Source organism: Cherax quadricarinatus, chromosome 49, assembly GCF_038502225.1.
Source record: "Cherax quadricarinatus isolate ZL_2023a chromosome 49, ASM3850222v1, whole genome shotgun sequence".
In the NCBI taxonomy this organism is placed as follows: domain Eukaryota; kingdom Metazoa; phylum Arthropoda; class Malacostraca; order Decapoda; family Parastacidae; genus Cherax; species Cherax quadricarinatus.
The window spans coordinates 23,696,914-23,769,002 of NC_091340.1; the positions used below are offsets into that span (position 1 = coordinate 23,696,914).

At 44.6% G+C, this 72,089-nt stretch overlaps 1 protein-coding gene across 1 annotated transcript; it reads right to left on the reverse strand.

Annotated features, from left to right (window-relative positions):
• Window positions 1–11,815: 11,815 nt before the first annotated feature.
• LOC128697055 (uncharacterized) lies at window positions 11,816–53,615 on the reverse strand. Its single transcript, XM_070095087.1, has 4 exons — window positions 53,374–53,615; window positions 47,135–47,294; window positions 45,130–45,243; window positions 11,816–12,250 (listed from the first exon to the last, which is right to left on the reverse strand). The coding sequence occupies exons 1-4, from the start codon at window positions 53,493–53,495 to the stop codon at window positions 11,816–11,818; spliced, it is 831 nt and encodes a 276-aa protein (XP_069951188.1). The 5' UTR covers window positions 53,496–53,615.
• Between the last annotated feature and the right edge of the window lie 18,474 nt (window positions 53,616–72,089).

The following is a 72,089-nucleotide window of genomic DNA, read 5'->3' on the forward strand; positions in this document are numbered from 1 at the left end:
TGGGCGTGTACTAAGACTTATATGGCTGGGCGTGTACTAAGATTTATATGGTTGGGCGAGTGCTAAGACCTATATGGTTGGGCGTGTACTAAGATTTATATTGTTGGGCGTGTACTAAGACTTATATGGCCGGGCGTGAACTAAGACCTATATGGCTGGGCGTATACTAAGACCTATATGGCTGAGCGTGTACTAAGACTTATATGGCTGGGCGTGTACTAAGACTTATATGGTTGCGCGTCTGCTAAGACTTATATGGCTGTGAGCGTACTAAGACTTATATGGCAGGGCGTGTACTAAGACCTATATGGCTGGGCGTGTACTAAGACCTATATGGCTGGGCGTGTACTAAGACCTATATGGCTCAGCGTGTACTAAGACTTAAATGGCTGGGCGTGTACTAAGACTTATATGGTTGGGCGTGTGCTAAGACCTATATGGCTGTGAGTGTACTAAGACCTATATGGCTGGGCTTGTACTAAGACTTATATGGTTGGGCGTGTACTAAGACCTATATGGCTGGGCGTGTACCAAGACTTATATGGTTGGGCGTGTACTAAGACTTACATGGCTGGGCGTGTACCAAGACTTATATGGCTGGGTGCGTATAAGACTTACATGGCTGGGCGTGTACCAAGACTTATGTAGCTGGGTGTGTACTAAGACTTACATGGCTGGGCGTGTACCAAGACTTATATGGCTGGGCGTGTACTAAGACTTACATGGCTGGGCGTGTACTAAGACATATATGGCTGGGCCTGTACCAAGACTTATATGGCTGGGCGTGTACTAACACTTATATGGCTGGGCGTGTACTAAGACTTACATGGCTGGGCGTGTGCCAAGACTTATATGGCTGGGCGTGTACTAAGACTTACATGGCTGGGCGTGTACTAAGACCTATATGGCTGGGCCTGTACCAAGACTTATATGGCTGGGCGTGTACTAAGACTTATATGGTTGGGCGTGTACCAAGACTTATATGGCTGGACGTGTACTAAGATTTATATGGCTGGGCGTGTACAAAGACTTATATGGCTGGGCGTGTACCAAGACTTATATGGCTGGACGTGTACTAAGATTTATATGGCTGGACGTGTACTAAGACCTATATGGCTGGGCGTGTACTAAGACCTATATGGCTGGGCGCGTACCAAGACTTATATGGCTGGGCGCGTGCCAAGACTTATTTGGCTGGGCGTGTACTAAGACTTATATGGCTGGGCGTGTACTAAGACATGGCTGGGCGTGTACCAAGACTAATATGGCTGCACGTGTACTAAGACCTATATGGCTGGGCGTGTACTAAGACCTATACGGCTGGGCGAGTACAAAGACCTATATGGCTTGGTGTGTACCAAGACTTATATGGCTGGGCGTGTACCAAGACCTATATGGCTGGGCGTGTACCAAGACATATATGGCTGGGCGTGTACTAAGACTTATATGGCTGGGCGTGTACAAAGACCTATATGGCTGGGTGTATACAAAGACTTATATGGCTGGGCGTGTACCAAGACCTATATGGCTGGGCGTGTACCAAGACATAAATGGCTAGGCGTGTACTAAGACTTATATGGCTGGGCGTGTACTAAGACCTCTATGGCTGGGCGTGTACCAAGACTTATATGGCTGGGCGTGTACTAAGACCTATATGGCTCGGCGTGTGCTAAGACCTATATGGCTCGGCGTGTACTAAGACCTATATGGCTGGGCGTGTGCTAAGACTTATATGGCCGGGCGTGTACCAAGACTTACATTGCTGGGCGTGTACCAAGACTTATATGGTTGGGCGTGTGCTAAAACCTATATTGCTGGGCGTGTACTAAGACCTATATGGCTGGGCGTGTACTAAGATCTATATGGCTAGGCGTGTACCAAGACTTATATGGCTGGGCGTGTGCTAAAACCTATATTGCTGGGCGTGTACTAAGACCTATATGGCTGGGCGTGTACTAAGACTTATATGGTTGGGCGTGTACCAAGACTTATATGGTTCGGCGTGTACCAAGACTTATATGGCTGGGCGTGTACTAAGATCTATATGGCTAGGCGTGTACCAAGACTTATATTGCTGGGCGTGTGCTAAGACCTATATTGCTGGGCGTGTACTAAGACCTAAATGACTGGGCGTGTACTAAAACCTATATGGCTGGGCGTGTACTAAGACCTATATGGCTGGGCGTGTACTAAGACCTATATGGCTGGGCGTGTGCTAAGACCTATATGGCTGGGTGTGTGCTAAGACCTATATGGCTGGGCGTGTACTAAGGCCTATATGGCTGGGCGTGTGCTAAGACCTATATGGCTGAGCGTGTACTAAGACCTAAATGACTGGGCGTGTACTAAAACCTATATGGCTGGGCGTGTACTAAGACCTATATGGCTGGGCGCGTGCTAAGACCTACATGACTGGGCGTGTACTAAGACCTATATGGCTGGGCGTGTGCTAAGACCTATATGGCTGGGTGTGTGCTAAGACCTATATGGCTGGGCGTGTACTAAGACTTAAATGGTTGGACGTGTACTAAGACCTATATGGCTGGGCGTGTACTAAGACCTATATGGCAGGGCGTGTGCTAAAACCTATATGGCTGGGCGTGTACTAAGACCTATATGGCTGGGCGTGTGCTAAGACCTATATGGCAGGGCGTGTACTAAGACTTATATGGCTGGGCGTGTGCCAAGACTAATATGGTTGGGCGTGTACCAAGATTTATATGGCTGGGCGTGTACTAAGACTTATATTGTTGGGCGTGTGCTAAGACTTATATGGCTGTGAGCGTACTAAGACATATATGGCTGGGCGTGTACTAAGACCTATATGGCTGGGCGTGTACAAAGACCTATATGGCTGGGCGTGTACTAAGACCTATACAACTGGGCGTGTACCAAGACTTATTTGGCTGAGCGTGTACTAAGATTTATATGGCTGGGCGTGTATAAAGACCTATATGGCTTGGCGTGTACCAAGAATTATATGGCTGGGCGTGTACCAAGACCTATATGGCTGGGCGTGTACCAAGACATATATGGCTGGGCGTGTACTAAGACTTATATGGCTGGGCGTGTACAAAGACCTATATGGCCGGGTGTGTACAAAGACTTATATGGCTGGGCGTGTACCAAGACCTATATGGCTGGGCGTGTACCAAGACATAAATGGCTAGGCGTGTACTAAGACTGATATGGCTGGGCGTGTACCAAGACTTATATGGCTGGGCGTGTACTAAGACCTATATGGCTCGGCGTGTACTAAGACCTATATGGCTCGGCGTGTACTAAGACCTATATGGCTGGGCGTCTGCTAAGACTTATATGGTTGGGCGTATACCAAGACTTATATGGCCGGGCGTGTACCAAGACTTACATTGCTGGGCGTGTACCAAGACTTATATGGTTGGGCGTGTACTAAAACTTATATGGCTGGGCGTATACTAAGACCTATATGGTTCGGCGTGTACCAAGACTTATATGGCTGGGCGTGTACTAAGATCTATATGGCTAGGCGTGTACCAAGACTTATATGGCTGGGCGTGTGCTAAAACCTATATTGCTGGGCGTGTACTAAGACCTATATGGCTGGGCGTGTACTATGATCTATATGGCTGGGCGTGTACTAAGACTTATATGGTTGGGCGTGCACCAAGACTTATATAGCTGGGCGTGTACTAAGATCTATATGGCTAGGCGTGTACCAAGACTTATATTGCTGGGCGTGTGCTAAGACCTATATTGCTGGGCGTGTACTAAGACCTATATGGCTGGGCGTGTACTAAGGCCTATATGGCTGGGCGTGTGCTAAGACCTATATGGCTGAGCGTGTACTAAGACCTAAATGACTGGGCGTGTACTAAAACCTATATGGCTGGGCGTGTACTAGGACCTATATGGCTGGGCGTGTGCTAAGACCTATATGGCTGGGTGTGTGCTAAGACCTATATGGCTGGGTGTGTACTAAGACTTAAATGGTTGGACGTATCCTAAAACCTATATGGCTGGGTGTGTACTAAGACCTATATGGCTGGGCGTGTGCTAAGACCTACATGACTGGGCGTGTACTAAGACCTATATGGCTGGGCGTGTGCTAAGACCTACATGACTTGGCGTGTACTAAGACCTATATGGCTGGGCGTGTGCTAAGACCTACATGACTGGGCGTGTACTAAGACCTATATGGCTGGGCGTGTGCTAAGACCTATATGGCTGGGTGTGTGCTAAGACCTATATGGCTGGGCGTGTACTAAGACTTAAATGGTTGGACGTATACTAAGACCTATATGGCTGGGCGTGTACTAAGACCTATATGGCTGGGCGTGTGCTAAAACCTATATGGCTGGGCGTTTACTAAGACCTATAAGGCTGGGCGTGTGCTAAGACCTATATGGCAGGGCGTGTACTAAGACTTATATGGCTGGGCGTGTACCAAGACTAATATGGTTGGGCGTGTACCAAGACTTATATGGCTGGGCGTGTACTAACACTTACATGGCTGGGCATGTACCAAGACTTATATGGCTGGGCGTGTACCAAGACTTATATGGCTGGGTGTGTACCAAGACTTATATGGCTGCGCGTGTACCAAGACTTATATGGCTGGGCGTGTACTAACACTTATATGGCTGGGCGTGTACTAATACTTATATCATTGGGCGTGTACCAAGACTTATATGGCTGGGCGTGTACCAAGACTTACATGGCTGGGCGTATACTAAGAATTATATGGTTGGGTGTGTACCAAGACTTATATGGCTGGGCGTGTACTAAGACTTATATGGCTGGGCATGTACTAAGATTTATATGGTTGGGCGAGTGCTAAGACCTATATGGTTGGGCGTGTACTAAGACTTATATTGTTGGGCGTGTACTAAGACTTATATGGCTGGGCGTGAACTAAGACCTATATTGCTGGGCGTGTACTAAGACCTATATGGCTGAGCGTGTACTAAGACTTATATGGCTGGGCGCGTACTAAGACTTATATAGGTTGGGCGTGTGCTGAGACTTGAATGGCTGTGAGTGTACTAAGACTTATATGGCTGGGCGTGTACTAAGACCTATATGGCTGGGCGTGTACTAAGACCTATATGGCTGGGCGTGTACTAAGACCTATGTGGCTGAGCGTGTACCAAGACTTAAATGGCTGGGCGTGTACTAAGACTTATATGGTTGGGCGTGTGCTAAGACTTATATGGCTGTGAGTGTACTAAGACTTATATGGCTGGGCGTGTACTAAGACCTATATGGCTGGGCGTGTACTAAAACCTATATGGCTGGGCGTGTACTAAGACTTATATGGTTGGGCGTGTACTAAGACCTATATGGCTGGGCGTGTACCAAGACTTATATGGTTGGGCGTGTACTAAGACTTACATGGCTGGGCGTGTACCAAGACTTATATGGCTGGGTGCGTACTAAGACTTACATGGCTGGGCGTGTACCAAGACTTATATAGCTGGGCGTGTACTAAGACTTACATGGCTGGGCGTGTACCAAGACTTATATGGATGGGCGTGTACTAAGACTTACATGGCTGGGCGTGTACTAAGACCTATATGGCTGGGCCTGTACCAAGACTTATATGGCTGGGCGTGTACTAAGACTTATATGGCTGGGCGTGTACTAAGACTTACATGGCTGGGCGTGTGCCAAGACTTATATGGCCGGGCGTGTACTAAGACTTACATGGCTGGGCGTGTAATAAGACCTATATGGCTGGGCCTGTACCAAGACTTATATGGCTGGGCGTGTACTAAGACTTATATGGTTGGGCGTGTACCAAGACTTATATGGCTGGGCGTGTACCAAGACTTATATGGCTGGGCGTGTACTAAGACTTACATGGCTGGGCGTTTACCAAGACTTATATGGCCGGGCGTGTACTAAGACTTACATGGCTGGGCGTGTACCAAGACTTATATGGCTGGGTGTGTACTAAGACTTATATAACTGGGCGTGTACTAAGACTTATATGGATGGGCGTGTACTAAGACTTACATGGCTGGGCGTGTACTAAGACTTATATGGCTGGGCGTGTACCAAGACTTACATAGCTGAGCGTGTACTAAGACTTACATGGCTGGGCGTGTACCAAGACTTATATGGCTGGGCGTGTACTAAGACTTACATGGCTGGGCGTGTACTAAGACTTATATGGCTGGGCGTGTACCAAGACTTACATGGCTGGGCGTATACTAAGACTTACATGGCTGGGCTTGTAATAAGACTTACATGGCTGGGCGTGTACTAAGACTTACATGGCTGGGCGTGTAATAAGACTTACATGGCTGGGCGTGTACTAAGACTTACATGGCTGGGCGTGTACTGAGACTTACATGGCTGGGCGTGTACCAAGACTTACATAACTGGGCGTGTACTAAGACTTACATTGCTGGGCGTGTACTAAGACTTACATGGCTGGGCGTGTACCAAGACTTACATGGCTGGGCGTGTACTAAGACTTACATGGCTGGGCGTGTACCAAGACTTACCTGGCTGGGCGTGTACCAAGACTTACATGGCTGGGCGTGTACTAAGACTTACATGGCTGGGCGTGTACCAAGATTTACATGGCTGGGCGTGTACTAAGACTTACATGGCTGGGCGTGTACTAAGACTTACATGGCTGGGCGTGTACTAAGACTTACATGGCTGGGCGTGTACCAAGACTTACGTGGCTGGGCGTGTACCAAGACTTACATGGCTGGGCGTGTACTAAGACTTACATGGCTGGGCGTGTACAAAGACTTACATGGCTGGGCGTGTACTAAGACTTACATGGCTGGGCGTGTACTAAGACTTACATGGCTGGGCGTGTACTAAGACTTACATGGCTGGGCGTGTACCAAGACTTACATGGCTGGGCGTGTACCAAGACTTACATGGCTGGGCGTGTACCAAGACTTACATGGCTGGGCGTGTACTAAGACTTACATGGCTGGGCGTGTACTAAGACTTACATGGCTGGGCGTGTACTAAGACTTACATGGCTGGGCGTGTACCAAGACTTACATGGCTGGGCGTGTACTAAGACTGGGACTCATCAAATAAGTGAACACATACAAAGTTTTACTACGAGTGAACGAGTGTTACAACTCACCAGATAAGTGAATATGTACTAAGACTCATCATATGAGTCAAAATGTGCTAAAATTCACCATGTAAGTCAACATGTTGTATGACTCAGCAGATGAGTCAATATGTTGTATGACTCAGCAGATGAGTCAACATGTTCTCTGACTCAGCAGATGAGTCAACATGTTGTATGACTCAGCAGATGAGTCAACATGTTGTATGACTCTGCAGATGAGTCAACATGTTGTATGACTCAGTAGATGAGTCAACATGTTGTATGACTCAGCAGATGAGTCAACATGTTGTATGACTCAGCAGATGAGTCAACATGTTGTATGACTCAGCAGATGAGTCAATACGTTGTATGACTCAGCAGATGAGTCAACATGTTGTATGACTCAGCAGATGAATCAACATGTTGTATGACTCAGCAGATGAGTCAACATGTTGTATGACTCAGCAGATGAGTCAACATGTTGTATGACTCAGCAGATGAGTCAACATGTTGTATGACTCAGCAGATGAGTCAACATGTTGTATGACTCAGCAGATGAGTCAACATGTTGTATGACTCAGCAGATGAGTCAACATGTTGTATGACTCAGCAGATGAGTCAACATGTTGTATGACTCAGCAGATGAGTCAACATGTTGTATGACTCAGCAGATGAGTCAACATGTTGTATGACTCAGCAGATGAGTCAACATGTTGTATGACTCAGCAGATGAGTCAACATGTTGTATGACTCAGCAGATGAGTCAACATGTTGTATGACTCAGCAGATGAGTCAACATGTTGTATGACTCAGCAGATGAGTCAACATGTTGTATGACTCAGCAGATGAGTCAACATGTTGTATGACTCAGCAGATGAGTCAACATGTTCTATGACTCAGCAGATGAGTCAACATGTTGTATGACTCAGCAGATGAGTCAACATGTTGTATGACTCAGCAGATGAGTCAACATGTTCTATGACTCAGCAGATGAGTCAACATGTTGTATGACTCAGCAGATGAGTCAACATGTTGTATGACTCAGCAGATGAGTCAACATGTTGTATGACTCAGCAGATGAGTCAACATGTTGTATGACTCAGCAGATGAGTCAACATGTTGTATGACTCAGCAGATGAGTCAACATGTTGTATGACTCAGCAGATGAGTCAACATGTTGTATGACTCAGCAGATGAGTCAACATGTTGTATGACTCAGCAGATGAGTCAACATGTTGTATGACTCAGCAGATGAGTCAACATGTTCTATGACTCAGCAGATGAGTCAACATGTTGTATGACTCAGCAGATGAGTCAACATGTTGTATGACTCAGCAGATGAGTCAACATGTTCTATGACTCAGCAGATTAGTCAACATGTTGTATGACTCAGCAGATGAGTCAACATGTTGTATGACTCAGCAGATGAGTCAACATGTTGTATGACTCAGCAGATGAGTCAACATGTTGTATGACTCAGCAGATGAGTCAACATGTTGTATGACTCAGCAGATGAGTCAACATGTTCTATGACTCAGCAGATGAGTCAACATGTTGTATGACTCAGCAGATGAGTCAACATGTTGTATGACTCAGCAGATGAGTCAACATGTTCTATGACTCAGCAGATGAGTCAACATGTTCTATGACTCAGCAGATGAGTAAACATGAAATAAGACCCACTATTTAAGTGAAAATAAAATAATACTGAGTATAGTATAAAAAATAAGAAGACTCTCCATATGAGAGATGAAGTTGATGAAGTTATCCAGGGTGAGTCTCATCATATGAGAGATGAAGTTGATGAAGTTATCCAGGGTAAGACTCACCATATGAGAGAGGAAGTTGATGAAGTTATCCAGGGTGAGACTCACCATATGAGAGAGGAAGTTGATGAAGTTATCCAGGGTAAGACTCACCATATGAGAGAGGAAGTTGATGAAGTTATCCAGGGTAAGACTCACCATATGAGAGAGGAAGTTGATGAAGTTATCCAGGGTGAGACTCACCATATGAGAGATGAAGTTGATGAAGTTATCCAGGGTGAGACTCACCATATGAGAGATGAAGTTGATGAAGTTATCCAGGGTAAGACTCACCATATGAGAGAGGAAGTTGATGAAGTTATCCAGGGTGAGACTCACCATATGAGAGAGGAAGTTGATGAAGTTATCCTGGGTAAGACTCACCATATGAGAGAGGAAGTTGATGAAGTTATCCAGGGTAAGACTCACCATATGAGAGATGAAGTTGATGAATTTATCCAGGGTGAGACTCACCATATGAGAGATGAAGTTGATGAAGTTATCCAGGGTGAGACTCACCATATGAGAGATGAAGTTGATGAAGTTATCCAGAGTGAGTCTCACCATATGAGAGATGAAGTTGATGAAGTTATCCAGGGTGAGACTCACCATATGAGAGATGAAGTTGATGAAGTTATCCAGGGTGAGACTCACCATATGAGAGATGAAGTTGATGAAGTTATCCAGGGTGAGACTCACCATATGAGAGAGGAAGTTGATGAAGTTATCCAGGGTGAGACTCACCATATGAGAGATGAAGTTGATCAGGTTATCCAGGGTAAGACTCACCATATGAGAGAGGAAGTTGATGAAGTTATCCAAGGTAAGACTCACCATATGAGAGATGAAGTTGATGAAGTTATCCAGGGTGAGACTCACCATATGAGAGATGAAGTTGATGAAGTTATCCAGGGTGAGACTCACCATATGAGAGATGAAGTTGATGAAGTTATCCAGGGTAAGACTCACCATATGAGAGATGAAGTTGATGAAGTTATCCAGGGTGAGACTCACCATATGAGAGATGAAGTTGATGAAGTTATCCAGGGTGAGACTCACCATATGAGAGAGGAAGTTGATGAAGTTATCCAGGGTGAGACTCACCATATGAGAGAGGAAGTTGATGAAGTTATCCAGGGTGAGACTCACCATATGAGAGAGGAAGTTGATGAAGTTATCTAGGGTGAGACTCACCATATGAGAGAGGAAGTTGATGAAGTTATCCAGGGTGAGACTCACCATATGAGGAGGTTGATGAAGTTATCCAGCGTAAGACTCACCATATGAGAGAGGAGGTTGATGAAGTTATCCAGGGTAAGACTCACCATATGAGAGAGGAAGTTGATGAAGTTATCCAGGGTGAGACTCACCATATGAGAGAGGAAGTTGATGAAGTTATCCAGGGTAAGACTCACCATATGAGAGAGGAGGTTGGTGAAGTTATCCAGGGTGAGACTCACCATATGAGAGAGGAAGTTGATGAAGTTATCCAGGGTGAGACTCACCATATGAGAGAGGAAGTTGATGAAGTTATCCAGGGTGAGACTCACCATATGAGAGATGAAGTTGATGAAGTTATCCAGGGTGAGACTCACCATATGAGAGAGGAAGTTGATGAAGTTATCCAGGGTGAGACTCACCATATGAGAGAGGAGGTTGATGAAATTATCCAGGGTGAGACTCACCATATGAGAGAGGAAGTTGATGAAGTTATCCAGGGTAAGACTCACCATATCAGAGAGGAAGTTGATGAAGTTATCCAGGGTGAGACTCACCATATGAGAGAGGAAGTTGATGAAGTTATCCAGGGTAAGACTCACCATATGAGAGAGGAGGTTGATGAAGTTATCCAGGGTGAGACTCACCATATGAGAGAGGAAGTTGATGAAGTTTTCCAGGGTGAGACTCACCATATCAGAGAGGAAGTTGATGAAGTTATCCAGGGTGAGACTCACCATATGAGAGAGGAAGTTGATGAAGTTATCCAGGGTGAGACTCACCATATGAGAGAGGAGGTTGATGAAATTATCCAGGGTGAGACTCACCATATGAGAGAATAGGTTGATGAAGTTATCCAGGGTGAGACTCACCATATCAGAGAGGAAGTTGATGAAGTTTTCCAGGGTGAGACTCACCATATGAGAGAGGAGGTTGATGAAGTTATCCAGTGTGAGACTCACCATATGAGAGAGGAGGTTGATGAAGTTATCCAGGGTGAGACTCACCATATCAGAGAGGAAGTTGATGAAGTTTTCCAGGGTGAGACTCACCATATCAGAGAGGAAGTTGATGAAGTTATCCAGGGTGAGACTCACCATATGAGAGAATAGGTTGATGAAGTTATCCAGGGTGAGACTCACCATATGAGAGATGAAGTTGATGAAGTTATCCAGGGTGAGACTCACCATATGAGAGAGGAGGTTGATGAAGTTATCCAGGGTGAGACTCACCATGTGAGATAGGATGTTGATGAAGTTATCCAGGGTGAGACTCACCATATGAGAGATGAAGTTGATGAAGTTATCCAGGGTGAGACTCACCATATGAGAGAGGCGGTTGATGAAGTTATCCAGGGTGAGACTCACCATGTGAGATAGGAGGTTGATGAAGTTATCCAGGGTAAGACTCACCATATGAGAGATGAAGTTGATGAAGTTATCCAGGGTGAGACTCACCATATGAGAGAGGAGGTTAATGAAGTTATCCAGGGTAAGACTCACCATATGAGAGAGGAGGTTGATGAAGTTATCCAGGGTGAGACTCACCATATGAGAGATGAAGTTGATGAAGTTATCCAGTGTAAGACTCACCATATGAGATAGGAGGTTGATGAAGTTATCCAGGGTGAGACTCACCATATGAGAGAGGAAGTTGATGAAGTTATCCAGGGTAAGACTCACCATATGAGAGAGGAGGTTGATGAAGTTATCCAGGGTGAGACTCACCATATGAGAGAGGAGGCTGATAAGTTATCCAGGGTAAGACTCACCATATGAGAGAGGAGGTTGATGAAGTTATCCAAGGTAAGACTCACCATATGAGAGAGGAAGTTGATGAAGTTATCCAGGGTGAGACTCACCATATGAGAGAGGAGGTTGATGAAGTTATCCAGGGTAAGACTCACCATATGAGAGAGGAGGTTGATGAAGTTATCCAGGGTAAGACTCACCATATGAGAGAGGAGGTTGATGAAGTTATCCAGGGTAAGACTCACCATATGAGAGAGGAGGTTGATGAAGTTATCTAGGGTGTATTGGGCGAGGCCCGACGAATTGGCGAGTTCAAGTGGGTACAAGTACACGTTGTTGGTGATCTTCATGTAACTGTACTCAGTGGAAGTAGTGACTACGTGTACTCTGCATCCCCGAGCACCCATCTGTGGTCACACCAGGTGTAAGTACTGTGCGGGAGGTATTGTGTGGAAGATACTCTGTGGATGGTTGTTAGGTAAGACACGTGTGCAACAGTTAGGTATCTTTATTTCGAAACGTTTCGCCTACACAGTAGGCTTCTTCCGTCGAGTACAGAAAAGTTGATAGAAGCTGAAGAGACTTGAAGACGATGTAATCAGTCCATCACCCTTAAAGTTTTGAGGTGGTCAGTCCCTCAGTCTGGAGGAGAGCATTGTTCCGTAGTCTGAAACAATATGGAGATGAAGTGACAGGATGGAGCCTTATATAGCGCCAGAAGGTGAGACGTAGGTCACTTTGGGAGGTCAGGTCCCTCTCAAATCCAGCCGTTCTCACTAGTAGAGGTTGTCGAAGTTGATTTCATGTCTGTACCAAGATACCCGAAACGTTTCGAAATAAAGATACCTAACTGTTGCATATTTGTCTTACCTAACAACCTGTCGGTATTTTATACCATTTTAATGTTCTATCTGTCAGACACTGCAAAACAAGCGTATCTTGGTACAGACCTGAAATCAACTTCGACAACCTACGTCTCACCATCTGGCGCTATATAAGGCTCCATCCTGCCACTTCATCTCCATATTGTTTCATACTATGGAACAATGCTCTCCTCCAGACTGAGGGACTGACCACCTCAAAACTTTAAGGGTGATGGACTGATTACATCGTCTTCAAGTCTCTTCTGCTTCTATCAACTTTTCTGTACTCGACTGAAGAAGCCTTCTGTGTAGGCGACACGTTTCGAAATAAAGATACCTAACTGTTGCATATGTGTCTTACCTAACAACCTGTAGGTATTTTATACCATTTTAAAGTTCACTCTGTGGAAGGTACTGTGTGGAAGGTACTGTGTGTGAGGTACTGTGTGGGAGGTACTGTGTGTGAGGTACTGTGTGGGAGGTACTGTGTGTGAGGTACTGTGTGGGAGGTACTGTGTGTGAGGTACTGTGTGGGAGGTACTGTGTGTGAGGTACTGTGGGAAGATACTCCGTGGATGGTACTGTGTGGAAGGTACTGTGTGGGATGTACTGTGTGGGAGGTACTGTGTGGAAGATACTCTGTGGATGGTACTGTGTGGAAGGTACTGTGTGGGAGGTACTGTGTGGAAGGTACTGTGCGGGAGGTATTGTGTGGGAGGTACTGTGTGGAAGATAGTCTGTGGATGGTACTGTGTGGATGGTACCGTGTGGGAGGTACTGTGTGGAAGGTACTCTGTGGATGGTACTGTGTGGAAGGTACTGTGTGGAAGATACTCTGTGGATTTTACTGTGTCGAAGGTACTGTGTGGGAGGTACTGTGTGAAAGGTACTGTGTGGGAGGAATTGTGTGGGAAGTACTGTGTGGAAGGTACTGTTTGGGAGGTATTGTGTGGGAGGTACTGTGTGAAAGATACTCTGTGGATGGTACTGTGTGGAAGGTACTGTGTGGGAGGTACTGTGTGGGAGGTACTGTGTGGAAGATACTTTGTGGATGGCACTGTGAGGAAGGTACTGTGTGGGAGGTATTGTGTGGGAAGTACTGTGTGGAAGGTACTGTGTGGAAGGTGCTGTGTGGGAGGTACTGTGTGGAAGATACTCTGTGGATGGCACTGTGTGGAAGGTACTGTGTGGGAGGTACTGTGTGGGAGGTACTGTGTGGAAGATACTTTGTGGATAGCACTGTGTGGAAGGTACTGTGTGGGAGATATTGTGTGGGAGGTACTGTTTGGAAGATACTCTGTGGATGGCACTGTGTGGAAGGTACTGTGTGGGAGGTATTGTGTGGGAAGTACTGTGTGGAAGGTACTGTGTGGAAGGTGCTGTGTGGGAGGTACTGTGTGGAAGATACTCTGTGGATGGCACTGTGTGGAAGGTACTGTGTGGGAGGTATTGTGTGGGAAGTACTGTGTGGAATGTACTGTGTGGGAGGTATTGTGTGGGAGGCACTGTGTGGAAGATACTCTGTGGATGGTACTGTGTGGAAGGTACTGTGTAGAAGGTACTGTGTGGGAGGTACTGTATGGGAGGTACTGTGTGGGAGGTATTGTGTGGGAGGTATTGTGTGGGAGGTACTGTGTGGAAGATACTCTGTGGATGGTACTGTGTGGAAGGTACTGTGTGGGAGGTACTGTGTGGGAGGTACTGTGTGGAAGATACTCTGTGGATGGTACTGTGTGGAAGGTACTGTGTGGGAGGTACTGTGTGGGAGGTACTGTGTGGAAGGTACTGTGTGGGAGGTATTGTGTGGAAGATACTCTGTGGATAGTACTGTGTGGAAGGTACTGTGTGGGAGGTACTGTGTGGGAGGTACTGTGTGGGAGGTACTGTGTGGAAGATACTGTGTGGGAGGTATTGTGTGGGAGGTACTGTGTGGAAGATACTCTGTGGATGGTACTGTGTGGAGGGTACTGTGTGGGAGGTACTTTGTGGGAGGTACTGTGTGGAAGATACTCTGTGGATGGTACTGTGTGGAAGGTACTGTGTGGGAGGTATTGTATGGGAGGTACTGTGTGGAAGGTACTGTGTGGGAGGTATTGTATGGGAGGTACTGTGTGGAAGGTACTGTGTGGGAGGTATTGTGTGGGAGGTACTGTGTGGAAGATGCTCTGTGGATAGTGCTGTGTGGATAGTACTGTGTGGATGGCACTGTGTGGAAGGTACTGTGTGGAAGGTACTGTGTGGGAGGTACTGTGTGGAAGATACTCTGTGGATGGTACTGTGTGGAAGGTACTGTGTGGAAGGTACTGTGTGGGAGGTACTGTGTGGAAGGTACTGTGTGGGAGGTACTGTGTGGAAGATACTCTGTGGATAGTACTGTGTGGATGGTACCGTGTGGGAGGTACTGTGTGGAAGGTACTGTGTGGAAGGTACTGTGTGGGAGGTACTGTGTGGAAGGTACTGTGTGGGAGGTACTGTGTGGAAGGTACTGTGTGGAAGGTACTGTGTAGAAGGTACTGTGTGGAAGGTTCTGTATGGGAGATACTGTGTGGGAGATACAATGTGAGAGGTATTCAGCTGTGCTTTCTTTATGGAAAGTAATGTTTGGGAGGTAGTATGTGGGAGGCTCTTTCTGGGAGGCAATATGGGAGGAACTCGTTAGGAAGAAATGTGTGAGTCAGTCGCTGGGAGGTAGTGTGTGGGAGGTACTGCTTGTGTGGCACTGCGCGGGAGATACTGTGTGGGAGGTTGATAGTGGTAGGTACAGAGTGGGAGGTACTCCTAGGAAGGTACTGTGAGGGAGGTACTCAGTGGAAGGGTCTATGAGGGAAGTACGAGGTACTTTGAGAGAGGTATTCAACGGAGGGAACTGTGTAGGAGTAACTATATGTGGGAAGCATAGTTAATAAGGTACTGTAAAGGAGGTATTGTGAGAGGTAAATGTGTTTAATGTACAGTGATGCATATACTAGGGTGTTGTTGGAGACGCACTACATATCTACTCTATATATATCTACACTACATATATCTACTCTATATATATCTACACTACATATATCTACACTACATATATCTACACAACATATATCTACACTACATATATCTACACTACATATATCTACACTACATATATCTACACTACATATATCTACACTACATATATCTACACTACATATATCTACACTACATATATCTACACTACATATATCTACACTACATATATCTACACTACATATATCTACACTACATATATCTACACTACATATATCTACACTACATATATCTACACTACATATATCTACACTTCATATATCTACACTACATATATCTACACTACATATATCTACACTACATATATCTACACTACATATATCTACACTACATATATCTACACTACATATATCTACACTACATATATCTACACTACATATATCTACACTACATATATCTACACTACATATATCTACACTACATATATCTACACTACATCAACACACATTTAAACATCACAATTTTATTAAGTTTGCTTCTAATTTTTAGAAATTTATATAGAAGGTGTTACTAGCTCATTGCTCCCGACATTTACACAGGTGTTACTAGCTCATTGCTCCCGACATTTACACAGGTGTTACTAGCTCATTGCTCCGACATTTACACAGGTGTTACTAGCTCATTGCTCCCGACATTTACACAGGTGTTACTAGTTCATTGCTCCCGACATTTACACAGGTGTTACTAGCTCATTGCTCCCGACATTTACACAGGTGTTACTAGCTCATTGCTCCCGACATTTACACAGGTGTTACTAGCTCATTGCTCCCGACATTTACACAGGTGTTACTAGCTCATTGCTCCCGACATTTACACAGATGTTACTAGCTCATTGCTCCCGACATTTACACAGGTGTTACTAGCTCATTGCTCCCGACATTTACACAGGTGTTACTAGCTCATTGCTCCCGACATTTACACAGGTGTTACTAGCTCATTGCTCCCGACATTTACACAGGTGTTACTAGCTCATTGCTCCCGACATTTACACAGGTGTTACTAGCTCATTGCTCCCGACATTTACACAGGTGTTACTAGCTCATTGCTCCCGACATTTACACAGGTGTTACTAGCTCATTGCTCCCGACATTTACACAGGTGTTACTAGCTCATTGCTCCCGACATTTACACAGGTGTTACTAGCTCATTGCTCCCGACATTTACACAGGTGTTACTAGCTCATTGCTCCCGACATTTACACAGGTGTTACTAGCTCATTGCTCCCGACATTTACACAGGTGTTACTAGCTCATTGCTCCCGACATTTACACAGGTGTTACTAGCTCATTGCTCCCGACATTTACACAGGTGTTACTAGCTCATTGCTCCCGACATTTACACAGTTGTTACTAGCTCATTGCTCCCGACATTTACACAGGTGTTACTAGCTCATTGCTCCCGACATTTACACAGGTGTTACTAGTTCATTGCTCACGACATTTACACAGGTGTTACTAGCTCATTGCTCCCGACATTTACACAGGTGTTACTAGCTCATTGCTCCCGACATTTACACAGGAGTTACTAGCTCATTGCTTCCGACATTTACACAGGTGTTACTAGCTCATTGCTCCCGACATTTACACAGGTGTTACTAGCTCATTGCTCCCGACATTTACACAGGTGTTACTAGCTCATTGCTCCCGACATTTACACAGGTGTTACTAGCTCATTGCTCCCGACATTTACACAGGTGTTACTAGCTCATTGCTCCCGACATTTACACAGGTGTTACTAGCTCATTGCTCCCGACATTTACACAGGTGTTACTAGCTCATTGCTCCCGACATTTACACAGGTGTTACTAGCTCATTGCTCCCGACATTTACACAGGTGTTACTAGCTCATTGCTCCCGACATTTACACAGGTGTTACTAGCTCATTGCTCCCGACATTTACACAGGTGTTACTAGCTCATTGCTCCCGACATTTACACAGGTGTTACTAGCTCATTGCTCCCGACATTTACACAGGTGTTACTAGCTCATTGCTCCCGACATTTACACAGGTGTTACTAGCTCATTGCTCCCGACATTTACACAGGTGTTACTAGCTCATTGCTCCCGACATTTACACAGGTGTTACTAGCTCATTGCTCCCGACATTTACACAGGTGTTACTAGCTCATTGCTCCCGACATTTACACAGGTGTTACTAGCTCATTGCTCCCGACATTTACACAGGTGTTACTAGCTCATTGCTCCCGACATTTACACAGGTGTTACTAGCTCATTGCTGCTCCGACATTTACACAGGTGTTACTAGCTCATTGCTCCCGACATTTACACAGGTGTTACTAGCTCATTGCTCCCGACATTTACACAGGTGTTACTAGCTCATTGCTCCCGACATTTACACAGGTGTTACTAGCTCATTGCTCCCGACATTTACACAGGTGTTACTAGCTCATTGCTCCCGACATTTACACAGGTGTTACTAGCTCATTGCTCCCGACATTTACACAGGTGTTACTAGCTCATTGCTCCCGACATTTACACAGGTGTTACTAGCTCATTGCTCCCGACAATTACACAGGTGACATTTACACAGGTGTTAGCTCATTGCTCCCGACATTTACACAGGTGTTACTAGCTCATTGCTCCCGACATTTACACAGGTGTTACTACTCATTGCTCCCGACATTTCATTAGCTGCTCCGACATTTACACAGGTGTTACTAGCTCATTGCTCCCGACATTTACACAGGTGTTACTAGCTCATTGCTCCCGACATTTACACAGGTGTTACTAGCTCATTGCTCCCGACATTTACACAGGTGTTACTAGCTCATTGCTCCCGACATTTACACAGGTGTTACTAGTTCATTGCTCCCGAAATTTACACAGGTGTTACTAGCTCATTGATCCCGACATTTACACAGGTGTTACTAGCTCATTGCTCCCGACATTTACACAGGTGTTACTAGCTCATTGCTCCCGACATTTACACAGGTGTTACTAGCTCATTGCTCCCGACATTTACACAGGTGTTACTAGCTCATTGCTCCCGACATTTACACAGGTGTTACTAGCTCATTGCTCCCGACATTTACACAGGTGTTACTAGCTCATTGCTCCCGACATTTACACAGGTGTTACTAGCTATTGCTCCCGACATTTACACAGGTGTTACTAGCTCATTGCTCCCGACATTTACACAGGTGTTACTAGCTCATTGCTCCCGACATTTACACAGGTGTTACTAGCTCATTGCTCCCGACATTTACACAGGTGTTACTAGCTCATTGCTCCCGACATTTACACAGGTGTTACTAGCTCATTGCTCCCGACATTTACACAGGTGTTACTAGCTCATTGCTCCCGACATTTACACAGGTGTTACTAGCTCATTGCTCCCGACATTTACACAGGTGTTACTAGCTCATTGCTCCCGACATTTACACAGGTGTTACTAGCTCATTGCTCCCGACATTTACACAGGTGTTACTAGCTCATTGCTCCCGACATTTACACAGGTGTTACTAGCTCATTGCTCCCGACATTTACACAGGTGTACTACTCATTGCTCCCGACATTTACAGGTGTTACTAGCATTGCTCCCGACATTTACACAGGTGTTACTAGCTCATTGCTCCCGACATTTACACAGGTGTTACTAGCTCATTGCTCCCGACATTTACACAGGTGTTACTAGCTCATTGCTCCCGACATTTACACAGGTGTTACTAGCTCATTGCTCCCGACATTTACACAGGTGTTACTAGCTCATTGCTCCCGACATTTACACAGGTGTTACTAGCTCATTGCTCCCGACATTTACACAGGTGTTACTAGCTCATTGCTCCCGACCTTTACACAGGTGTTACTCATTGCTCCCGACATTTACACAGGTGTTACTAGCTCTCCCGACATTTACACAGGTGTTACTAGCTCATTGCTCCCGACATTTACACAGGTGTTACTAGCTCATTGCTCCCGACATTTACACAGGTGTTACTAGCTCATTGCTCCCGACATTTACACAGGTGTTACTAGCTCATTGCTCCCGACATTTACACAGGTGTTACTAGCTCATTGCTCCCGACATTTACACAGGTGTTACTAGCTCATTGCTCCCGACATTTACACAGGTGTTACTAGCTCATTGCTCCCGACATTTACACAGGTGTTACTAGCTCATTGCTCCCGACATTTACACAGGTGTTACTAGCTCATTGCTCCCGACATTTACACAGGTGTTACTAGCTCATTGCTCCCGACATTTACACAGGTGTTACTAGCTCATTGCTCCCGACATTTACACAGGTGTTACTAGCTCATTGCTCCCGACATTTACACAGGTGTTACTAGCTCATTGCTCCCGACATTTACACAGGTGTTACTAGCTCATTGCTCCCGACATTTACACAGGTGTTACTAGCTCATTGCTCCCGACATTTACACAGGTGTTACTAGCTCATTGCTCCCGACATTTACACAGGTGTTACTAGCTCATTGCTCCCGACATTTACACAGGTGTTACTAGCTCATTGCTCCCGACATTTACACAGGTGTTACTAGCTCATTGCTCCCGACATTTACACAGGTGTTACTAGCTCATTGCTCCCGACATTTACACAGGTGTTACTAGCTCATTGCTCCCGACATTTACACAGGTGTTACTAGCTCATTGCTCCCGACATTTACACAGGTGTTACTAGCTCATTGCTCCCGACATTTACACAGGTGTTACTAGCTCATTGCTCCCGACATTTACACAGGTGTTACTAGCTCATTGCTCCCGACATTTACACAGGTGTTACTAGCTCATTGCTCCCGACATTTACACAGGTGTTACTAGCTCATTGCTCCCGACATTTACACAGGTGTTACTAGCTCATTGCTCCCGACATTTACACAGGTGTTACTAGCTCATTGCTCCCGACATTTACAAAGGTGTTACTAGCTCATTGCTCCCGACATTTACACAGGTGTTACTAGCTCATTGCTCCCGACATTTACACAGGTGTTACTAGCTCATTGCTCCCGACATTTACACAGGTGTTACAAGCTCATTGCTCCCGACATTTACACAGGTGTTACTAGCTCATTGCTCCCGACATTTACACAGGTGTTACTAGCTCATTGCTCCCGACATTTACACAGGTGTTACTAGCTCATTGCTCCCGACATTTACACAGGTGTTACTAGCTCATTGCTCCCGACATTTACACAGGTGTTACTGCTCATTGCTCCCGACATTTACACAGTTACTCATTGCTCCCGACATTTACACAGGTGTTACTATTGCTCACGACATTTACACAGGTGTTACTGCTCATTGCTCCCGACATTTACATAGGTGTTACTAGCTCATTGCTCGCGACATTTACACAGGTGTTACTAGCTCCTTGCTCCCGACATTTACACAGGTGTTACTAGCTCATTGCTCCCGACATTTACACAGGTGTTACTAGCTCATTGCTCCCGACATTTACACAGGTGTTACTAGCTCATTGCTCCCGACATTTACACAGGTGTTACTAGCTCATTGCTCCCGACATTTACACAGGTGTTACTAGCTCATTGCTCCCGACATTTACACAGGTGTTACTAGCTCATTGCTCCCGACATTTACACAGGTGTTACTAGCTCATTGCTCCCGACATTTACACAGGTGTTACTAGCTCATTGCTCCCGACATTTACACAGGTGTTACTAGCTCATTGCTCCCGACATTTACACAGGTGTTACTAGCTCATTGCTCCCGACATTTACACAGGTGTTACTAGCTCATTGCTCCCGACATTTACACAGGTGTTACTAGCTCATTGCTCCCGACATTTACACAGGTGTTACTAGCTCATTGCTCCCGACATTTACACAGGTGTTACTAGCTCATTGCTCCCGACATTTACACAGGTGTTACTAGCTCATTGCTCCCGACATTTACACAGGTGTTACTAGCTCATTGCTCCCGACATTTACACAGGTGTTACTAGCTCATTGCTCCCGACATTTACACAGGTGTTACTAGCTCATTGCTCCCGACATTTACACAGGTGTTACTAGCTCATTGCTCCCGACATTTACACAGGTGTTACTAGCTCATTGCTCCCGACATTTACACAGGTGTTACTAGCTCATTGCTCCCGACATTTACACAGGTGTTACTAGCTCATTGCTCCCGACATTTACACAGGTGTTACTAGCTCATTGCTCCCGACATTTACACAGGTGTTACTAGCTCATTGCTCCCGACATTTACACAGGTGTTACTAGCTCATTGCTCCCGACATTTACACAGGTGTTACTAGCTCATTGCTCCCGACATTTACACAGGTGTTACTAGCTCATTGCTCCCGACATTTACACAGGTGTTACTAGCTCATTGCTCCCGACATTTACACAGGTGTTACTAGCTCATTGCTCCCGACATTTACACAGGTGTTACTAGCTCATTGCTCCCGACATTTACACAGGTGTTACTAGCTCATTGCTCCCGACATTTACACAGGTGTTACTAGCTCATTGCTCCCGACATTTACACAGGTGTTACTAGCTCATTGCTCCCGACATTTACACAGGTGTTACTAGCTCATTGCTCCCGACATTTACACAGGTGTTACTAGCTCATTGCTCCCGACATTTACACAGGTGTTACTAGCTCATTGCTCCCGACATTTACACAGGTGTTACTAGCTCATTGCTCCCGACATTTACACAGGTGTTACTAGCTCATTGCTCCCGACATTTACACAGGTGTTACTAGCTCATTGCTCCCGACATTTACACAGGTGTTACTAGCTCATTGCTCCCGACATTTACACAGGTGTTACTAGCTCATTGCTCCCGACATTTACACAGGTGTTACTAGCTCATTGCTCCCGACATTTACACAGGTGTTACTAGTTCATTGCTCCCGACATTTACACAGGTGTTTCTAGCTCATTGCTCCCGACATTTACACAGGTGTTACTAGCTCATTGCTCCCGACATTTACACAGGTGTTACTAGCTCATTGCTCCCGACATTTACACAGGTGTTACTAGCTCATTGCTCCCGACATTTACACAGGTGTTACTAGCTAATTGCTCCAGACATTTACACAGGTGTTTCTAGCTCATTGCTCCCGACATTTACACAGGTGTTACTAGCTCATTGCTCCCGACATTTACACAGGTGTTACTAGCTCATTGCTCCCAACATTTACACAGGTGTTACTAGCTCATTGCTCCCGACATTTACACAGGTGTTACTAGCTCATTGCTCCCGACATTTACACAGGTGTTACTAGCTCATTGCTCCCGACATTTACACAGGTGTTACTAGCTCATTGCTCCCGACATTTACACAGGTGTTACTAGCTCATTGCTCCCGACATTTACACAGGTGTTACTAGCTCATTGCTCCCGACATTTACACAGGTGTTACTAGCTCATTGCTCCCGACATTTACACAGGTGTTACTAGCTCATTGCTCCCGACATTTACACAGGTGTTACTAGCTCATTGCTCCCGACATTTACACAGGTGTTACTAGCTCATTGCTCCCGACATTTACACAGGTGTTACTAGCTCATTGCTCCCGACATTTACACAGGTGTTACTAGCTCATTGCTCCCGACATTTACACAGGTGTTACTAGCTCATTGCTCCCGACATTTACACAGGTGTTACTAGCTCATTGCTCCCGACATTTACACAGGTGTTACTAGCTCATTGCTCCCGACATTTACACAGGTGTTACTAGCTCATTGCTCCCGACATTTACACAGGTGTTACTAGCTCATTGCTCCCGACATTTACACAGGTGTTACTAGCTCATTGCTCCCGACATTTACACAGGTGTTACTAGCTCATTGCTCCCGACATTTACACAGGTGTTACTAGCTCATTGCTCCCGACATTTACACAGGTGTTACTAGCTCATTGCTCCCGACATTTACACAGGTGTTACTAGCTCATTGCTCCCGACATTTACACAGGTGTTACTAGCTCATTGCTCCCGACATTTACACAGGTGTTACTAGCTCATTGCTCCCGACATTTACACAGGTGTTACTAGCTCATTGCTCCCGACATTTACACAGGTGTTACTAGCTCATTGCTCCCGACATTTACACAGGTGTTACTAGCTCATTGCTCCCGACATTTACACAGGTGTTACTAGCTCATTGCTCGCGACATTTACACAGGTGTTACTAGCTCATTGCTCCCGACATTTACACAGGTGTTACTAGCTCATTGCTCCCGACATTTACACAGGTGTTACTAGCTCATTGCTCCCGACATTTACACAGGTGTTACTAGCTCATTGCTCCCGACATTTACACAGGTGTTACTAGCTCATTGCTCCCGACATTTACACAGGTGTTACTAGCTCATTGCTCCCGACATTTACACAGGTGTTACTCGCTCATTGCTCACGACATTTACACAGGTGTTACTCGCTCATTGCTCCCGACATTTACACAGGTGTTACTAGCTCATTGCTCCCGACATTTACACAGGTGTTACTAGCTCATTGCTCCCGACATTTACACAGGTGTTACTAGCTCATTGCTCCCGACATTTACACAGGTGTTACTAGCTCATTGCTCCCGACATTTACACAGGTGTTACTAGCTCATTGCTCCCGACATTTACACAGGTGTTACTAGCTCATTGCTCCCGACATTTACACAGGTGTTACTAGCTCATTGCTCCCGACATTTACACAGGTGTTACTAGCTCATTGCTCCCGACATTCACACAGGTGTTACTAGCTCATTGCTCCCGACATTTACACAGGTGTTACTAGCTCATTGCTCCCGACATTTACACAGGTGTTACTAGCTCATTGCTCCCGACATTTACACAGGTGTTACTAGCTCATTGCTCCCGACATTTACACAGGTGTTACTAGCTCATTGCTCCCGACATTTACAGTTGTTACTAGCTCATTGCTGTTACTAGCTCATTGCTCCCGACATTTACACAGGTGTTACTAGCTCATTGCTCCCGACATTTACACAGGTGTTACTAGCTCATTGCTCCCGACATTTACACAGGTGTTACTAGCTCATTGCTCCCGACATTTACACAGGTGTTACTAGCTCATTGCTCCCGACATTTACACAGGTGTTACTAGCTCATTGCTCCCGACATTTACACAGGTGTTACTAGCTCATTGCTCCCGACATTTACACAGGTGTTACTAGCTCATTGCTCCCGACATTTACACAGGTGTTACTATCTCATTGCTCCCGACATTTACACAGGTGTTACTAGCTCATTGCTCCCGACATTTACACAGGTGTTACTAGCTCATTGCTCCCGACATTTACACAGGTGTTACTAGCTCATTGCTCCCGACATTTACACAGGTGTTACTAGCTCATTGCTCCCGACATTTACACAGGTGTTACTAGCTCATTGCTCCCGACATTTACACAGGTGTTACTAGCTAATTGCTCCCGACATTTACACAGGTGTTACTAGCTCATTGCTCCCGACATTTACACAGGTGTTACTAGCTCATTGCTCCCGACATTTACACAGGTGTTACTAGCTCATTGCTCCCGACATTTACACAGGTGTTACTAGCTCATTGCTCCCGACATTTACACAGGTGTTACTAGCTCATTGCTCCCGACATTTACACAGGTGTTACTAGCTCATTGCTCCCGACATTTACACAGGTGTTACTAGCTCATTGCTCCCGACATTTACACAGGTGTTACTAGCTCATTGCTCCCGACATTTACACAGGTGTTACTAGCTCATTGCTCCCGACATTTACACAGGTGTTACTAGCTCATTGCTCTCGACATTTACACAGGTGTTACTAGCTCATTGCTCCCGACATTTACACAGGTGTTACTAGCTCATTGCTCCCGACATTTACACAGGTGTTACTAGCTCATTGCTCCCGACATTTATACAGGTGTTACTAGCTCATTGCTCTCGTCATTTACACAGGTGTTACTAGCTCATTGCTCCCGACATTTACACAGGTGTTACTAGCTCATTGCTCCCGACATTTACTACATTGCTCGCGACATTTACACAGGTGTTACTCGCTCATTGCTCCCGACATTTACACAGGTGTTACTAGCTCATTGCTCCCGACATTTACACAGGTGTTACTAGCTCATTGCTCCCGACATTTACACAGGTGTTACTAGCTCATTGCTCCCGACATTTACACAGGTGTTACTAGCTCATTGCTCCCGACATTTACACAGGTGTTACTAGCTCATTGCTCCCGACATTTACACAGGTGTTACTAGCTCATTGCTCCCGACATTTACACAGGTGTTACTAGCTCATTGCTCCCGACATTTACACAGGTGTTACTAGCTCATTGCTCCCGACATTTACACAGGTGTTACTAGCTCATTGCTCCCGACATTTACACAGGTGTTACTAGCTCATTGCTCCCGACATTTACACAGGTGTTACTAGCTCATTGCTCCCGACATTTACACAGGTGTTACTAGCTCATTGCTCCCGACATTTACACAGGTGTTACTAGCTCATTGCTCCCGACATTTACACAGGTGTTACTAGCTCATTGCTCCCGACATTTACACAGGTGTTACTAGCTCATTGCTCCCGACATTTACACAGGTGTTACTAGCTCATTGCTCCCGACATTTACACAGGTGTTACTAGCTCATTGCTCCCGACATTTACACAGGTGTTACTAGCTCATTGCTCCCGACATTTACACAGGTGTTACTAGCTCATTGCTCCCGACATTTACACAGGTGTTACTAGCTCATTGCTCCCGACATTTACACAGGTGTTACTAGCTCATTGCTCTCGACATTTACACAGGTGTTACTAGCTCATTGCTCCCGACATTTACACAGGTGTTACTAGCTCATTGCTCCCGACATTTACACAGGTGTTACTAGCTCATTGCTCCCGACATTTACACAGGTGTTACTAGCTCATTGCTCCCGACATTTACACAGGTGTTACTAGCTCATTGCTCCCGACATTTACACAGGTGTTACTAGCTCATTGCTCCCGACATTTACACAGGTGTTACTAGCTCATTGCTCCCGACATTTACACAGGTGTTACTAGCTCATTGCTCCCGACATTTACACAGGTGTTACTAGCTCATTGCTCCCGACATTTACACAGGTGTTACTAGCTCATTGCTCCCGACATTTACACAGGTGTTACTAGCTCATTGCTCCCGACATTTACACAGGTGTTACTAGCTCATTGCTCCCGACATTTACACAGGTGTTACTAGCTCATTGCTCCCGACATTTACACAGGTGTTACTAGCTCATTGCCCGACATTTACCGACATTTTACACACAGGTGTTACTAGCTCATTGCTCCCGACATTTACACAGGTGTTACTAGCTCATTGCTCCCGACATTTACACAGGTGTTACTAGCTCATTCGCGACATTTACACAGGTGTTACCTCATTGCTCCCGACATTTACACAGGTGTTACTAGCTCATTGCTCCCGACATTTACACAGGTGTTACTAGCTCATTGCTCCCGACATTTACACAGGTGTTACTAGCTCATTGCTCCCGACATTTACACAGGTGTTACTAGCTCATTGCTCCCGACAGTTACACGAGTTACTCGCTCATTGCTTTACACAGGTGTTACTCGCTCATTGCTCCCGACATTTACACAGGTGTTACTAGCTCATTGCTCCCGACATTTACACAGGTGTTACTAGCTCATTGCTCCCGACATTTACACAGGTGTTACTAGCTCATTGCTCCCGACATTTACACAGGTGTTACTAGCTCATTGCTCCCGACATTTACACAGGTGTTACTAGCTCATTGCTCCCGACATTTACACAGGTGTTACTAGCTCATTGCTCCCGACATTTACACAGGTGTTACTAGCTCATTGCTCCCGACATTTACACAGGTGTTACTAGCTCATTGCTCCCGACATTTACACAGGTGTTACTAGCTCATTGCTCCCGACATTTACACAGGTGTTACTAGCTCATTGCTCCCGACATTTACACAGGTGTTACTAGCTCATTGCTCCCGACATTTACACAGGTGTTACTAGCTCATTGCTCCCGACATTTACACAGGTGTTACTAGCTCATTGCTCCCGACATTTACACAGGTGTTACTAGCTCATTGCTCCCGACATTTACACAGGTGTTACTAGCTCATTGCTCCCGACATTTACACAGGTGTTACTAGCTCATTGCTCCCGACATTTACACAGGTGTTACTAGCTCATTGCTCCCGACATTTACACAGGTGTTACTAGCTCATTGCTCCCGACATTTACACAGGTGTTACTAGCTCTTTGCTCCCGACATTTACACAGGTGTTACTAGCTCATTGCTCCCGACATTTACACAGGTGTTACTAGCTCAGACATTTCATTAGCTCATTGCCCGACATTTACACAGGTGTTACTAGCTCATTGCTCCCGACATTTACACAGGTGTTACTAGCTCATTGCTCCCGACATTTACACAGGTGTTACTAGCTCATTGCTCCCGACATTTACACAGGTGTTACTAGCTCATTGCTCCCGACATTTACACAGGTGTTACTAGCTCATTGCTCCCGACATTTACACAGGTGTTACTAGCTCATTGCTCCCGACATTTACACAGGTGTTACTAGCTCATTGCTCCCGACATTTACACAGGTGTTACTAGCTCATTGCTCCCGACATTTACACAGGTGTTACTAGCTCATTGCTCCCGACATTTACACAGGTGTTACTAGCTCATTGCTCCCGACATTTACACAGGTGTTACTAGCTCATTGCTCCCGACATTTACACAGGTGTTACTAGCTCATTGCTCCCGACATTTACACAGGTGTTACTAGCTCATTGCTCCCGACATTTACACAGGTGTTACTAGCTCATTGCTCACGACATTTACACAGGTGTTACTAGCTCATTGCTCCCGACATTTACACAGGTGTTACTAGCTCATTGCTCCCGACATTTACACAGGTGTTACTAGCTCATTGCTCCCGACATTTACACAGGTGTTACTAGCTCATTGCTCCCGACATTTACACAGGTGTTACTAGCTCATTGCTCCCGACATTTACACAGGTGTTACTAGCTCATTGCTCCCGACATTTACACAGGTGTTACTAGCTCATTGCTCCCGACATTTACACAGGTGTTACTAGCTCATTGCTCCCGACATTTACACAGGTGTTACTAGCTCATTGCTCCCGACATTTACACAGGTGTTACTAGCTCATTGCTCCCGACATTTACACAGGTGTTACTAGCTCATTGCTCCCGACATTTACACAGGTGTTACTAGCTCATTGCTCCCGACATTTACACAGGTGTTACTAGCTCATTGCTCCCGACATTTACACAGGTGTTACTAGCTCATTGCTCCCGACATTTACACAGGTGTTACTAGCTCATTGCTCCCGACATTTACACAGGTGTTACTAGCTCATTGCTCCCGACATTTACACAGGTGTTACTAGCTCATTGCTCCCGACATTTACACAGGTGTTACTAGCTCATTGCTCCCGACATTTACACAGGTGTTACTAGCTCATTGCTCCCGACATTTACACAGGTGTTACTAGCTCATTGCTCCCGACATTTACACAGGTGTTACTAGCTCATTGCTCCCGACATTTACACAGGTGTTACTAGCTCATTGCTCCCGACATTTACACAGGTGTTACTAGCTCATTGCTCCCGACATTTACACATGTTACTAGCTCATTGCTCCCGACATTTACACAGGTGTTACTAGCTATTGCTCCCGACATTTACACAGGTGTTACTAGCTCATTGCTCCCGACATTTACACAGGTGTTACTAGCTCATTGCTCCCGACATTTACACAGGTGTTACTAGCTCATTGCTCCCGACATTTACACAGGTGTTACTAGCTCATTGCTCCCGACATTTACACAGGTGTTACTAGCTCATTGCTCCCGACATTTACACAGGTGTTACTAGCTCATTGCTCCCGACATTTACACAGGTATTACTAGCTCATTGCTCCCGACATTTACACAGGTGTTACTAGCTCATTGCTCCCGACATTTACACAGGTGTTACTAGCTCATTGCTCCCGACACTTACACAGGTACATTGCTCCCGACATTTACACAGGTGTTACTAGCTCATTGCTCCCGACATTTACACAGGTGTTACTAGCTCATTGCTCCCGACATTTACACAGGTGTTACTAGCTCATTGCTCCCGACATTTACACAGGTGTTACTAGCTCATTGCTCCCGACATTTACACAGGTGTTACTAGCTCATTGCTCCCGACATTTACACAGGTGTTACTAGCTCATTGCTCCCGACATTTACACAGGTGTTACTAGCTCATTGCTCCCGACATTTACACAGGTGTTACTAGCTCATTGCTCCCGACATTTACACAGGTGTTACTAGCTCATTGCTCCCGACATTTACACAGGTGTTACTAGCTCATTGCTCCCGACATTTACACAGGTGTTACTAGCTCATTGCTCCCGACATTTACACAGGTGTTACTAGCTCATTGCTCCCGACATTTACACAGGTGTTACTAGCTCATTGCTCCCGACATTTACACAGGTGTTACTAGCTCATTGCTCCCGACATTTACACAGGTGTTACTAGCTCATTGCTCCCGACATTTACACAGGTGTTACTAGCTCATTGCTCCCGACATTTACACAGGTGTTACTAGCTCATTGCTCCCGACATTTACACAGGTGTTACTAGCTCATTGCTCCCGACATTTACACAGGTGTTACTAGCTCATTGCTCCCGACATTTACACAGGTGTTACTAGCTCATTGCTCCCGACATTTACACAGGTGTTACTAGCTCATTGCTCCCGACATTTACACAGGTGTTACTAGCTCATTGCTCCCGACATTTACACAGGTGTTACTAGCTCATTGCTCCCGACATTTACACAGGTGTTACTAGCTCATTGCTCCCGACATTTACACAGGTGTTACTAGCTCATTGCTCCCGACATTTACACAGGTGTTACTAGCTCATTGCTCCCGACATTTACACAGGTGTTACTAGCTCATTGCTCCCGACATTTACACAGGTGTTACTAGCTCATTGCTCCCGACATTTACACAGGTGTTACTAGCTCATTGCTCCCGACATTTACACAGGTGTTACTAGCTCATTGCTCCCGACATTTACACAGGTGTTACTAGCTCATTGCTCCCGACATTTACACAGGTGTTACTAGCTCATTGCTCCCGACATTTACACAGGTGTTACTAGCTCATTGCTCCCGACATTTACACAGGTGTTACTAGCTCATTGCTCCCGACATTTACACAGGTGTTACTAGCTCATTGCTCCCGACATTTACACAGGTGTTACTAGCTCATTGCTCCCGACATTTACACAGGTGTTACTAGCTCATTGCTCCCGACATTTACACAGGTGTTACTAGCTCATTGCTCCCGACATTTACACAGGTGTTACTAGCTCATTGCTCCCGACATTTACACAGGTGTTACTAGCTCATTGCTCCCGACATTTACACAGGTGTTACTAGCTCATTGCTCCCGACATTTACACAGGTGTTACTAGCTCATTGCTCCCGACATTTACACAGGTGTTACTAGCTCATTGCTCCCGACATTTACACAGGTGTTACTAGCTCATTGCTCCCGACATTTACACAGGTGTTACTAGCTCATTGCTCCCGACATTTACACAGGTGTTACTAGCTCATTGCTCCCGACATTTACACAGGTGTTACTAGCTCATTGCTCCCGACATTTACACAGGTGTTACTAGCTCATTGCTCCCGACATTTACACAGGTGCTACTAGCTCATTGCTCCCGACATTTACACAGGTGTTACTAGCTCATTGCTCCCGACATTTACACAGGTGTTACTAGCTCATTGCTCCCGACATTTACACAGGTGTTACTAGCTCATTGCTCCCGACATTTACACAGGTGTTACTAGCTCATTGCTCCCGACATTTACACAGGTGTTACTAGCTCATTGCTCCCGACATTTACACAGGTGTTACTAGCTCATTGCTCCCGACATTTACACAGGTGTTACTAGCTCATTGCTCCCGACATTTACACAGGTGTTACTAGCTCATTGCTCCCGACATTTACACAGGTGTTACTAGCTCATTGCTCCCGACATTTACACAGGTGTTACTAGCTCATTGCTCCCGACATTTACACAGGTGTTACTAGCTCATTGCTCCCGACATTTACACAGGTGTTACTAGCTCATTGCTCCCGACATTTACACAGGTGTTACTAGCTCATTGCTCCCGACATTTACACAGGTGTTACTAGGTCATTGCTCCCGACATTTACACAGGTGTTACTAGCTCATTGCTCCCGACATTTACACAGGTGTTACTAGCTCATTGCTCCCGACATTTACACAGGTGTTACTAGCTCATTGCTCACGACATTTACACAGGTGTTACTAGCTCATTGCTCCCGACATTTACACAGGTGTTACTAGCTCATTGCTCCCGACATTTACACAGGTGTTACTAGCTCATTGCTCCCGACATTTACACAGGTGTTACTAGCTCATTGCTCCCGACATTTACACAGGTGTTACTAGCTCATTGCTCCCGACATTTACACAGGTGTTACTAGCTCATTGCTCCCGACATTTACACAGGTGTTACTAGCTCATTGCTCCCGACATTTACACAGGTGTTACTAGCTCATTGCTCCCGACATTTACACAGGTGTTTAGCTCATTGCTACATTGCTCCCGACATTTACACAGGTGTTACTAGCTCATTGCTCCCGACATTTACACAGGTGTTACTAGCTCATTGCTCCCGACATTTACACAGGTGTTACTAGCTCATTGCTCCCGACATTTACACAGGTGTTACTAGCTCGTTGCTCCCGACAGGTGTTACTAGCTCACCCGACATTTACACAGGTGTTACTAGCTCATTGCTCCCGACATTTACACAGGTGTTACTAGCTCATTGCTCCCGACATTTACACAGGTGTTACTAGCTCATTGCTCCCGACATTTACACAGGTGTTACTAGCTCATTGCTCCCGACATTTACACAGGTGTTACTAGCTCATTGCTCCCGACATTTACACAGGTGTTACTAGCTCATTGCTCCCGACATTTACACAGGTGTTACTAGCTCATTGCTCCCGACATTTACACAGGTGTTACTAGCTCATTGCTCCCGACATTTACACAGGTGTTACTAGCTCATTGCTCCCGACATTTACACAGGTGTTAGTAGCTCATTGCTCCCGACATTTTACACAGGTGTTAGTAGCTCATTGCTCCCGACATTTACACAGGTGTTACTAGCTCATTGCTACCGACATTTACACAGGTGTTACTAGCTCATTGCTCCCGACATTTACACAGGTGTTACTAGCTCATTGCTCCCGACATTTACACAGGTGTTACTAGCTCATTGCTCCCGACATTTACACAGGTGTTACTAGCTCATTGCTCCCGACATTTACACAGGTGTTACTAGCTCATTGCTCCCGACATTTACACAGGTGTTACTAGCTCATTGCTCCCGACATTTACACAGGTGTTACTAGCTCATTGCTCCCGACACTTACACAGGTGTTACTAGCTCATTGCTCCCGACATTTACACAGGTGTTACTAGCTCATTGCTCCCGACATTTACACAGGTGTTACTAGCTCATTGCTCCCGACATTTACACAGGTGTTACTAGCTCATTGCTCCCGACATTTACACAGGTGTTACTAGCTCATTGCTCCCGACATTTACACAGGTGTTACTAGCTCATTGCTCCCGACATTTACACAGGTGTTACTAGCTCATTGCTCCCGACATTTACACAGGTGTTACTAGCTCATTGCTCCCGACATTTACACAGGTGTTACTAGCTCATTGCTCCCGACATTTACACAGGTGTTACTAGCTCATTGCTCCCGACATTTACACAGGTGTTACTAGCTCATTGCTCCCGACATTTACACAGGTGTTACTAGCTCATTGCTCCCGACATTTACACAGGTGTTACTAGCTCATTGCTCCCGACATTTACACAGGTGTTACTAGCTCATTGCTCCCGACATTTACACAGGTGTTACTAGCTCATTGCTCCCGACATTTACACAGGTGTTACTAGCTCATTGCTCCCGACATTTACACAGGTGTTACTAGCTCATTGCTCCCGACATTTACACAGGTGTTACTAGCTCATTGCTCCCGACATTTACACAGGTGTTACTAGCTCATTGCTCCCGACATTTACACAGGTGTTACTAGCTCATTGCTCCCGACATTTACACAGGTGTTACTAGCTCATTGCTCCCGACATTTACACAGGTGTTACTAGCTCATTGCTCCCGACATTTACACAGGTGTTACTAGCTCATTGCTCCCGACATTTACACAGGTGTTACTAGCTCATTGCTCCCGACATTTACACAGGTGTTACTAGCTCATTGCTCCCGACATTTACACAGGTGTTACTAGCTCATTGCTCCCGACATTTACACAGGTGTTACTAGCTCATTGCTCCCGACATTTACACAGGTGTTACTAGCTCATTGCTCCCGACATTTACACAGGTGTTACTAGCTCATTGCTCCCGACATTTACACAGGTGTTACTAGCTCATTGCTCCCGACATTTACACAGGTGTTACTAGCTCATTGCTCCCGACATTTACACAGGTGTTACTAGCTCATTGCTCCCGACATTTACACAGGTGTTACTAGCTCATTGCTCCCGACATTTACACAGGTGTTACTAGCTCATTGCTCCCGACATTTACACAGGTGTTACTAGCTCATTGCTCCCGACATTTACACAGGTGTTACTAGCTCATTGCTCCCGACATTTACACAGGTGTTACTAGCTCATTGCTCCCGACATTTACACAGGTGTTACTAGCTCATTGCTCCCGACATTTACACAGGTGTTACTAGCTCATTGCTCCCGACATTTACACAGGTGTTACTAGCTCATTGCTCCCGACATTTACACAGGTGTTACTAGCTCATTGCTCCCGACATTTACACAGGTGTTACTAGCTCATTGCTCACGACATTTACACAGGTGTTACTCGCTCATTGCTCCCGACATTTACACAGGTGTTACTAGCTCATTGCTCCCGACATTTACACAGGTGTTACTAGCTCATTGCTCCCGACATTTACACAGGTGTTACTAGCTCATTGCTCCCGACATTTACACAGGTGTTACTAGCTCATTGCTCCCGACATTTACACAGGTGTTACTAGCTCATTGCTCCCGACATTTACACAGGTGTTACTAGCTCATTGCTCCCGACATTTATACACAGGTGTTACTAGCTCATTGCTCCCGACTACAGGTGTTACTAGCTCATTGCTCCCGACATTTATACAGGTGTTACTAGCTCATTGCTCCCGACATTTATACACAGGTGTTACTAGCTCATTGCTCCCGACATTTACACAGGTGTTACTAGCTCATTGCTCCCGACATTTACACAGGTGTTACTATCTCATTGCTCCCGACATTTATACAGTAGGTGTTACTAGCTCATTGCTCTCGACATTTACACAGGTGGTACTAGCTCATTGCTCCCGACATTTACACAGGTGTTACTAGCTCATTGCTCCCGACATTTATATAGGTGTTACTAGCTCATTGCTCCCGACATTTACAAAGGTGTTACTAGCTCATTGCTCCCGACATTTACACAGGTGTTACTAGCTCATTGCTCCCGACATTTACACAGGTGTTACTAGCTCATTGCTCCCGACATTTACACAGGTGTTACTAGCTCATTGCTCCCGACATTTACACAGGTGTTACTAGCTCATTGCTCCCGACATTTACACAGGTGTTACTAGCTCATTGCTCCCGACATTTACACAGGTGTTACTAGCTCATTGCTCCCGACATTTACACAGGTGTTACTAGCTCATTGCTCCCGACATTTACACAGGTGTTACTAGCTCATTGCTCCCGACATTTACACAGGTGTTACTAGCTCATTGCTCCCGACATTTACACAGGTGTTACTAGCTCATTGCTCCCGACATTTACACAGGTGTTACTAGCTCATTGCTCCCGACATTTACACAGGTGTTACTAGCTCATTGCTCCCGACATTTACACAGGTGTTACTAGCTCATTGCTCCCGACATTTACACAGGTGTTACTAGCTCATTGCTCCCGACATTTACACAGGTGTTACTAGCTCATTGCTCCCGACATTTATACAGGTGTTACTAGCTCATTGCTCCCGACATTTACACAGGTGTTACTAGCTCATTGCTCCCGACATTTACACAGGTGTTACTAGCTCATTGCTCCCGACATTTACACAGGTGTTACTAGCTCATTGCTCCCGACATTTACACAGGTGTTACTAGCTCATTGCTCCCGACATTTACACAGGTGTTACTAGCTCATTGCTCCCGACATTTACACAGGTGTTACTAGCTCATTGCTCCCGACATTTACACAGGTGTTACTAGCTCATTGCTCCCGACATTTACACAGGTGTTACTAGCTCATTGCTCCCGACATTTACACAGGTGTTACTAGCTCATTGCTCCCGACATTTACACAGGTGTTACTAGCTCATTGCTCCCGACATTTACACAGGTGTTACTAGCTCATTGCTCCCGACATTTACACAGGTGTTACTAGCTCATTGCTCCCGACATTTACACAGGTGTTACTAGCTCATTGCTCCCGACATTTACACAGGTGTTACTAGCTCATTGCTCCCGACATTTACACAGGTGTTACTAGCTCATTGCTCCCGACATTTACACAGGTGTTACTAGCTCATTGCTCCCGACATTTACACAGGTGTTACTAGCTCATTGCTCCCGACATTTACACAGGTGTTACTAGCTCATTGCTCCCGACATTTACACAGGTGTTACTAGCTCATTGCTCCCGACATTTACACAGGTGTTACTAGCTCATTGCTCCCGACATTTACACAGGTGTTACTAGCTCATTGCTCCCGACATTTACACAGGTGTTACTAGCTCATTGCTCCCGACATTTACACAGGTGTTACTAGCTCATTGCTCCCGACATTTACACAGGTGTTACTAGCTCATTGCTCCCGACATTTACACAGGTGTTACTAGCTCATTGCTCCCGACATTTACACAGGTGTTACTAGCTCATTGCTCCCGACATTTACACAGGTGTTACTAGCTCATTGCTCCCGACATTTACACAGGTGTTACTAGCTCATTGCTCCCGACATTTACACAGGTGTTACTAGCTCATTGCTCCCGACATTTACACAGGTGTTACTAGCTCATTGCTCCCGACATTTACACAGGTGTTACTAGCTCATTGCTCCCGACATTTACACAGGTGTTACTAGCTCATTGCTCCCGACATTTACACAGGTGTTACTAGCTCATTGCTCCCGACATTTACACAGGTGTTACTAGCTCATTGCTCCCGACATTTACACAGGTGTTACTAGCTCATTGCTCCCGACATTTACACAGGTGTTACTAGCTCATTGCTCCCGACATTTACACAGGTGTTACTAGCTCATTGCTCCCGACATTTCAGGTGTTTAGCTCATTGCTCCCGACATTTACACAGGTGTTACTAGCTCATTGCTCCCGACATTTACACAGGTGTTACTAGCTCATTGCTCCCGACATTTACACAGGTGTTACTAGCTCATTGCTCCCGACATTTACACAGGTGTTACTAGCTCATTGCTCCCGACATTTACACAGGTGTTACTAGCTCATTGCTCCCGACATTTACACAGGTGTTACTAGCTCATTGCTCCCGACATTTACACAGGTGTTACTAGCTCATTGCTCCCGACATTTACACAGGTGTTACTAGCTCATTGCTCCCGACATTTACACAGGTGTTACTAGCTCATTGCTCCCGACATTTACACAGGTGTTACTCGCTCATTGCTCCCGACATTTACACAGGTGTTACTAGCTCATTGCTCCCGACATTTACACAGGTGTTACTAGCTCATTGCTCCCGACATTTACACAGGTGTTACTAGCTCCTTGCTCTCGACATTTACACAGGTGTTACTAGCTCATTGCTCCCGACATTTACACAGGTGTTACTAGCTCATTGCTCCCGACATTTATACAGTAGGTTTTACTAGCTCATTGCTCCCGACATTTATACAGGTGTTACTAGCTCATTGCTCCCGACATTTACACAGGTGTTACTAGCTCATTGCTCCCGACATTTATACAGGTGTTACTAGCTCCTTGCTCGCTTCATTTACACAGGTGTTACTAGCTCCTTGCTCCCGACATTTATACAGGTGTTACTAACTCATTGCTCCCGACATTTATACAGAAGGTGTTACTAGCTCATTGCTCCCGACATTTATACAGGAGGTGTTACTAGCTCATTGCTCCCGACATTTATACAGAAGGTGTTACTAGCTCATTGCTCCCGACATTTATACACAGGTGTTACTAACTCATTGCTCCCGACATTTATACAGGTGTTACTAGCTCATTGCTCTCGACATTTATACAGGAGGTGTTACTAGCTCATTGCTCCCGACATTTACAAAGGTGTTAATAGCTCATTGCTCGCGACATTTACACAGGTGTTACTAGCTCATTGCTCCCGACATTTACATAGGTGTTACTAGCTCATTGCTCGCGACATTTACACAGGTGTTACTAGCTCCTTGCTCCCGACATTTACACAGGTGTTACTAGCTCATTGCTCCCGACATTTATACAGGAGGTGTTACTAGCTCATTGCTCCCGACATTTATACAGGAGGTGTTACTAGCTCATTGCTCCCGACATTTATACAGGTGTTACTAGCTCATTGCTCCCGACATTTATACAGGAGGTGTTACTAGCTCATTGCTCCCGACATTTATACAGTAGGTTTTACTAGCTCATTGCTCCCGACATTTACACAGGTGTTACTAGCTCATTGCTCCCGACATTTATACAGGTGTTACTAGCTCATTGCTCCTGACATTTATACAGGAGGTGTTACTAGCTCATTGCTCCCGACATTTATACAGAAGGTGTTACTAGCTCATTGCTCCCGACATTTATACAGGTGTTACTAACTCATTGCTCCCGACATTTATACAGAAGGTGTTACTAGCTCATTGCTCCCGACATTTATACAGGAGGTGTTACTAGCTCATTGCTCCCGACATTTATACAGGAGGTGTTACTAGCTCATTGCTCCCGACATTTATACAGGAGGTGTTATTAGCTCATTGCTCCCGACATTTATACAGGAGGTGTTAATATCTCATTGCTCCCGACATTTATACAGGAGGTGTTACTAGCTCATTGCTCCCGACATTTACACAGGCGTTACTAGCTCATTGCTCCCGACATTTACACAGGTGTTACTAGCTCATTGCTCCCGACATTTATGCAGGTGTTACTAGCTCATTGCTCTCGACATTTACACAGGTGTTACTAGCTCATTGCTCCCGACATTTACACAGGTGTTACTAGCTCATTGCTCCCGACATTTACACAGGTGTTACTAGCTCATTGCTCCCGACATTTACACAGGTGTTACTAGCTCATTGCTCCCGACATTTACACAGGTGTTACTAGCTCATTGCTCCCGACATTTACACAGGTGTTACTAGCTCATTGCTCCCGACATTTACACAGGTGTTACTAGCTCATTGCTCCCGACATTTACACAGGTGTTACTAGCTCATTGCTCCCGACATTTACACAGGTGTTACTAGCTCATTGCTCCCGACATTTACACAGGTGTTACTAGCTCATTGCTCCCGACATTTACACAGGTGTTACTAGCTCATTGCTCCCGACATTTACACAGGTGTTACTAGCTCATTGCTCCCGACATTTACACAGGTGTTACTAGCTCATTGCTCCCGACATTTACACAGGTGTTACTAGCTCATTGCTCCCGACATTTACACAGGTGTTACTAGCTCATTGCTCCCGACATTTACACAGGTGTTACTAGCTCATTGCTCCCGACATTTACACAGGTGTTACTAGCTCATTGCTCCCGACATTTACACAGGTGTTACTAGCTCATTGCTCCCGACATTTACACAGGTGTTACTAGCTCATTGCTCCCGACATTTACACAGGTGTTACTAGCTCATTGCTCCCGACATTTACACAGGTGTTACTAGCTCATTGCTCCCGACATTTACACAGGTGTTACTAGCTCATTGCTCCCGACATTTACACAGGTGTTACTAGCTCATTGCTCCCGACATTTACACAGGTGTTACTAGCTCATTGCTCCCGACATTTACACAGGTGTTACTAGCTCATTGCTCCCGACATTTACACAGGTGTTACTAGCTCATTGCTCCCGACATTTACACAGGTGTTACTAGCTCATTGCTCCCGACATTTACACAGGTGTTACTAGCTCATTGCTCCCGACATTTACACAGGTGTTACTAGCTCATTGCTCCCGACATTTACACAGGTGTTACTAGCTCATTGCTCCCGACATTTACACAGGTGTTACTAGCTCATTGCTCCCGACATTTACACAGGTGTTACTAGCTCATTGCTCCCGACATTTACACAGGTGTTACTAGCTCATTGCTCCCGACATTTACACAGGTGTTACTAGCTCATTGCTCCCGACATTTACACAGGTGTTACTAGCTCATTGCTCCCGACATTTATACAGGAGGTGTTACTAGCTCATTGCTCCCTACATTTATACACAGGTGTTACTAGCTCCTTGCTCCCGACATTTACACAGGTGTTACTAGCTCATTGCTCCCGACATTATACAGGAGGTGTTACTAGCTCATTGCTCCCGACATTTATACAGGAGGTGTTACTAGCTCATTGCTCATTGCTCCCGACATTTATACACAGGTGTTACTAGCTCATTGCTCCCGACATTTATACGACATTTACATTTATACAGGAGGTGTTATTAGCTCATTGCTCCCGACATTTATACAGGTGTTACTAGCTCATTGCTCCCGACATTTATACAGGTGTTACTAGCTCATTGCTCCCGACATTTATACAGAAGGTGTTACTAGCTCATTGCTCCCGACATTTATACAGGAGGTGTTACTAGCTCATTGCTCCCGACATTTATACAGGAGGTGTTACTAGCTCATTGCTCCCGACATTTACACAGGTGTTACTAGCTCATTGCTCCCGACATTTACACAGGTGTTACTAGCTCATTGCTCCCGACATTTACACAGGTGTTACTAGCTCATTGCTCACTACATTTATACACAGGTGTTACTAGCTCATTGCTCCCGACATTTACACAGGTGTTACTAGCTCATTGCTCCCGACATTTACACAGGTGTTACTAGCTCATTGCTCCCGACATTTACACAGGTGTTACTAGCTCATTGCTCCCGACATTTACACAGGTGTTACTAGCTCATTGCTCCCGACATTTACACAGGTGTTACTAGCTCATTGCTCCCGACATTTACACAGGTGTTACTAGCTCATTGCTCCCGACATTTACACAGGTGTTACTAGCTCATTGCTCCCGACATTTACACAGGTGTTACTAGCTCATTGCTCCCGACATTTACACAGGTGTTACTAGCTCATTGCTCCCGACATTTACACAGGTGTTACTAGCTCATTGCTCCCGACATTTACACAGGTGTTTCTAGCTCATTGCTCCCGACATTTACACAGGTGTTACTAGCTCATTGCTCCCGACATTTACACAGGTGTTACTAGCTCATTGCTCCCGACATTTACACAGTTGTTACTAGCTCATTGCTCCCGACATTTACAAAGGTGTTAATAGCTCATTGCTCGCGACATTTACACAGGTGTTACTAGCTCATTGCTCCCGACATTTACATAGGTGTTACTAGCTCATTGCTCGCGACATTTACACAGGTGTTACTAGCTCCTTGCTCCCGACAGGTGTTTAGCTACCAGGTGACATTTCCCGACATTTACACAGGAGGTGTTACTAGCTCATTGCTCCCGACATTTATACAGGAGGTGTTACTAGCTCATTGCTCCCGACATTTACACAGGTGTTACTAGCTCATTGCTCCCGACATTTATACAGGAGGTGTTACTAGCTCATTGCTCCCGACATTTATACAGGAGGTGTTACTAGCTCATTGCTCCCGACATTTATACAGGTGTTACTAGCTCATTGCTCCCGACATTTATGCAGTTGTTACTAGCTCATTGCTCCCGACATTTATACAGGAGGTGTTACTAGCTCATTGCTCCCGACATTTATACAGTAGGTTTTACTAGCTCATTGCTCCCGACATTTATACAGGAGGTGTTTCTAGCTCATTGCTCCCGACATTTATACAGGTGTTACTAGCTCATTGCTCCTGACATTTATACAGTAGGTGTTACTAGCTCATTGCTCCCGACATTTATACAGGTGTTACTAACTCATTGCTCCCGACATTTATACAGAAGGTGTTACTAGCTCATTGCTCCCGACATTTATACAGGAGGTGTTACTAGCTCATTGCTCCCGACATTTATACAGGAGGTGTTACTAGCTCATTGCTCCCGACATTTATACAGGAGGTGTTATTAGCTCATTGCTCCCGACATTTATACAGGAGGTGTTAATATCTCATTGCTCTCGACATTTATACAGGAGGTGTTACTAGCTCATTGCTCCCGACATTTATACAGGTGTTACTAGCTCATTGCTCCCGACATTTATACAGGAGGTGTTACTAGCTCATTGCTCCCGACATTTATACAGAAGGTGTTACTAGCTCATTGCTCCCGACATTTATACAGGTGTTACTAACTCATTGCTCCCGACATTTATACAGAAGGTGTTACTAGCTCATTGCTCCCGACATTTATACAGGAGGTGTTACTAGCTCATTGCTCCCGACATTTATACAGGAGGTGTTACTAGCTCATTGCTCCCGGCATTTATACAGGTGTTACTAGCTCATTGCTCCCGACATTTATACAGGAGGTGTTACTATCTCATTGCTCCCGACATTTATACAGTAGGTTTTACTAGCTCATTGCTCCCGACATTTATACAGGAGGTGTTACTAGCTCATTGCTCCCGACATTTATACAGGTGTTACTAGCTCATTGCTCCTGACATTTATACAGGAGGTGTTACTAGCTCATTGCTCCCGACATTTATACAGAAGGTGTTACTAGCTCATTGCTCCCGACATTTATACAGGTGTTACTAACTCATTGCTCCCGACATTTATACAGAAGGTGTTACTAGCTCATTGCTCCCGACATTTATACAGGTGTTACTAGCTCATTGCTCCTGACATTTATACACAGGTGTTACTAGCTCATGGCTCCCGACATTTACACAGGTGTTACTTGCTCATTGCTCCCGACATTTACAGGAGGTGTTACTAGCTCATTGCTCCCGACATTTACAGGAGGTGTTACTAGCTCATTGCTCCCGACATTTACACAGGCGTTACTAGCTCATTGCTCCCGACATTTACACAGGTGTTTCTAGCTCATTGCTCCCGACATTTACACAGGTGTTACTAGTTCATTGCTCCCGACATTTACACAGGTGTTACTAGTTCATTGCTCCCGACATTTACACAGGTGTTACTAGCTCATTGCTCCCGACATTTATACAGGTGTTACTAGCTCATTGCTCTCGACATTTATACAGGAGGTGTTACTAGCTCATTGCTCCCGACATTTACACAGGTTTTACTAGTTCATTGCTCCCGACATTTACACAGGTGTTACTAGCTCATTGCTCCCGACATTTACACAGGTGTTACTAGCTCATTGCTCCCGACATTTACACAGGTGTTACTAGCTCATTGCTCCCGACATTTACACAGGTGTTACTAGCTCATTGCTCCCGACATTTACACAGGTGTTACTAGTTCATTGCTCCCGACATTTATACAGGTGTTACTAGCTCATTGCTCCCGACATTTACACAGGTGTTACTAGCTCATTGCTCCCGACATTTACACAGGTGTTACTAGCTCATTGCTCCCGACATTTACACAGGTGTTACTAGTTCATTGCTCCCGACATTTACACAGGTGTTATTAGCTCATTGCTCCCGACGTTTACACAGGTGTTACTAGCACATTGCTCCCGACATTTACACAGGTGTTACTAGCTCATTGTTCCCGACATTTACACAGGTGTTACTAGCTCATTGCTCCCGACATTTACACAGGTGTTACTAGCTCATTGCTCCCGACGTTTACACAGGTGTTACTAGCTCATTGCTCCCGACATTTACACAGGTGTTACTAGCTCATTGTTCCCGACATTTACACAGGTGTTAGTAGCTCATTGCTCCCGACATTTACACAGGTGTTACTAGCTCATTGCTCCCGACATTTACACAGGTGTTACTAGCTCATTGCTCCAGACATTTACACAGGTGTTACTAGCTCATTGCTCCCGACATTTACACAGGTGTTACTAGCTCATTGCTCTCGACATTTACACAGGTGTTACTAGCTCATTGCTCTCGACATTTACACAGGTGTTACTAGCTCATTGCTCTCGACATTTACACAGGTGTTACTAGCTCATTGCTCCCGACATTTACACAGGTGTTACTAGCTTATTGCTCTCGACATTTACACAGGTGTTACTAGCTCATTGCTCCCGACATTTACACAGGTGTTACTAGCTTATTGCTCCCGACATTTACACAGGTGTTACTAGCTTTTTGCTCTCGACATTTACACAGGTGTTACTAGCTCATTGCTCTCGACATTTACACATGTGTTACTAGCTTATTGCTCTCGACATTTACACAGGTGTTACTAGCTTATTGCTCTCGACATTTACACAGGTGTTACTAGCTCATTGCTCTCGACATTTACACAGGTGTTACTAGCTCATTGCTCTCGACATTTACACAGGTGTTACTAGCTCCTTGCTCCTGACATTTACACAGGTGTTACTAGCTTATTGCTCTCGACATTTACACAGGTGTTACTAGCTCATTGCTCTCGACATTTACACAGGTGTTACTAGCTCATTGCTCTCGACATTTACACAGGTGTTACTAGCTCCTTGCTCCTGACATTTACACAGGTGTTACTAGCTCATTGCTCCCGACATTTACACAGGTGTTACTAGCTCATTGCTCCCGACATTTACACAGGTGTTACTAGCTCATTGCTCCCGACATTTAAGTCGCCTCTTAACGAGAAGTATTAGATGTTCTAAGTGAAAATTAAGAAATATTAAGTAACAAGACAACACTAGATATTAATTCTTCACAGACGGAGTTGATGACATTTAAGATTAAGCAGTAAATGTTGCAACGAATGTAATCCTTGACAAAGTTACACGACACTAATAAAACTGTTGGTACATTATATTATTTTCAAACGAAGCGTTAAACCTCTGTGGGTCGTTCAATTGAAGTAGAGCTGGAATATCTACTTCTCTCAACTTGATAAAATTATGTTTACCCGAAGTAAGGTAATGCATCTGTAACTACACAAATAAACAATAAAACAAATAATAACACCCCGTCTTACCGTTTTCTCAAATGCAACATCTTCGCGGTTGACGCCGAAGCTGTATATCCTGCAGGAGTGTGGTGTAGCAGGTAGTTCGTCCAGGCAGATGTACGTCCCCTCGTGGCCCGATAACTGACCAAACTCAACAATATCATTATCTTAATCCTCATAAAAGTCGTGATGAAAGACAGAAACTGACATTCTCGCAAACACTTGTTACCCAAACAAACCCACAATGTTAATGATTACTCTTTTTTTTTTTTTTTTTATTCGCCGGTATTTTCCCGGCATCTGTAAAAACTATTTATTAAGGTGAAGAAAAACTTGGTTTTCGATAAGTTGAATCTGATTATGCTATTGAATATTTCAACATTATTATTAAGCACTATATAGTAAATAAAACATGATAATTTTATTATTATTATATATATATATATATATATATATATATATATATATATATATATATATATATATATATATATATATATATATATATATATATATATATATATATATATATATATATATATATATATATATATATATATATATATATATATATATATATATATATATATATATATATATATCTCATCATGTTTCTGCTGCCACTCATCATGTTTCTGCTGCCACTCATCATGTTTCTGCTGCCACTCATGTTTATGCTGCCACTCATCATGTTAATGCTGCCACTCATCATGTTTATGCTGCCACTCATCATGTTAATGCTGCCACTCATCATGTTTCTGCTGCCACTCATGTTTATGCTGCCACTCATCATGTTAATGCTGCCACTCATCATGTTTATGCTGCCACTCATCATGTTAATGCTGCCACTCATCATGTTTCTGCTGCCACTCATGTTTATGCTGCCACTCATCATGTTTCTGCTGCCACTCATGTTTATGCTGCCACTCATCATGTTTATGCTGCCACTCATCATGTTAATGCTGCCACTCATCATGTTTCTGCTGCCACTCATGTTTATGCTGCCACTCATCATGTTAATGATGCCACTCATCATGTTTATGCTGCCACTCATCATGTTAATGCTGCCACTCATCATGTTTCTGCTGCCACTCATGTTTATGCTGCCACTCATCATGTTAATGCTGCCACTCATCATGTTAATGCTGCCACTCATGTTTATGCTGCCACTCATCATGTTAATGCTGCCACTCATCATGTTTCTGCTGCCACTCATGTTTATGCTGCCACTCATCATGTTAATGCTGCCACTCATCATGTTTCTGCTGCCACTCATGTTTATGCTGCCACTCATCATGTTAATGCTGCCACTCATCATGTTAATGCTGCCACTCATCATGTTTCTGCTACCACTCATCATGTTAATGCTGCCACTCATCATGTTAATGCTGCCACTCATCATGTTTCTGCTGCCACTCATGTTTATGCTGCCACTCATCATGTTAATGCTGCCACTCATCATGTTAATGCTGCCACTCATCATGTTAATGCTGCCACTCATCATGTTTCTGCTACCACTCATCATGTTAATGCTGCCACTCATCATGTTAATGCTGCCACTCATCATGTTAATGCTACCACTCATCATGTTTCTGCTACCACTCATCATGTTAATGCTACCACTCATCATGTTAATGCTGCCACTCATCATGTTTATGCTACAAATTAATCAGGAAGGTTAACGGATATATTATTAATAATATTATAATCAAGGGGGAAGCGCTAAACGTTAACGGATATAGGTTTTAGTCTTGGTGGCCTCTCTGCCCTATGGAGTTCACCACTCCGAACCCAACTAACTTATCTATCCTGGCCAGATATAGAGCCAAAGGATGCTGCTGAATTGTTCATTTTATGAGAGATCCGTGTCAGATTTTTCTTGATGAATTGGATATTGGTATCATATTCATCCTTTGGCATCACTGGATCTACCATGTTGCACTGCAGTTCAACTCTCATATCGCGTATGGTAGCAACATACTCCTGGCTCATCCAGTGTTGACTTAAAAACAAAATTTAGGTAATATCTCACCGAGGTATTGTCTCCCTGGAGGAGAGTGGATCCTGGTACCATCAGAGGGTTGGAGCAGTTAGGTGCGGTGTTGTGGCTGATGTAGTTGAAGATGTCCTCGATGTCAGTAGGCAGGTAGTATGGTGGTCTGCCCTGGACGGTGCATAAAGAGTCAGCTTGCCTGTACAAAAACACAGTACGGTTATGGATTATTCTTCCTCATTGTCAACCGCAAATTCGTTTACGATGGGAATTTCTCTTCTTTTAACTCGCTTGAAAAACATTAATTTAGCATGCTCTTAACTTCCTGAAATACCTAGAATAGCTGCTAGATATCACACATTAACACAGCGGAGGAATGCTGCAACAAGCCTGCTGGCCCATACTAGGCAAGTCATTCTTGAATCCATCTATGCCCATCTACACATTGTGCAACTTATTCTTAACGCTACCCAAGAAATTAGCTTCGAAACCTCATAAGTTAGATGAGCACTCCTATTATATTTCCTAAAAAAATGCATATGTACCTCCGTTCATGTATTTTGTTTGTTAATCGTTAAATATACTAGTGAGGTGTCTTAATTAAACGTTGTGAGTAATGAGTAAGAACGTTGCTGGTGCAGAGCTCTTAAAGTGGGGCGTTTGGTATCATTGAGTGGGAGGACAGTGGGGCGTTTGGTATCATTGAGTGGGAGGACAGTGGGGCGTTTGGTATCATTGAGTGGGAGGACGGAAATCCTGCAGGGCGTATCGGTCTATCCATTGTATGATTGGGGAACGATATGGGAAGACTTCCGAAGGCTCAGGTTAATGCCTAGGGTACGTGAGTTGGTATACGGAGTCATGATGGGGATCGAAGCTTCAAAAGCAGTTTTGAGTTTAATGGGTTTGGTGAGGGAACCGTCCTGCAGTCAGTGTGGTGAGCTGGAAACGGCATTTCATGCAGTTTATTTTTGTGAAGAAATGAGGGAGGTACAGATGTGGTTGGCGAGGGTTTTTTCTCTGCTAGGCGGGGGTAATGTAGAGACCCTGCGAGCTTTAACATTAGAGGTAAAAGGGGTATCAAGGGAGGTAAAAAGGGTGAGTATGTATGTGGTAGTGGATTTTCTGTATATTTCCTGGGGAATGAAAGATGCTGGGGGTAGGATTCGAATTAAGGCAATTGCAGCGCGTATATACAGGACTGCTGGTAGGAACAAACTTATTTATGGGAGTCAGTGGGGAGCTTGTTTTCCAGAGAACTACAGAGAGCTTACAGTCAGTCGTCTCCTGCATTTGGTACAGTGATAACCATGTAGGGGACTGGTTTTCTTTGGTAGTCGGGTTTTCACGGGTTTTCAGTGGTGGTGGCGTGTATGGGAATGGTTTTAGCAAATGACATGGGTGGATGGTATGAAGTGTAACGGATTATGGTTGGGTGGTAACTAGTCTGATTCCGGTTGCTGTTGCAGGAATGGAACAAGTAAAACTGTGTGCAAGTGTGAATTGCTTTAAGTATGGAGGTGAATGTGTGTAAATGTAGTGTGTGTGTGTGTGTGTGAAAGTAATGTTCTTTAAGATAAGAAAGCTCCCTGTGTGTGGCGTAATTATGAGGAAATCAAGATGATATGTCAGGTAAAATGGAGTTCAGGGTTAATTTATCTTTCTGGCTTAGATCATAATATATCAGATGAACAATTTAGTGGTTCATAAAAATTTTTCATGTATAGAAATTTTTTGTTTTTTAGGGAAAATAATATTGTAAGTACTTTTGGAGTGGTGAGACACTCCTGTGTCAGAATAGTAATGTAACATCTGATAGACGATAGTAATGTAACATCTGATAGACGATAGTAATGTAACATCTGATAGACGATAGTAATGTAACATCTGATAGACGATAGTAATGTAACATCTGATAGACGATAGTAATGTAACATCTGATAGACGATAGTAATGTAACATCTGATAGACGATAGTAATGTAACATCCGGCCGGGGGTATGGTTTAGTTGCAACGTTTAGTTGCTGCAGGGATGGTACAAGAACACCTGGGTGTTCAAGTGTTGCTGCAGGGATGGCACAAGAACACCTGGGTGTTCAAGTGTTGATGCAGGGATGGTACAAGAACACCTGCGTGTTCAAGTGTTGATGCAGGGATGGAACAAGAACACCTGGGTGTTCAAGTGTTGATGCAGGGATGGTACAAGAACACCTGGGTGTTCAAGTGTTGATGCAGGGATTGAACAAGAACACCTGGGTGTTCAAGTGTTGCTTCAGGGATGGTACAAGAACACCTGCGAGTTCAAGTGTTGCTGCAGGGATGGCACAAGAACACCTGGGTGCTCAAGTGTTGCTGCAGGGACGGCACAAGAACACCTGGGTGTTCAAGTGTTGATGCAGGGATGGTACAAGAACACCTGGGTGTTCAAGTGTTGCTGCAGGGATGGCACAAGAACACCTGGGTGTTCAAGTGTTGATGCAGGGATGGCACAAGAACACCTGCGTGTTCAAGTGTTGCTGCAGGGATGGTACAAGAACACCTGCGTGTTCAAGTGTTGATGCAGGGATGGTACAAGAACACCTGGGTGTTCAAGTGTTGCTGCAGGGATGGCACAAGAACACCTGCGTGTTCAAGTGTTGATGCAGGGATGGCACAAGAACACCTGCGTGTTCAAGTGTTGATGCAGGGATGGCACAAGAACACCTGCGTGTTCAAGTGTTGATGCAGGGATGGCACAAGAACACCTGGGTGTTCAAGTGTTGATGCAGGGATGGCACAAGAACACCTGCGTGTTCAAGTGTTGATGCAGGGATGGTACAAGAACACCTGGGTGTTCAAGTGTTGATGCAGGGATGGCACAAGAACACCTGCGTGTTCAAGTGTTGATGCAGGGATGGAACAAGAACACCTGCGTGTTCAAGTGTTGATGCAGGGATGGAACAAGAACACCTGCGTGTTCAAGTGTTGATGCAGGGATGGAACAAGAACACCTGGGTGTTCAAGTGTTGATGCAGGGATGGCACAAGAACACCTGGGTGTTCAAGTGTTGATGCAGGGATGGTACAAGAACACCTGCGTGTTCAAGTGTTGATGCAGGGATGGAACAAGAACACCTGCGTGTTCAAGTGTTGATGCAGGGATGGCACAAGAACACCTGGGTGTTCAAGTGTTGATGCAGGGATGGAACAAGAACACCTGCGTGTTCAAGTGTTGATACAGGGATGGAACAAGAACACCTGCGTGTTCAAGTGTTGATGTAGGGATGGAACAAGAACACCTGCGTGTTCAAGTGTTGATGCAGGGATGGAACAAGAACACCTGCGTGTTCAAGTGTTGATGCAGGGTTGGAACAAGAACACCTGCGTGTTCAAGTGTTGATGCAGGGATGGAACAAGAACACCTGGGTGTTCAAGTGTTGCTGCAGGGATGGAACAAGAACACCTGCGTGTTCAAGTGTTGATGCAGGGATGGAACAAGAACACCTGCGTGTTCAAGTGTTGATGCAGGGATGGAACAAGAACACCTGCGTGTTCAAGTGTTGATGCAGGGATGGAACAAGAACACCTGCGTGTTCAAGTGTTGATGCAGGGATGGAACAAGAACACCTGCGTGTTCAAGTGTTGATGCAGGGATGGAACAAGAACACCTGGGTGTTCAAGTGTTGCTGCAGGGATGGAACAAGAACACCTGGGTGTTCAAGTGTTGATGCAGGGATGGTACAAGAACACCTGGGTGTTCAAGTGTTGCTGCAGGGATGGCACAAGAACACCTGGGTGTTCAAGTGTTGCTGCAGGGATGGCACAAGAACACCTGGGTGTTCAAGTGTTGCTGCAGGGATGGCACAAGAACACCTGCGTGTTCAAGTGTTGCTGCAGGGATGGCACAAGAACACCTGGGTGTTCAAGTGTTGGTGCAGGGATGGCACAAGAACACCTGGGTGTTCAAGTGTTGCTGTAGGGATGGCACAAAAACACCTGTGTGTTCAAGTGTTGATGCAGGGATGGCACAATAACACCTGTGTGTTCAAGTGTTGATGCAGGGATGGCACAAGAACACCTGGGTGTTCAAGTGTGAATGACTCTGGGTATGGAGGTGCATGTGTGTAAATGTAGTGTGTGGTGTGTGAATGTAATTCTGTCATGGATAAGAAAGCTCCCTGTGTTTGGAGTTATTATGAGGAAATCATGATAAGATGTACCGTAAAATGGTGTCTAGGGTTAATTTATCTTGATGGCTGAGTTCTTAATATATCAGATGAACAATTTATTGGTTATTAAACAACTCTCATGTATAGTAAATTTCTGTTTTTTTTTTTTAGGGAAATATAATAATGTACATACTTTTTGGGGTGGTGATACACTCCATTGTCATAATAGTAATGCAACAATTGATGAACTCTAGTAAAAGTTTGTATATATCCCAATCTGTTGGTGATATTAGTTATTTTACTTAGGGGTGAAGGAGGGATATTAGTAAAAACTTTTCTGCCAGGATCACATCTATCAAAATTATCGGTACTCGTGACAAGTGCCTCCAAATATAAAATTAACAGTGTGTTGCAGAATCAGTTATGGCATTTGTGAGAATTCTGTATGAAGGATTAATAATATATAAATAACAAAGTGGAAAATAAATGCAGATTGTAGGTTTGGTGCTTCTTTGTTGATAATAATAATAATAATAATGCTTATTGTAATGTAGTCTTGTGTAATCTTGCTTAACATAGGTGTGTGGGATATAATACGTAGGTGATGAGGGACAGTGTGTCAGCACAAAGTTAAAAGTCTGTGTGTATTTTGACAATGAAATTTATAATTCTGTGTAAGAACTGATACTGTGTTCTTTTGTCTATTTAATGTATTGTATTGTTTTAAATAAAATATAAAAAAAAAGATTGTGATGAATATAATGTGTTGCTGTGAGAAAAGACTGAGAGACAGACAGACAGACAGACAAAAACATGTTCGTACAACATAAGCGAAATATAGTCAGTTGACTAAATAAAACTCGCTGGTCCTCAGATGGTTCCAACATCATCCTGTTCACTATTTGAATGTCTCATAATAAAAATGTTTTCAAATGAGGTGATGTAAGTAACAGCTGTTAGCTTGTAAATAAAATTATGAACCTAAACCAAACCTTGTAAAACCCTGTATAAAAGAGAGAGGGAGAGAGAACGAATTAATGAATGAATGTGGTGGTAGGGATGGAGGTGCTAACTTCTAGCAAGTAACTTACATGATCAGGTTCGTTGTTCTACCTGACGCATAACTAACAACCAAGACAGAAAAGGGAATAAATTAACAAGAGAAAATGAATAAATTTCACCCATACTTTAACCTTCAATTTTTTACTAATCTAATATAGCTAACAAGTAGAAAAAAAATACCGATAAGTACGCACTGTTTACCAAGTGTTGGCTGTTATGTTACATATTATTCTTAGCTTCATCTTTAAATTAATGCGAAGACTTGCTTTGAAAGTATTCATAAAGGAAACAATCAATGAATTTTTCAGTGAACTAATGTGAAATGATTGTTTCTGACTTCTCTAACATTGTTGTTGGTGTTATGTTAGATAACAAGTTGCGTTTTTTGAGTAATGTTTGGAACAAAGTTGATGTCTTCTGCGTATTGTTAGGTACCAAGATGATGTCTTCTTTGTAATGTTAGGTACCAAGATGATGTCTTCTTTGTAATGTTAGGTACCAAGATGATGTCTTCTTTGTAATGTTAGGTACCAAGATGATGTCTTCTTTGTAATGTTAGGTACCAATATGATGTCTTCTTTGTAATGTTAGGTACCAAGATGATGTCTTCTTTGTAATGTTAGGTACCAAGATGATGTCTTCTTTGTAATGTTAGGTACCAGTATGATGTCTTCTTTGTAATGTTAGGTACCAAGATGATGTCTTCTTTGTAATGTTAGGTACCAATATGATGTCTTCTTTGTAATGTTAGGTACCAAGATGTTGTCTTCATGGTAATTATAGGAACGAATATGATAGCCTTAGTGTAATGTTAGGTACCAAGATAATGTAGTGTTAGGTACCAAGATGTTATCTTAGTAAAGATACGTACCAACACGGAGGGCCAAAGTCATACTTTTTGTACCACACAGTGAGGTAAAACGTGAAGCATGTCAGTTAAATACAAATATAATTAGCCATCCTTGCCAGCACGAGTTATCACGGTGGAACATAACTGTAGCAAAGTAAGGCATTTTATACCAATTATGAAGGTAAAACATTTAATGGTAGTTGTCACTGTGGAACTTACTTGTAGAGCAGGAAAGTTGTCAAGACAGAATAAGCCAGCAGGGAACACACCAGAAAAACAGAGACGACCATGTAGACCCAAATGGCTCTTTCTTTGGCTCTTTTATCGTATTTCACGTTCATTATGAAAGAAATTGCATAACCTCACTTCTCTGCTTAGCTTAGATGAAACAACTAAGTGTCCCAAGTCCTCTCTCTCATACTCCGTTATTCATTCCTTTCCTCCCTCGCACCTTCACCTGCTCTCTCCCTCCCTTCCTCCCTCTCTCCCTCCCTTCCTCCCTCCCTCGCTACTTCCACCAATCATGCTCCTTCCACTAGACAAGGATATTTGTTGATCTTTCCTCCTGCTCTGGACGCCTGCAGTAGCTGCTACGTGTCGTTTTCTAGCCTGTTAAAACTTGATATTGTTGTTTTTAAAGGTGAAATAAGTAGACAAAAATGACTTTGTGATGTTAAGTTACTGGAGAAACAACATTACAGATCCAGGCTTCATGCTAGATGGCAGTTATTTGGTCTCTTCTTTAGCTGCTCCCTTCGTTATCACCCTCATACTTTAATAATAATAATAATAATAATAATAATAATAATAATAATAATAATAATAATAATAATAATAATAATAATAATAAAAATAATATTTTTTTATTTGGACAAGCAAGTTACAGAGGTAATGAACTCACAATTTACAAAGGTAATGAACTCCAGGTAGGTCTGGTCACAATCATGACAAGTTACAAAGGTATTTACAGATTACAGAGGTACACAATGGGTCCAGGGACTGGGCCCCCAAAGTTTTGATAGCTGAACTAGGTACAAAGGTAATGAACTCACAAGTTACAAAGGTAATGAACTCACAAGTTACAAAGGTAATGAATACTGTAAGAATGGTTACTTACGTTTATACATGGCTACAATCATGAACAAATTATTGTGTAATGAGCAATTCACACTTCCACACCCGGTCACAACTGTAGTGAGTTATTGGTGCAAATATTGATTGTTGAGTCACACACACACACACACACACACACACACACACACACACACACACACACACACACACACACACACACACACACACACACACACACACACATACACACACACACACACACACAGACACACACACACACACACACACACACACACACACACACACACACACACACACACACACACACACACACACACACACACACACACACACACACACACACACACACACACACTGACAATTGGGTGGTTTGCGAGTGGAAGGATACGGCCTGTCAAAGTAATTTTCAAGGAAGAATCAGTTCGAACCAGGATTCTGCAAGAGAAAGCAAGACTGAGGGACAAACAGGGGTACCAGAGAGTATACCTCGACCGCGACAGAACACAAGAAGAAAGGACTACACTGAAAGAGAGGGTACAGAGACGCAAGGAGGAACGAGAGGCAATGACAAAGATGAGCAGGACCCAGACACAGGAGGAAGGGCAAACACACCCCACAGAATCTCCCACCAAAAGACTCCAACCACGACATTCCCAACGCAACTGAGCAACCTATACTACAACCCACTCACTATTCCCTCTGCCACCAACCCCCATATCACAAACCTCACCCCAACAGCTGTCCCTTATGGGCATTCTGACCACACCCCCATCATCACAAACCCCACCTACACCACAGCCCCATATAGGCCCCCACCAAGGCTCTCGCTCCCCCAACCCCAATATTCTTGCATGACCACAATGATAGAAAAGAAACTGAAAGTTTGGTACACAAACGCGGATGGAATAACGAATAAACATGAGGAGTGGAACGAAAGAATCAGTGAAAAATCCCCTGACATCATAGCAGTCACAGAAACAAAACTCGCTGAGACAATAACAGACACAATCTTCCCAATGGGATATCAGATCCTGAGGAAAGATAGAAGGAGTAGAGGGGGAGGAGGGGTTGCACTGCTCATAAAACACCAATGGGGATTTGAGGAAATGGAAGGCATGGACATGATTGGAGAAAGAGACTACATTGTAGGTACAATTCAGTCCGGAGAACATAAAGTAGTCATTGGAGTGATGTATAACCCACCACAGAACTGCAGGAGGCCAAGAGAGGAGTACGAAGAAAACAACAGGGTGATGGTGGACACACTGGCTGAGGTGGCAAGAAGAGCTCACTCGAGCAGAGCAAAGTTACTGGTAATGGGCGATTTCGACCACAGGGAGATCGACTAGGAAAACCTGGAGCCACATGGGGGTCCCGAAACATGGAGAGCCAAGATGATGGATGTGGTACTTGAAAACCTCATGCATCAACATGTCAGGGACACAACCAGAGAGAGAGGGGAGGATGAGCCAGCAAGACTGGATCTTGTGTTCACCCTGAGCAGTTCAGACATTCAGAACATCACTTACGAGAGGCCCCTTGGAGCTAGAGATCATGTGGTTCTGAGTTTTGATTATATAGTAGAGTTACAAGTGGAGAAGGTAACAGGAACTGAAGGGGTCAGGCCAAACTATAAAAGGGGGGACTACACAGGTATGAGAAACTTCCTGCAGGAGGTTCAGTGGGACAGAGAAATGGCAGGAAAATCAGTAAACGAGATGATGGAATATGTGGCAACAAAGTGCAAGGAGGCAGGGGAAAGTTTTGTTCCCAAGGGAAACAGAAATAATAGGAAGACCAAAACGAGTCCTTGGTTTACCCGAAAGTGTAGGGAGGCAAAAACTAAGTGCAACAGAGAATGGAAAAGGTACAGGAGGCATAGGACCCAGGAAAACAAGGAGATTAGTAGAAGAGCCAGAAACGAGTATGCACAGATAAGGGGGGAGGCCCAGCGACAGTATGAAAACGACATAGCATCGAAAGTCAAATCTGACCCGAAACTGCTGTATAGCCACATTAGGAGGAAGACAACAGTCAAGGACCAGGTGATAAGGCTGAGGAAAGAAGGTGGAGAACTCACAAGAAACGATCAAGAGGTATGTGAGGAGCTCAACACGAGATTTAAGGAAGTATTTACAGTAGAGACAGGAAGGACTCTGGGGGGACAGACCAGATGGGGACACCAGCAAGGAATACACCAACAAGTGTTGGACGACATACATACAGATGAGGAGGAGGTGAAGAAACTGCTAAGGGACATCGATACCTCAAAGGCAATGGGACCGGACAACATCTCCCCGTGGGTCCTTAGAGAGGGAGCAGATATGTTGTGCGTGCCACTTACCACAATCTTCAACACGTCCCTGGAAACTGGGCAACTACCTGAGGTATGGAAGACGGCAAATGTAGTTCCCATTTTTAAAAAAGGAGACAGAAAAGAGGCACTAAACTATAGACCTGTGTCATTGACGTGTATACTATGCAAAATTATGGAGAAGATTATCAGGAGGAGAGTGGTGGAGCACCTGGAACGGAACAAGAGTATAAATTCCAACCAGCACGGATTCATGGAAGGCAAATCCTGTGTCACAAACCTTCTGGAGTTTTATGATAAAATAACAGAAGTAAGACACGAGAGAGACGGGTGGGTTGATTGCATCTTCTTGGACTGCAAGAAGGCCTTTGACACAGTTCCTCACAAGAGATTAGTGCAGAAGCTAGAGCATCAGGCGCATATAACAGGGAGGGCACTGCAATGGATCAGAGAATACCTGACAGGGAGAAAACAACGAGTCATGGTACGTAATGATGTATCACAGTGGGCACCTGTGACGAGCGGGGTCCCACAGGGGTCGGTCCTAGGACCAGTGCTATTTTTGGTATATGTGAACGACATGATGGAAGGGTTAGACTCAGAAGTGTCCCTGTTTGCAGATGATGTGAAGTTAATGAGGAGAATTAAATCTGATGAGGACCAGGCAGGACTTCAAAGAGACCTGGACAGACTGGACACCTGGTCCAGCAAATGGCTTCTCGAATTTAATCCTGCCAAATGCAAAGTCATGAAGATAGGGGAAGGGCACAGAAGACCACAGACAGAGTATAGGCTAGGTGGCCAAAGACTGCAAACCTCACTCAAGGAAAAAGATCTTGGGGTGAGTATAACACCGAGCATGTCTCCGGAAGCACACATCAACCAGATAACTGCTGCAGCATATCGGCGCCTGGCAAACCTGAGAACAGCATTCCGATACCTTAGTAAGGAATCGTTCAAGACACTGTACACCGTGTATGTCAGGCCCATACTGGAGTATGCAGCACCTGTTTGGAACCCGCACTTGATAAAGCACGTCAAGAAACTAGAGAAAGTACAAAGGTTTGCGACAAGGTTAGTTCCAGAGCTAAGGGGAATGTCCTATGAAGAAAGATTAAGGGAAATCGGCCTGACGACACTGGAGGACAGGAGGGTCAGGGGAGACATGATGACGACATATAAAATACTGCGTAGAATAGACAAGGTGGACAAAGACAGGATGTTCCAGGGAGGGGACACAGAAACAAGAGGCCACAATTGGAAGTTGAAGACACAAATGAGTCAGAGAGATATTAGGAAGTATTTCTTCAGTCATAGAGTTGTAAGGCAGTGGAATAGCCTAGAAAATGACGTAGTGGAGGCAGGAACCATACACAGTTTTAAGACGAGGTTTGATAAAGCTCATGGAGCGGGGAGAGAGAGGGCCCAGTAGCAACCGGTGAAGAGGCGGGGCCAGGAGCTAAGACTCGACCCCTGCAACCACAAATAGGTGAGTACTGACACTGACACTGACACACACACACACACACACACACACACACACACAGACACACACACCCACACACCCACACACCCACACACCCACACACCCACACACCCACACACCCACACATCCACACACCCACACACCCACACACCCACACACCCACACACCCACACACCCACACACCCACACACCCACACATCCACACACCCACACACCCACACACCCACACACCCACACACCCACACACCCACACACCCACACACCCACACACCCACACACCCACACACCCACACACCCACACACCCACACACACACACACACACACACACACACACACACACACACACACACACACACACACACACACACACACACACACACACACACACACACACACACACACACACACACACACACACACGGAGCCAGGAGCTCGGACTCGACCCCCGCAACCTCAACTAGGTGAGTACATGTGGTAATGCTTTATTTACAGCTAGCAAAGTCAGGGTATTTCTCCAGAATGGTCTGTAATATACCACTGTGGATAAAATACTTCGCCATTTCTTGAACATTTCTGAGTGAGTTGTTTCTAAATTCATTAATTTGATCACACTCCAGTACATAATGACGCAGGGTGTGACAATAGTCCATCTGGCAAAGTTTACATTTCGTTTGGTCTACATCTGGTGGTGGTGATTTAACCTGCCAAAGATACTTGTAACCCAGCCGGAGCCGGGCAGTAGTGACATCCAAGAGTCTGCTTATCTTGTTGGATGCACCATAGACATGTGGCTCCTCCTGCATGATGGAATGATGATAGATGGACTGACTTATGTCAATCTCCCTAAGTCTTAAGTCAATAAAGTTCATTTGAAGTTCTTTTCGTATTATTGTTCTCAAACTGCTAACTGACAACCCAAGATTGTAATCTACCCCCTCTTTGAAAGCATACAGCTTAGCCAATTTATCAGTTCTATCATGCATCTGAAGACCAATGTGAGATGGAATCCACAGCATGTGCACTCTGACTCCACTGTCCACAATCTTACCATATCTATGTCTGGCTTCTGACACAAGCATGCCACAATTTATACTTAATGAGTTGAGTGCATTTATGGATGACAGAGAATCAGTTACAATTAAAGTGTCAACCTTAGATACATGGACGCATTTGAGTCCAAGGAGTATGGCAAACAGTTTTGTTTGAAGGGTAGAGGCCCAGTTATTGATGCGTGCTCCAATTTCTTTATGAGAACCATCACTCTGTGTGACAACAGCAGCACTACCAGCTGCACCAGTGTACTGGTGAACAGAACCATCAACGTAAATAATTTGTGAAAGAGTGTTCTGTGTGACTAAGTTATCAATACAGCTTAAGGCATCATGTTTGGCTTCAAGACGAAGCTTTGGTTGTGATTTAAGAAGAGTTTTGGGGGAAATGGAGGAATGGTAGTTTGGAATGGGGTAATATCCCATGGAGCAGGGAAATGTCTCTGTTGTCTAACTTGATATAGATCATGTAGCTGGTTCATGCAGTGGTCGGTTCCAGTTTTTTCGATCCATCTGGAAGGATGTTCACCAGTGCTGAGGAAAGTTTGGAGGGTTTCTGTGCAGGGGTTTGAATGGGCTAGCCTAAGTATATTGACCCCAATAAGGATATTTCTTTCAGTAACACGATCTCTAATGCTTGGAATATTAAGTTCTTTACGCATATTTAAAATTTTGGCAGTACGAGGGCATCCTAGGATGATCCTCATTGCTTCGTTTTGCAGTTTTTCCAGCCCTCCAAGCTTCCAGTCAGACACGAGTGCAAGTAGTGGCGCAGCATAATCAACCAATGATCTAATATAAGCAAGATACATCATTTTCACAATTTTAACATTAGCTCCATACCTGGGATGAAAACCTGCCACAACTCTAAGTTCTCTCTGCCTTTCTTTGTATTGGCGACAAAGTCTCGTTACAACAGGTCCAAGTAGTGGAACCTCAAAGCCTAGATACCTGTATCTGCTTACATATTCTAGAAGAGACCCATCATGCAACTGGATCTGATGAACTGTGCCTCTCTGCCGAGGAGGACGCCTGTTGAGTATCTTTGTTTTATCCCCTGAGATTATTAACCCCAGGTCCTGACGTGACACATAGCTTCACAAGGAATTATAGTAGTAAAGTGTACATGCCAAAAGTGCCTTGTAAGCAGAGCATTATGGTCAGGCTTAAAATTAACTTAAGATTAACTAAGCAGTGATATATTCAGTGGTAAAAATTACAGTAAACAAATTACAATATGAAGTACTAATGAGTATTTTAAACAATGAAATTTGAACATTTCAATTAAGAAATATTTTGGTTGTACAAATTTTAGCGTAACAATGTATTATATAACAAAATGATCAATATGCTATATGAAGTCATACAATTTATTAATCCGATCAAATCGAATAAAATCAATGATTTGTAGTGCAGAAACAGGTCATGTGGTCATTAGATGAGTAACTGCGCAGTCATGAGAATGGAGAAGAATGGAGTATTTTATTAGGTAATGTAATTAAAAAACATAGTTTGATAGGGTCACAGGTTCTACATTCATGAGATACAGTTATTCAGTATTTATCTAGTTGTGGGTGAGTAAGTGGTTTTTAAGAAGAGCCTTGAGTTGATAAACAGTGTTTCTTTTATATTTACAGGTAATGAATTCCAGATTTTAGGGCCTTTTATGTGCATTGAGTTTTTACATAGCGTGAGATGGACCCGGGGAACATCAAAGAGTGATCTGTGTCTTGTGTTATGGTCATGTGTTCTGTTGAGGATGGTAAGGAGACGTTTGAGGGGAGGGTTTATATCAGAGTTAAATGTTCTATGTATGTAGTAGGTACAATAATAAGTATGGATGTTTTGTACAGTGAGTAAGTTTAGAGTTTTGAATATTGGTGGAGTATGCTGCCTGGAGTTGGAGTTTGTTATTCTAACTGCAGACTTTTGTTGGGTAATTAATGATCTGGGATGATTTATTGTTGTTGAGCCCCATGCACAGATTCCATAGGTGAGATAGTGGTAAATAAGTGAGTGATATAGGGCCAGGAGGGCTGACTGTGGAACATAGTACCGTATCTTCAATAGTATACCTACGGTCTTAGAGATTTTCTTGGAAATTTGTTGTACATGTGTATGAAATTTGAGTCTATTATCAAGATGGATTCCTAAGAATTTCCCTCTGTTAGCTTTGTGATAGGTGATCCGTTTATCATTATGTTAAGAGGGACATCTGTAGCTCTGTTACCAAACTGAATGTAGTAGGTTTTGTCAATGTTGAGAGTAAGTTTGTTAATCATCATCCAGGTAGATATTTTCTGCAATTCAGTATTTACAGTATTGGCTAGCATGACTGGGCTCGGGTGAGAGAAGACGTATGTAGTGCCATCTGCAAATAGTGTGGGTTTGAGTAGTTGCGATGCATTTGGTAGGTCGTTTATGTATATGAGAAAGAGAAGAGGGCCAAGGACACTTCCCTGTTTATGGAGGTTAACTTCAGCATTTAAGCTGAAGAAGAATATTGTAACATTCCTCTGTTGTTTTTATCTTCCAGTTGTAGCCACGTATTTCAGTATCCCTCCTCTCCAACAATCGTTCCTCAGCATATTTCAGTATCCCTCCTCACCAACAATCGTTCCTCACCAGCATATTTCAGTATCCCTGCTCTCCAACAGTCGTTCTTCACAAGATATGACCGTATATGAATATTATTTACGTTGTGATGATGTCTTCCTTGGTACTTCAGTGCTTTAATTTCAACATGGAAATATATTTTAGTCATTTCTCGTTGAGAATACCTGCACTATTATACCTGCACTATTATACCTGCACTATTATACCTGCACTATTATACCTGCACTATTATACCTGCACTATTATACCTGCACTATTATACCTGCACTATTATACCTGCACTATTATACCTGCACTATTATACCTGCACTATTATACCTGCACTATTATACCTGCACTATTATACCTGCACTATTATACGTGCACTATTATACCTGCACTATTATACCTGCACTATTATACCTGCACTATTATACCTGCACTATTATACCTGCACTATTATACCTGCAATATTATACCTGCACTATTATACCTGCACTATTATACCTGCACTATTATACCTGCAATATTATACCTGCACTATTATACCTGCACTATTATACCTGCAATATTATACCTGCACTATTATACCTGCACTATTATACCTGCACTATTATACCTGCACTATTATACCTGCACTATTATACCTGCACTATTATACCTGCACTATTATACCTGCACTATTATACCTGCACTATTATACCTGCACTATTATACGTGCACTATTATACCTGCACTATTATACCTGCACTATTATACCTGCACTATTATACCTGCACTATTATACCTGCACTATTATACCTGCACTATTATACCTGCAATATTATACCTGCACTATTATACCTGCACTATTATACCTGCACTATTGTACTTGCACTATTATACCTGCACTATTATACCTGCACTATTATACCTGCAATATTATTATACTTTATCGTGTGTTCCGTGCTCATACTACGTACTAAGAAACAACTTATGTGTAAGTGTACTAACCTATATATGGTTGCTGGGGTTGTGTTAGTGTGTACTCACCTATATGTGGTTGCAGGGGTCGAGTCATAGCTCCTGGCCGTGTGTGTGTGTATGGGTGTGTGTAAAAACCTAATTGCAGTTGCAGGGCTCGATTCATTGCTCCTGGCCCCGCCTTTTCACTGGTCGCTACGAGGTCCTCTCTCTCTCTCCCTGCTCCATGAGCTTTATCGTACCTCTTCCTAAAGCTATGTATGGATCTTGCCTCCACTATTTTACTTTCCAGATTATTCCACTTGCAAGCATGAAAGGTAGACTGGGAAGCAAGCATGGAAGGTAGACAGGGAATCTAGCATGGAAGGTAGACTGGGAAGCAAGCATGGAAGGTAGACTGGGAAGCAAGCATGGAAGGTAGACTGGGAAGCAAGCATGGAAGGTAGACTGGGAAGCAAGCATGGAAGGTAGACTGGGAAGCAAGCATGGAAGGTAGACTGGGAAGCAAGCATGGAAGGTAGACTGGGAAGCAAGCATGGAAGGTAGACTGGGAAGCAAGCATGGAAGGTAGACTGGGAAGCAAGCATGGAAGGTAGACTGGGAAGCAAGCATGGAAGGTAGACTGGGAAGCAAGCATGGAAGGTAGACTGGGAAGCAAGCATGGAAGGTAGACTGGGAAGCAAGCATGGAAGGTAGACTGGGAAGCAAGCATGGAAGGTAGACTGGGAAGCAAGCATGGAAGGTAGACTGGGAAGCAAGCATGGAAGGTAGACTGGGAAGCAAGCATGGAAGGTAGACTGGGAAGCAAGCATGGAAGGTAGACTGGGAAGCAAGCATGGAAGGTAGACTGGGAAGCAAGCATGGAAGGTAGACTGGGAAGCAAGCATGGAAGGTAGACTGGGAAGCAAGCATGGAAGGTAGACTGGGAAGCAAGCATGGAAGGTAGACTGGTGTTTGTCACCAAGACACTGACCTGAGCTGCTGCGTCCAGACATGTCGCTGCTGCGTCCAGACATGTCGCTGTTGTTAAATGGTTTTTATGACGCATTGATTCAACACGCGCAACAACGTTCAACACCTGCAACACTCTCCTAACACATGCAACGCTATTCTAACCCTTGCAACATAGTAGTAACACTTGTAAAATTGCTTAACGCTTGCAACACTGTTTTGAAAGTTGCAATCCTTTCATCTCCTTCAACACTGTTTCAATACGTGTAAACACTCTTACAACACCTGCAACATTGCCTTAAAATCAACATTTCAACACTGTTTCCTCTCTGCAACATTATTATAACACCTGCATCACTGCTATAACTCCTCAAATATTGTTATTTTAACACATGTTGCATTGTTGTTGCACGTGCAACATTATATAAGCACCTGCAACACTTTCTTCTCATTTTTAATATCTGCAACATTTTTCAACACTTTCAACACATGCAACACTGTTTCAATAACTGATAAATCTGAAACAATGCAAAAAAACACCTGCCAATGCTCCAAAGTCTGCAACACCGGAAACACTGTTTCAGCTCCTCAAACACCTGCAACACCTGACATTATTCCAGCACCTGCAACACCTGACATTATTCCAGCACCTGCAACACCTGACATTATTCCAGCACCTGCAACACCTGACATTATTCCAGCACCTGCAACACCTGACATTATTCCAGCACCTGCAACACCTGACATTATTCCAGCACCTGCAACACCTGACATTATTCCAGCACCTGCAACACCTGACATTATTCCAGCACCTGCAACACCTGACATTATTCCAGCACCTGCAACACCTGACATTATTCCAGCACCTGCAACACCTGACATTATTCCAACACCTGCAACACATGACATTATTCCAGCACCTGCAACACCTGACATTATCCCAGCACCTGCAACACCTGACATTATTCCAGCACCTGCAACACCTGACATTATTCCAGCACCTGCAACACCTGACATTATTCCAGCACCTGCAACACCTGACATTATTCCAGCACCTGCAACACCTGACATTATCCCAGCACCTGCAACACCTGACATTATTCCAGCACCTGCGACACCTGACATTATTCCAGCACCTGCAACACCTGACATTATTCCAGCACCTGCAACACCTGACATTATTCCAGCACCTGCAACACCTGACATTATTCCAGCACCTGCAACACCTGACATTATTCCAGCACCTGCAACACCTGACATTATTCCAGCACCTGCAACACCTGACATTATTCCAGCACCTGCAACACCTGACATTATTCCAGCACCTGCAACACCTGACATTATTCCAGCACCTGCAACACCTGACATTATTCCAGCACCTGCAACACCTGACATTATTCCAGCACCTGCAACACCTGACATTATTCCAGCACCTGCAACACCTGACATTATCCCAGCACCTGCAGCACCTGACATTATTCCAGCACCTGCAACACCTGACATTATTCCAGCACCTGCAACACCTGACATTATTCCAACACCTGCAACACATGACATTATTCCAGCACCTGCAACACCTGACATTATTCCAGCACCTGCAACACCTGACATTATTCCAGCACCTGCAACACCTGACATTATTCCAGCACCTGCAACACCTGACATTATTCCAGCACCTGCAACACCTGACATTATTCCAGCACCTGCAACACCTGACATTATTCCAGCACCTGCAACACCTGACATTATTCCAGCACCTGCAACACCTGACATTATTCCAGCACCTGCAACACCTGACATTATTCCAGCACCTGCAACACCTGACATTATTCCAGCACCTGCAACACCTGACATTATCCCAGCACCTGCAACACCTGACATTATTCCAGCACCTGCAACACCTGACATTATTCCAGCACCTGCAACACCTGACATTATTCCAACACCTGCAACACATGACATTATTCCAGGACCTGCAACACCTGACATTATTCCAGCACCTGCAACACCTGACATTATTCCAGCACCTGCAACACCTGACATTATTCCAGCACCTGCAACACCTGACATTATTCCAGCACCTGCAACACCTGACATTATTCCAGCACCTGCAACACCTGACATTATTCCAGCACCTGCAACACCTGACATTATTCCAGCACCTGCAACACCTGACATTATTCCAGCACCTGCAACACCTGACATTATTCCAGCACCTGCAACACCTGACATTATTCCAGCACCTGCAACACCTGACATTATTCCAGCACCTGCAACACCTGACATTATTCCAGCACCTGCAACACCTGACATTATTTCAACACCTGCAACACCTGACATTATTCCAGCACCTGCAACACCTGACATTATTCCAGCACCTGCAACACCTGACATTATTTCAACACCTGCAACACCTGACATTATTCCAGCACCTGCAACACCTGACATTATTCCAGCACCTGCAACACCTGACATTATTCCAGCACCTGCAACACCTGACATTATTCCAGCACCTGCAACAGTTTTGTTAAATATGGTAATTGAACAAAATTGTGAACAAGATTTTGGACAAGTGTTGAACAGCGTAACTGAACAAATCAGATGAACAAAAGTGTTGAACTTGTCTTGAATTAAGAATCATAACAAAAAAGAGGAATCGTACTAAAATAGGAAGTTGAACAAGGATGTTCAATAAGAGGGTTGAACAAAAGTATTAAACAAGGTAGTTGAACATGAGTTTTGAACAAGGTAGTTGAACAATAGGCGTTAAACAAAATAGTTGAACATAAGTAAAAACCAAGGAAATTGAACAGGGATGTTGAACAGATGTGTTCAACAACATAGTTGAACAACATAGTTGAACAACGTAGTTGAACATCATAGTTGAACAACGTAGTTGAACAACATAGTTGAACATCATAGTTGAACAACATAGTTGAACAACATAGTTGAACAACATAGTTGAACAACATAGTTGAACAACATAGTTGAACAACATAGTTGAACAAACAGGAAGATATATGCTCTAAATTCTTCCCTGCTGTGGGGCATGACATACCTCTTGTGGGGCATGACATACCTCTCGTGGGGCATAACTTACCTCTTGTGAGGCATGACATACCTCTCGTGGGGCATGACATACCTCTTGTGGGACATGACATACCTCTTGTGAGGCATGACATACCTCTTGTGGGGCATGACATACCTCTTGTGGGGCATGACATACCTCTTGTGAGGCATGACATACCTCTTGTGGGGCATGACATACCTCTTGTGAGGCATGACATACCTCTCGTGGGGCATAACTTACCTCTTGTGAGGCATGACATACCTCTCGTGGGGCATGACATACCTCTTGTGGGACATGACATACCTCTTGTGGGACATACCTACCTCTCGTGGGGCATGACTTACCTCTTGTGAGGCATGACATACCTCTCGTGGGGCATGACATACCTCTCGTGGGGCATGACATACCTCTTGTGAGGCATGACATACCTCTTGTGGGGCATGACATACCTCTTGTGGGACATGACATACCTCTTGTGAGGCATGACATACCTCTCGTGGGGCATGACATACCTCTTGTGAGGCATGACATACCTCTCGTGGGGCATGACTTACCTCTTGTGAGGCATGACATACCTCTTGTGGGGCATGACATACCTCTTGTGGGGCATGACTTGCCTCTTGTGAGGCATGACCTACCTCTCGTGGGGCATGACATACCTCTTGTGAGGCATGACATACCTCTCGTGGGGCATGACTTACCTCTTGTGAGGCATGACATACCTCTTGTGGGGCATGACATACCTCTTGTGGGGCATGACATACCTCTTGTGGGGCATGACATACCTCTTGTGAGGCATGACATACCTCTCGTGGGGCATGACATACCTCTTGTGAGGCATGACATACCTCTCGTGGGGCATGACTTACCTCTTGCGAGGCATGACATACCTCTTGTGGGGCATGACATACCTCTTGTGGGGCATGACTTGCCTCTTGTGAGGCATGACATACCTCTTGTGGGGCATGACTTGCCTCTTGTGAGGCATGACATACCTCTTGTGGGGCATGACTTACCTCTTGTGAGGCATGACATACCTCTTGTGAGGCATGACATACTTCTTGTGGGGCATGACTTACCTCTTGTGAGGCATGACATACCTCTTGTGGGGCATGACATACCTCTTGTGGGGCATGACTTACCTCTTGTGAGGCATGACATACCTCTTGTGAGGCATGACATACCTCTTGTGAGGCATGACATACCTCTTGTGGGGCATGACTTACCTCTTGTGAGGCATGACATACCTCTCGTGGGGCATGACTTACCTCTTGTGGGGCATGACATACCTCTTGTGGGGCATGACTTACCTCTTGTGGGGCATGACATACCTCTTGTGAGGCATGACTTACCTCTTGTGGGGCATGACATACCTCTTGTGAGGCATGACATACCTCTTGTGAGGCATGACTTGCCTCTTGTGAGGCATGACTTACCTCTTGTGAGGCATGACTTACCTCTTGTGGGGCATGACTTACCTCTTGTGAGGCATGACATACCTCTTGTGAGGCATGACATACCTCTTGTGAGGCATGACTTACCTCTTGTGAGGCATGACATACCTCTTGTGGGGCATGACTTACCTCTTGTGGGGCATGACTTACCTCTTGTGAGGCATGACATACCTATTGTGGGGCATGACTTACCTATTGTGAGGCATGACATATCTCTTGTGGGGCATGAATTACCTCTTGTGAGGAATGACATACCTCTTGTGAGGCATGACATACCTATTGTGGGGCATGACTTACCTATTGTGAGGCATGACATATCTCTTGTGGGGCATGAATTACCTCTTGTGAGGCATGACATACCTCTTGTGGGGCATGACGTACCTCTTGTGGGGCATGACGTACCTCTTGTGAGGCATGATATACCTCTTGTGGGGCATGACTTACCTATTGTGAGGCATGACATACCTCTTGTCGGGCAAGACTTTCCTCTTGTGGGGCATGACTTACCTCTTGTGAGGCATGACATACCTCTTGTGGGGCATGACATACCTCTTGTGAGGCATAACATACCTCTTGTGAGGCATGACATACCTCTTGTGAGGCATGACATACCTCTTGTGAGGCATGACATACCTCTTGTGAGGCATGACATACCTCTTGTGGGGCATGACTTACCTCCTGTGGGGCATGACTTACCTCTTGTGAGGCATGACATACCTCTTGTGAGGCATGACATACCTCTTGTGAGGCATGACATACCTCTTGTGGGGCATGACTTACCTCTTGTGAGGCATGACATACCTCTCGTGGGGCATGACTTACCTCTTGTGGGGCATGACATACCTCTTGTGGGGCATGACTTACCTCTTGTGGGGCATGACATACCTCTTGTGAGGCATGACTTACCTCTTGTGGGGCATGACATACCTCTTGTGAGGCATGACATACCTCTTGTGAGGCATGACTTGCCTCTTGTGAGGCATGACTTACCTCTTGTGAGGCATGACTTACCTCTTGTGGGGCATGACTTACCTCTTGTGAGGCATGACATACCTCTTGTGAGGCATGACATACCTCTTGTGAGGCATGACTTACCTCTTGTGAGACATGACATACCTCTTGTGGGGCATGACTTACCTCTTGTGGGGCATGACTTACCTCTTGTGAGGCATGACATACCTATTGTGGGGCATGACTTACCTATTGTGAGGCATGACATATCTCTTGTGGGGCATGAATTACCTCTTGTGAGGAATGACATACCTCTTGTGAGGCATGACATACCTATTGTGGGGCATGACTTACCTATTGTGAGGCATGACATATCTCTTGTGGGGCATGAATTACCTCTTGTGAGGCATGACATACCTCTTGTGGGGCATGACGTACCTCTTGTGGGGCATGACGTACCTCTTGTGAGGCATGATATACCTCTTGTGGGGCATGACTTACCTATTGTGAGGCATGACATACCTCTTGTCGGGCAAGACTTTCCTCTTGTGGGGCATGACTTACCTCTTGTGAGGCATGACATACCTCTTGTGGGGCATGACATACCTCTTGTGAGGCATGACATACCTCTTGTGAGGCATAACATACCTCTTGTGAGGCATGACATACCTCTTGTGAGGCATGACATACCTCTTGTGAGGCATGACATACCTCTTGTGAGGCATGACATACTTTTTGTGGGGCATGACTTACGTATTGTGAGGCATGACATACCTCTTGTGAGGCATGACATACCTCTTGTGGGGCATGACTTACCTCGTGTGAGGCATGACATACCTCTTGTGTGGTATGACTTACCTCGTGTGAGGCATGACATACCTCTTGTGTGGTATGACTTAATAAGACAACCTGCCTACTACCTGACACCCTCTCTTCTCTGCCTTATCCTGATCCCTTTCCTTGTTATCAACAGTCTCTGATAGCCACTTGTCTTCCCTCAAATGACACTTATATTTGCACTTTTCCTTGACCTCAATATCTGAAATTGATCTCATCACCTGACTTGACATTTTCAACTCGTGTTCCCCTGACCCCCTGACCTTCACCTCAATATTCACACCATTAAGCTAACAATTATGTGCGTGCTGCAACGTGCTGCAACATCCAGCTGGTCTCTTTCTCAACATTTATTGATTGGTGGTATAATTTTTTTCCCTATTATGATAATGCTGAAGGTAAACAAACGTGCAGGTATCAAGGTTGTCCACTACTGGAGACTTACGTCATCGTTGTCCACTACTGGAGACTTACGTCAACGTTGTCTACTACTGGAGACTTACGTCAACGTTGTCTACTACTAGAGACTTACGTCATCGTTGTCCACTGCTGGAGACTTACGTCAACGTTGTCTACTACTAGAGACTTACGTCATCGTTGTCCACTGCTGGAGACTTACGTCAACGTTGTCTACTACTGGAGACTTACGTCAACGTTGTACTGACTTACGTACTCCACTGCTGGAGACTTACGTCATCGTTGTCCACTGCTGGAGACTTACGTCAACGTTGTCTACTACTGGAGACTTACGTCAACGTTGTCTACTACTGGAGACTTACGTCAACGTTGTCTACTACTGGAGACTTACGTCATCGTTGTCCACTACTGGAGACTTACGTCATCGTTGTCCACTACTGGAGACTTACGTCATCGTTGTCCACTACTGGAGACTTACGTCATCGTTGTCCACTACTGGAGACTTACGTCATCGTTGTCCACTACTGGAGACTTACGTCATCGTTGTCCACTACTGGAGACTTACGTCATCCTTGTCCACTGCTGGAGACTTACGTCAACGTTGTCTACTACTGGAGACTTACGTCAACGTTGTCCACTACTGGAGACTTACGTCATCGTTGTCCACTACTGGAGACTTACGTCATCGTTGTCCACTACTGGAGACTTACGTCATCGTTGTCCACTACTGGAGACTTACGTCATCGTTGTCCACTACTGGAGACTTACGTCATCGTTGTCCACTACTGGAGACTTACGTCAACGTTGTCCACTACTGGAGACTTACGTCATCGTTGTCCACTACTGGAGACTTACGTCATCGTTGTCCACTACTGGAGACTTACGTCATCGTTGTCCACTACTGGAGACTTACGTCAACGTTGTCCACTACTGGAGACTTACGTCAACGTTGTCTACTGCTGGAGACTTACGTTATCGTTGTCTACTGCTGGAGACTTACGTCAACGTTGTCCACTACTGGAGACTTACGTCAACGTTGTCCACTGCTGGAGACTTACGTTATCGTTGTCTACTACTGGAGACTTACGCCAACGTTGTCCACTACTGGAGACTTACGTCAACGTTGTCCACTAATGGAGACTTAACGTCAACGTTCTCTACTACCGGAGACTTCACGTCAACGTTGTCCACTACTGGAGACTTACGTCATCGTTGTCCACTACTGGAGACTTACGTCATCGTTGTCCACTACTGGAGACTTAACGTCAACGTTGTCCACTACCGGAGACTTAACGTCAACGTTGTCTACTACAGGAGACTTAACGTCAACGTTGTCTACTACCGGAGACTTTACGTCAACGTTGTCCACTACCGAAGACTTAAGAACATAAGAAAGGAGGATCACTGCAGCAGGCCTGTTGGCCCATGCTCGGCAGGTCCTTTACAATTCATCCTACTAACGAAACATTTTCCCAACCCAATCCTCAATGCTACCCAAGAAATAAGCTCTGATAACTCTATCCACTCATCTGCAAGTCCAACTCAAATCCAACCCCTCTCACTCTTATATTTATCCAACCTAAATTTGAAACTACCCAATGTCCTAGCCTCAATAACCCAACTAGGTAGACTGTTCCACTCATCAACTACCCTATTTCCAAACCAATACTTTCCTATGTCCTTTCTAAATCTAAACTTATCTAATTTAAATCCATTACTGCGGGTTCTCTCTTGGAGAGATATCCTCAAGAC

What these genes read in the sequence shown, in the direction of transcription:
- LOC128697055 (XM_070095087.1), bottom strand. Translation starts at nt 53,495, where the DNA reads ATGAACGTGAAATACGATAAAAGAGCCAAAGAAAGAGCCATTTGGGTC. An exon ending in TCCAGGGAGACAATACCTCG is followed by an intron (nt 45,244 to 47,134) that starts GTGAGATATTAC and finishes GAGTTTGGTCAG; the next exon opens with TTATCGGGCCACGAGGGGAC. An exon ending in ATGTTGCATTTGAGAAAACG is followed by an intron (nt 12,251 to 45,129) that starts GTAAGACGGGGT and finishes GTGTGACCACAG; the next exon opens with ATGGGTGCTCGGGGATGCAG.